This window comes from Elephas maximus, chromosome 1 (assembly GCF_024166365.1).
Source record: "Elephas maximus indicus isolate mEleMax1 chromosome 1, mEleMax1 primary haplotype, whole genome shotgun sequence".
NCBI lineage: Eukaryota > Metazoa > Chordata > Mammalia > Proboscidea > Elephantidae > Elephas > Elephas maximus.
In genome coordinates this window covers 76,801,436-76,856,276 of record NC_064819.1, presented here as the reverse complement: position 1 = coordinate 76,856,276, position 54,841 = coordinate 76,801,436, and the positions used below count along the sequence as shown (strand labels likewise).

General features: G+C 40.6%; 6 non-coding genes across 6 annotated transcripts; 3 read left to right on the top strand and 3 right to left on the bottom strand.

The window, feature by feature from the left end:
- Positions 1-201: 201 nt before the first annotated feature.
- Positions 202-274, bottom strand: TRNAV-AAC (transfer RNA valine (anticodon AAC)). The gene has a single exon. It is a non-coding gene; the product is annotated as a tRNA-Val (tRNA).
- Positions 275-16,124: 15,850 nt separating this feature from the next.
- TRNAV-UAC (transfer RNA valine (anticodon UAC)) lies at positions 16,125-16,197 on the bottom strand. The gene has a single exon. It is a non-coding gene; the product is annotated as a tRNA-Val (tRNA).
- Positions 16,198-16,802: 605 nt separating this feature from the next.
- TRNAV-UAC (transfer RNA valine (anticodon UAC)) lies at positions 16,803-16,875 on the top strand. The gene has a single exon. It is a non-coding gene; the product is annotated as a tRNA-Val (tRNA).
- Positions 16,876-23,808: 6,933 nt separating this feature from the next.
- TRNAI-AAU (transfer RNA isoleucine (anticodon AAU)) lies at positions 23,809-23,882 on the top strand. The gene has a single exon. It is a non-coding gene; the product is annotated as a tRNA-Ile (tRNA).
- A 23,459-nt stretch (positions 23,883-47,341) lies between these two features.
- On the top strand, positions 47,342-47,415 carry TRNAI-AAU (transfer RNA isoleucine (anticodon AAU)). The gene has a single exon. It is a non-coding gene; the product is annotated as a tRNA-Ile (tRNA).
- Positions 47,416-50,881: 3,466 nt separating this feature from the next.
- TRNAV-AAC (transfer RNA valine (anticodon AAC)) lies at positions 50,882-50,954 on the bottom strand. Its single transcript has one exon. It is a non-coding gene; the product is annotated as a tRNA-Val (tRNA).
- Positions 50,955-54,841: the final 3,887 nt, after the last annotated feature.

The following is a 54,841-nucleotide window of genomic DNA, read 5'->3' as shown; positions in this document are numbered from 1 at the left end:
AGAAACTTCTGTAACCCAATGGGAAATGGAAAACCTGACAAGCGTCCGGGGGCGGGCGGGGAGGCAAGTCAAGTACATTATTGTTTTAATTTAAAGTCAGGTGCTACAAAAGGAAAGCGAAGGTTAGGGGATTCGTTGAAGCATGTTCGGATTAAGAGTTTGTGCAGTGAAATTCAGAACTCACAAAAACAACGCCCAGTTTGTTTCCGCCCGGTTTCGAACCGGGGACCTTTCGCGTGTTAGGCGAACGTGATAACCACTACACTACGGAAACTCGCGTGTCTTCCTTTCTTTCCCGTTTGTAATTGATTGATAGGAAATGTGTGCTTTTCTTCAGGATATTTTCAGGTTGAGAAATATTTTTTCCCCTTGTACTTCCCCATTCTTATAATCAGCAGTATCAAAACTCGAGAAATCATAGTTAAGCAAATGCTACTCCCAGGGTCCCAATTCCTTTACAAGCACCAGGAAAATCACCGGCAAGTTTCAAGAAATTTCTTGATAAATTCTGATCTCATTTCTCTGCTGGTGCAAGACGCAATGATCTTCATCTCCGGATGACTGAACATGAACCCTTAGGAAACAGGACGAAAAGGCTGGTTTCAGTAGGCCCTCGGCAATTTGTCCCTCGGCACTAGCGAGAGAGACCGAGGAACAGAGGGTGTGGGTGTCGGGCTGTGCCCAGTTTTCTGCTATCCGAGGGTCGTGAGGGTGGTGGGGATCTATGGAAGTGTAATCTGTGGCGAGTGAGTCTATTAGACGTCAAATGAAGTTCTATTCTGATCATCAAACGAAGTTCTATTCTGTATCACTCATATTTTGTGTTCTGGAACATGTAAATTCTGTGTCCGAAACCCTTTAATCTGTTGTATAGCAGGAAGATGACCATTGTGATGTACATGACTCTTATTTGTTATTCATTTCATGTGAGTTGTCTTAAATCACTGTCCTTCCCTCGGAGACTGGAAGCAATCTGCCTTCTGTTGTTCCTGTCAGGTGCAGCCCTGTCCTTTCTGACTCACATGGATCCTATAGGACAGAGTAGAACTGTCCCATAGGGTTTCCAAGGAGCCGCTGGTGGATTTGAACTGCTGAGTTTTTGGTCTGCAGCTGAGCACTTAACCACTACACCACCAAACGAAAAAGGCAAACCCCTTGCTGTCGAGTAGATTCCGACTCATAGAGACCCTATAGGACAGAGTAGAACTGCCCCCATAGAGTTTCCAAGGAGCGCCTGGTGGATTTGAACTGCTAACCTTTTTGATTAGTAGCCCCGGCCAAAGCACTACACCACCAGGGCTCTAAAATTAAATTTTCCGAAGGTCGAGTCTGGGTCAAGGTGTTCAGCAGCGAAAATGTGCTTGTCCCGAAGTATTAGAAATATTTGACTAGAGAGATTTCTCAGTCTCTGAGAAAGGTCACTTTGTGTCTCCTTCTGTAGCAGCTAAAAAACAACCTGATGAAAATACTGGGGGTAAAGGAGGCGAAAAGCATGTTTCTTATTAGCACAATCTCAAGCTTGACAGTATTTTGAGTTCAGATCGGCAGGTTAGACAGCTATTCCATTCAACACCTATGTTTGTTCGTTAACCTTTCTCAAAAATGTGCCTTAATACTTATTTTGAAGAAATTATTGAGCAGCACAATCTCATGCTGGTGAATAGAAGTACCAGATGTCCTTAGGGAAATGAAATGCTAGAAGGAGGAAAGGGGCACTTAAAGTGATCATTATGACAAATGTTCCCATAGTAATTTAGTTACAGTAAAATTGGTGAGTAGAACAACCGATAAAAATCACAGGGTTTTCTCAGAGGAGCACAGAAAAGAGGCATCACCCCCAGTCCTAATGATCACGACATTGGTGGCTAAACAACACTTCAGTTAATTAAAAACAAAAAAACTGAGTTGGTTGAAGAGTAGTTGAATGGAGGGGGGATTCTGATCTTGGGTGAATAGGCTAGAGAGTAAGCGGAGTAGGAGACCTTCAGGTGTAGGTTTGCCCTCAGAGAAGAGAAGGTAAGTGGAATAACAGGTGCAAGAACAGGGAGGTGAGTGAAGGTCCTGTACAGTATGGAGGTTAGATATCAATCTGAATATGATGAGTAGGAAAGAAGTGACTGCTTTAAAGAGGAACACAGCGTTGCCCATTTTGATCCCAAGGCTTCTTTGGCTTTTGGGTAAACATTGGACAGCCTCAGAACTCAGTCCTTAGACTTCTCCTCTTCTCTCTTTATTCTAATATCATAAAAGCTAAGGTCATTACCTTGTGTTTAATCAGCTTATTATCTCAACATTTTATATGCAGAGAAGCCAATTGCACCGTAGTCAATTCATCTAATATGACGTGCACCTAAATCATTATCTTAATACAGCAAATAACGACTATATTTCAACATTCTACATAAGGAAATAGTCATAGCATGGTTATATCCTTAGGTATTATATTTTTCTATTTTTATTACTTCTGAGCATTTCAAGAATTGGATCAATGGTAGAATTTCTAATTTCATTTCCATTATTTTTGAGTACTAAGGTTCATGTGCATATTAATCATAAGCTGGATATATTGTTTTAGGACTCATGTATTCTGTAAAATCAAAAATCAAAAGAAATACACTTCTCATGTGGGCATCACAACCTTTCTTCCTGTCAGGATGTTCTGTTGGCGCTACTTCAAAATGATACAACATTCTCGACTACTGAACTGCTACGAATTTGGCCCAAACTACCTGCATTTCTTGTCTGAATTATTGCAGTAGCCTAACAACCTCCCTCCTGCTGGTTATCAGCTGCCTGCTAAGCCTGCCTCCAACCTTGGTCTCTGTGATGTGTTGTGCCACCCAGGTTTCCTCCTTTTAGGACCAAGGCGTTCATTTCCCCAGCTGCCAGGAGCATTGCTCCCTCATGGAACAAATTTAAAGCCTGCTCTAGGAATTGCCCTCAGGTGAAAGGAGCTGCCTCTCTCAAGGTCATGTCCTATCTCTGAAAGCAGCCCACAGTAATGACTAATGCATGCCTATAAAGGTCTGACTCTCTTGCATCAACTCTGAAGGGCCATCCTATTTTCAGAGCTCCTCAAGGGATCAGCTCAGGCCTCTGTTGCTGCCTGTCAACTTTTCCCCTTATAATCGTGCTTCCCTCACTCCCTCACAGGTGTTGTTCCCATAGCATTCCCTAATAAACTTCCTGTGTACAAATATCTAACCCATTTGTGTACAGTTTGTGCCAGGAGTGGTCCCAGAAACCATACACTAAATGGGATTTTGAAGCTCGATTGCTCTGTATTCCTGTGGCAATTAATATAGTGAACCCATGTCATTCTCTACAAATGTCTGGAGAGTCTTACTAGCCATGGACAATATAAGGCTCATGAGGTAAAAGTCTCTTTAGATACTTTCACAGAGGTATTTTGCCTATTACATTTTGCCCTAAATTGTAATTAATCAACTTTAGCCTTCCCGGAACACAGAGAAGGGGCATCTCCCCAGGATTTAGTAGCAGGTTGGGCTGATCCACCTGGGACATTCTGGAGAGGAATCCTCATGTCCTGAGCTGGGGCCATTTTGAACAAATCCTTCCCAGGGGTCTCTGAAACTTTCTCAAAGGCTTCTTGGGGTAGGATGAAGGAACCCTCTCTAGTGAAAGTTTCTCTCGGATGAATTCCATGACCTCCAGAACGTCTTTTTGCTGAAGGTACAGTTTTTGTGTTTCTTCTTCTTTTTGCAGGAGTGTGGAAAAGGGAAATAGAAAACATAAAGAGAAACTTGAAAACATGGTATCAGTTAGTAATAGTTAACACTGGGTAAATGAGAGCGTTCGTTTGATGAGTGATGAGGAAGCCAACATACTTAGCAGTTTCTAAATGTAAAATAACTTTTTTACTGGTGGCGGGCTAGTTCAGGTGGTTAGGTGGTGCTAATACAGACAAGGTCCCTGGTTTGATGCCTGTGCTGGGTCAAGAGAAGACATTACTCACCTCACACCCAGCTGAACTATTGAAAATAGCCTCTTTGACATAAAACCTAGATCAAACGTCGACTTTATTTCTTTAATCCTAGATAGTGACACCTAGCCTCTTTGCTCTACCTCTAAGAGGTGGGTGGGGAGAAGAAGAAATAGGTTTTTGAAACAAGTGACATACAGCCTTAAGATGGAAATTTTAGTGAAGAAAATGATGCTGGGAGTAGGGATGGCCTTGGATATGGGTTGTGTGTCTGATGGCCACTGTCCATCTGACACCTTGTTCTCCCTGTCCCTTTTTCAGGGTCCAGTGCACTATATGCATATGACTGTCAAGCACTTTCTCTACCTGATTATCTCCTTATCTGACCTCTTTGGCTTTTGGGTAAACACTGTAAAGTCCCAGAGCTCAATCCTCAGGCCTCTTCTGTTTTTGTTGTCATTCCGTGGCTAAGCTCATCATCTCATGGTTTACATTCTACAGGGTCTTCATTGGAGTACCATTGTGTATCTCTAGCCGACTGATTATCTCCTCTTAGAAGTCTTACAGTAAGCATCTTAACCTGAACATATCCCAAAGTGGAATTCATATCTATCCTCTGAAACTGTTCCAAACATATTGATCTCTATCTCATTTAACTGCAACTCCATCCTTCCAGCTGTTTAGGACTAAGAATTTGGGATCTTCACTGACTCCATTTTTGCTCTATTCAGCATATCCAGTCACTCTGAAAATTGTCCTTGCTTTATCTTCAAAATATATCTGGAATATGGCCAGTTCTCAGATACTTCCATTGTTATTAGCTTGGCTCTAGCCATAATATTCTCTAATGTAGAATATTATTACCTGTTGCCATGGAGTTGATTCCAACCCAGGGTAACTCTATAGAAGAAGAGTTGAACTGCCCCATTGGGTTTCCAAGTAGCTGGTGGATTCTAACTGCTGACCTCTAGGTTAGCAACCAACGAGCTCTTAACCATGCACCACCAGGGGTCCAGAATATTATCAATATCTCTTATTATGTCTTGAGTTTGCTTCCATTGCCTTTAATAAGATACTGTCTACAGAATATTTAAAACCCGACAATGGCTCCTTATTGTTCTCTACTAAAGATGCATCAATGGATCCTCACTGTACTCAGAGAAAAAAAAAAAAAAGCCAAAATCCTTAGAATAATCTACAAGGCTCTACCTAATGTCCCTGCTCCCTAATCAATTTCCTCTCTGACCTTTTCTCCTACTGCTCTCCCCCTTGCTCACTCTGCTAAAGTTATTATTGACCTTCTTGTTGTACTTTAAATACATTAGACATCTTCCTGCCTCAAGACCTTCGCACTAGCCACTGCCTTTGCTTTTAACACTGTATTCCAGATACATGTACTAACTCATCTTCTTTAAATATCACATTATTAGTGAATCCACCGTGGACTTCCAGAGTTTCACTACTCCTGAACACCTTATCCTCATTCCTGATTTTTTTGCCAATATATTTATGTACATCTAATAAACTATGCAATTTACATAATCATTTTGCATTATGCCTTTCTTTATCACTGGAAAGTAAGGTCTATGAGGGAAAAGACTTTTTTTGGTGTTTTTAAAAATGTTTATTGTGTTTTAGGTGAAATTTTACACAGCAAATTAGGTTCCCATTTTACAATTTTTGTACAAATTTTCCACAACATTGGCTAGAGTTTTTGCAAGGTGTCAGCATTCTCATTATTTCCATTCTGTTTGTTGTATGTCCATTTATCTAGTTTCCCTACCCATTTTTGCCTTCTCGTGTTAGGGTAAATGTTTACCATTTGGTCTCGTATAGTTGATTGTTTAAGGGAGCACATTCCTCACAGGTGATATTTATTTTCTAAGCCAATCTATTATTTGACTGAAAGAAGGCCTCTGGAGGTGACTTCAGTTCCAAGTTAAAAGGGTGTCTTAGGGCAATAGTCTCAGGGATTCCTCTAGTCTCTATCAGTTCAGTAAATCTGGTCTTGGTTGGAATGCCGGTTTTGCCCTACATTGAGGGAAAACACGAAAGACTTTTTTTGTTCATTTACTACTGTAGCATTTGTTACTAGAACCATGCTTGGCACAGAATGTACTTGTTGTTAGGTGCAATCTTGTAGTGACTCCATGTACAACAGAATGAGACACTGCTCGGTCCTGCACAATCCTGACAATCATTGCTATGTTTGAGCTCATTGTTGCAGCCACTGTGTCAATCCATGTCATTGAGGGTCTTCCTCTTTTTTCTGACTCTCTACCTAGCATGTGACCTTCTCCAGGGACTGGTCCCTCCTGAAAACATGTCCAAACATATAAGACAAAGTCTCAACATCTTCCCTTCTGAGGAGTATTCTGGCTTAATTTTTCAAATAGCAAATGATGAAAATGAGATCTAGAAAGATCACTGATCTTCCCTTTTCTTTAACAATGTAATAAATATTATATGGAAACAGATGTGACTGGATGTCATACCTTGGGTTCCTTCTACTATACCAAGGTTATTGAACTCCAATAAGTGTGTTTGCCGAAGAGGTGACGAGACACGGTCCTAGTGACCTAGGAGTTCAAATTGGGGCCATTATTCCCTGTCCGTGAGTATAAAGTGACCTAGCTGGAGCTGGACTCACAAGAACACATCAACTGGGTCCTGAGGTATAAAAACAGTAGCTAGGAAAACCTAGAAAGCATCTTTTAAGGAAAATTTCATATAAACAATCTTAAACAGAGCACAAAAGATCCACGTATTTTCCACTCTTTTCTTTGTCTTTTAGCATTTAGTAAATAGTAAGATTTGTTCACCCAGTGAAGACCTTCCTGACTGCCATTACTCAAATCTGAACCAATGCTTCTGAAGAAAGACAATTCAAAATGTAGTATCATGTATATTTAGCAGTTTTTAGCCAGTTTGAAAAGGTGAAACTTTTAATGATATTACCCATTTCTAATGTTAATATATGCTTAATTATGTAACATTCCTTGAACTCTGGCAGACATGGCTCTGGCAGTATGCTTGTCTATTTTCCATTTTTGCCCCTTTGAACATTTGCGGAATAGACTCTTTCTTCTTGCTTTTTGATAACTTTGTGATGATTTCAACCCAGGAGATCCCTCACTTCCATGTTAGTTTCTATTATCAGAAAGAGAGTTTGAACTTGTTTTAACCTTCACACTGTTTGGGGTCAGCTTTCCCATCAGCAGCTATCAAGTGTAACAACTTCATCATATCACAGCCAGCATTTCTGAACATGAAGTCTCTACTATGTGGGGAGGTAGGCTGAATTAGCACCCTGTACATCGGGAGCTCACAGATTCTTTGACCTAAAAGTACACAATAAAAGTGTCAAAGTTTTAAGGGTGCTGGAAATACAGTTTGAAGAGATTGAGCTCATTTCAGAGGTGAATGAGGATAAGGAGGCCTGATTAGCACAGGAACTCCATACAAAACTTGGGATGGCCCACCATCCTTCTGAAAGGTTTGTGTTTCACAACAATTCAGTATGAAGGATTTATTTCTGCATTTCCAGACAAGATAAATAGCCATATAAAAACATAAGTCCATTGAGATGCTGCTAGTTTGTCAACCCAACAACTTAACTACTTATCCTTCATACTTTTGGGATAATGTCATTGTTGTTGTTATGTGGTGTTGAGTCGGTTCTGACTCATAGCGACCCTATGCACAACAGAACGAAACACTACCTGGTCCTGAGCCATCCTTACAATCGTTATTATGCTTTAGTTCATTATTGCAGCCACTGCGTCAACCCACATCATTGAGGGTTTTCCTCTTTTCCGCTGACCCTGTACTCTACTCTGCCAACCATGATGTCCTTCTCCAGGGACTGATCCTACCTGACAACATGTCCAAAGTTTGTAAGACGCAGTTTCGCCATCCTTGCCTCTAAGGAGCATTTTGGCTGTACTTCTTCTAAGACAGATTCGTTCGTTCTTTTTACAGTCCATGGTTTATTCAATATTCTTCACCAACACCACAATTCAAAGGCATCAACTCTTCTTCAGTCTTCCTTATTCATTGTCCAGCTTTCACATGCATATGATGCGATTGAAAATACCATGGCTTGGGTCAGCACACCTTAGTCGTCAAGGTAACATCTTTGCTCTTCAACACTTTGAAGAGGTCCTTTGCAGCAGATTTACCCAATGCAATGCATCTTTTGAATTCTTTTTTTTTATTTTTTTGTAATGCCTTTCAATTTTTTTTTTTTTTCTGGTTGACTTTTTTTTTTTTTTATTAACTTTTATTAAGCTTCAAGTGAACGTTTACAAATCCAATCAGTCTGTCACATATAAGTTTACATACATCTCACTCTCTACTCCCACTTGCTCTCCCCTTCTTGAGTCAGCCGTTTCAGTCTCTCCTTTCGTGACAATTTTGCCGGCTTCTCTCTCTCTCTCTATCCTCCCATCCCCCCTCCAGACAAGAGTTGCCAACACAATCTCAAGTGTCCACCTGATATTATTAGCTCACTCTTCATCAGCGTCTCTCTCCCACCCACTGACCAGTCCCTTTCATGTCTGATGAGTTGTCTTCGGGGATGGTTCCTGTCCTGTGCCAACAGAAGGTCTGGAGACCATGGCCGCCGGGATTCCTCTAGTCTCAGTCAGACCATTAAGTTTGGTCTTTTTATGAGAATTTGGGGTCTGTATCCCACTGATCTCCTGCTCCCTCAGGGGTCCTCTGCTGTGCTCCCTGTCAGGGCAGTCATCAATTCTGGCCGGGCACCAACTAGTTCTTCTGGTCTCGGGATGATGTAGGTCTTTGGTTCATGTGGCCCTTTCTGTCTCTTGGGCTCTTAGTTGTCCTGTGACCTTGGTGTTTGTCATTTTCCTTTGCTCCAGTTGGGTTGAGACCAATTGATGTATCTTAGATGGCCGCTTGTTAGCATTTAAGTCCCCAGATGCCACATTTCAAAGTGGGATGCAGAATGATTTCATAATAGAATTATTTTGGCAATTGACTTAGAAGTCCCCACAAACCATGTTCCCCAGACCGCCACCCTTGCTCCGCTGACCTTTGAAGCATTCATTTTATCCTGGAAACTTCTTTGCTTTTGGTGCAGTCCAATTGAGCTGACCTTCCATGTATTGAGTGTTGTCTTTCCCTTCACCTAAAGCATTTCTTATCTACTGATTAATCAATAAAAAACCCTCTCCCACCCTCCCTCCCTCCCCCCCTCATAACCACAAAAGTATGTGTTCTTCTCAGGTTTACTATTACTCAAGATCTTATAATAGTGGTCTTATACAATATTTGTCCTTTGTCCTTTTGCCTCTGACTAATTTTGCTCAGCGTAATGCCTTCCAGGTTCCTCCATGTTATGAAATGTTTCACAGATTCGTCACTGTTCTTTATCGATGCGTAGTATTCCATTGTGTGAATATACCACAATTTATTTACCCATTCATCCGTTGATGGACACCTTGGTTGCTTCCAACTTTTTGCTATTGTAAACAGAGCTGCAATAAACATGGGTGTGCATATATCTGTTTGTATGAAGGCTCTTGTATCTCTAGGGTATATTCCCAGGAGTGGGATTTCTGGGTTGTATGGTAGTTCTATTTCTAACTGTTTAAGATAATGCCAGATAGATTTCCAAAGTGGTTGTACCATTTTACATTCCCACCAGCAGTGTATGAGAGTTCCAATCTCTCGGCAGCCTCTCCAACATTTATTATTTTGTGTTTTTTGGATTAATGCCAGCCTTGCTGGTGTGAGATGGAATCTCACCGTAGTTTTAATTTGCATTTCTCTAATGCCTAATGATCGAGAGCATTTTCTCATGTATCTGTTGGCTGCCTGAATATCTTCTTTAGTGAAATGTGTGTTCATATCCTTTGCCCACTTTTTGATTGGGTTGTTTGTCTTTTTGTGGTTGAGTTTTGACAGAATTATGTAGATTTTAGAGATCAGGCGCTGGTCGGAGATGTCATAGCTGAAAATTCTTTCCCAGTCTGTAGGTGGTCTTTTTACTCTTTTGGTGAAGTCTTTAGATGAGCATAGGTGTTTGATTTTTAGGAGCTCCCAGTTATCGGGTTTCTCTTCAGCATTTTTGGTAATGTTTTGTATTCTGTTTATGCCTTGTATTAGGGCTCCTAGGGTTGTCGCATTTTTTTCTTCCATGTTCTTTATCGTTTTAGTCTTTATGTTTAGGTCTTTGATCCACTTGGAGTTAGTTTTTGTGCATGGTGCAAGGTATGGGTCCTGTTTCATCTTTTTGCAAATGAATATCCATTTATGCCAGCACCATTTGTTAAAAAGACTGTCTTTTCCCCAATTAATTGACACTGGTCCTTTGTCAAATATCAGCTGCTCATACTTGGATGGATCTGTGTCCGGGTTCTCAATTCTGTTCCATTGGTCTATGTGCCTGTTGTTGTACCAGTACCAGGCTGTTTTGACTACTGTGGCTGTATAATAGGTTCTGAAATCAGGTAAAGTGAGGCCTCCCACTTTCTTCTTCTTTTTCAGTAGTGCTTTGCTTATCCGGGGCTTCTTTCCCTTCCATATGAAATTGGTGATTTGTTTCTCTATCCCCTTAAAATATGACATTGGAATTTGGATCGGAAGTGCGTTAAATGTGTAGATGGCTTTTGGTAGAATAGACATTTTTACTATGTTAAGTCTTCCTATCCATGAGCAAGGTAAGTTTTTCCACTTAAGTATGTTCTTTTGAGTTTCTTGTAGTAGAGCTTTGTAGTTTTCTTTGTATAGGTCTTTTACATCCTTGGTAAGATTTATTCCTAAGTATCTTATCTTCTTGGGGGCTACTGTGAATGGTATTGATTTGGTTATTTCCTCTTTGGTGTTCTTTTTGTTGATATAGAGGAATCCAAGTGATTTTTGTATGTTTATTTTATAACCTGAGACTCTTCCAAACTCTTCTATTAGTTTCAGTAGTTTTCTGGAGGATTCCTTAGCGTTTTCTGTGTATATAATCATGTCATCTGCAAATAGTGATAACTTTACTTCTTCCTTGCCAATCTGGATACCTTTTATTTCTTTGTCTAGCCTAATTGCCCTGGCTGGGACTTCCAGCACGATGTTGAATAAAAGCGGTGATAAAGGGCATCCTTGTCTGGTTCCCGTTCTCAAGGGAAATGCTTTCAGGTTCTCTCCATTTAGAGTGATATTGGCTGTTGGCTTTGCACAGATGCCCTTTATTATGCTGAGGAATTTTCCTTCAATTCTTATTTTGGTAAGAGTTTTTATCATAAATGGGTGTTGGACTTTGTCAAATGCCTTTTCTGCATCGATTGATAAGATCATGTGGTTTTTGTCTTTTGTTTTATTTATGTGATGGATTACATTAATGGTTTTTCTGATATTAAACCAGCCTTGCATACCTGGTATAAATCCCACTTGATCAGGGTGAATTATTTTTTTGATGTGTTGTTGGATTCTATTGGCTAGAATTTTGTTGAGGATTTTTGCATCTATGTTCATGAGGGATATAGGTCTATAATTTTCTTTTTTTGTAATGTCTTTACCTGGTTTTGGTATCAGGGAGATGGTGGCTTCATAGAATGAGTTGGGTAGTATTCCGTCATTTTCTATGCTTTGGAATACCTTTAGTAGTAGTGGTGTTAACTCTTCTCTGAAAGTTTGGTAGAACTCTGCAGTGAAGCGGTCCGGGCCAGGGCTTTTTTTTGTTGGGAGTTTTTTGATTACCATTTCAATCTCTTTTTTTGTTATGGGTCTATTTAGTTGTTCTACTTCTGAATGTGTTAGTTTAGGTAGGTAGTGTTTTTCCAGGAATTCATCCATTTCTTCTAGGTTTTCAAATTTGTTAGAGTACAATTTTTCATAATAATCTGAAATGATTCTTTTAATTTCATTTGGTTCTGTTGTGATGTGGTCCTTCTCGTTTCTTATTTAGGTTATTTGTTTCCTTTCCTGTATTTCTTTAGTCAGTCTAGCCAATGGTTTATCAATTTTGTTAATTTTTTCAAAGAACCAGCTTTTGGCTTTGTTAATTCTTTCAATTGTTTTTCTGTTCTCTAATTCATTTAGTTCAGCTCTAATTTTTATTATTTGTTTTCTTCTGGTGCCTGATGGATTCTTTTGTTGCTCACTTTCTATTTGTTCAAGTTGTAGGGACAGTTCTCTGCTTTTGGCTCTTTCTTCTTTTTGTATGTGTGCATTTATCGATATGAATTGGCCTCTGAGCACTGCTTTTGCTGTGTCCCAGAGGTTTTGATAGGAAGTATTTTCATTCTCGTTGCTTTCTAAGAATTTCCTTATTCCCTCCTTGATGTCTTCTATAACCCAGTCTTTTTTCAGGAGGGTATTGTTCATTTTCCAAGTATTTGATTTCTTTTCCCTAATTTTTCTGTTATTGATTTCCACTTTTATGACCTTGTGGTCTGAGAAGATGCTTTGTAATATTTCGATGTTTTGGACTCTGCAAAGGTTTGTTTTATGACCTAATATGTGGTCTATTTTAGAGACTGTTCCATGTGCGCTAGAAAAAAAAGTATACTTTGCAGCAGATGGGTGGAGAGTTCTGCATAAGTCAATGAGGTCAAGTTGTTTTATTGTTGTAATTAGATCTTCCGTGTCTCTATTGAGCTTCTTACTGGATGTCCTGTCCTTCTCTGAAAGTGGTGTGTTGAAGTCTCCTACTATAATTGTGGAGGTGTCTATCTCACTTTTCAATTCTGTTAAAATTTGATTTATGTATCTTGCAGCCCTGTCATTGGGTGCATAAATATTTAATATGGTTATGTCTTCCTGATCAATTGTCCCTTTTATCATTATATAGTGTCCTTCTTTATCCTTTGTGGTGGATTTAAGTCTAAAGTCTATTTTGTCAGAAATTAATATTGCTACTACCTCTTCTTTTTTGCTTATTGTTTGCTTGATATATTTTTTTCCATCCTTTGAGTTTTAGTTTGTTTGTGTCTCTAAGTCTAAGGTGTGTCTCTTGTAGGCAGCATATAGATGGATCGTGTTTCTTTATCCAGTCTGTGACTCTCTGTCTCTTTATTGGTGCATTTAGTCCATTTACATTCAGCGTAATTATAGATAAATAAGTTTTTAGTGCTGTCATTTTGATGCCTTTTTATGTGTGTTGTTGACAATTTCATTTTTCCACATACTTTTTTGTGCTGCGGCGTTTTTCTTAGTAAATTGTGCGATCCTCATTTTCATAGTGTTTGACTTTATGTTAGTTGAGTCGTTACGTTTTTCTTGGCTTTTATCTTGAGTTATAGAGTTGTTATACCTTTTTGTGGTTACCTTATTATTTACCCCTATTTTTCTAAGTAAAAACCTAACTTGTATTGTTCTATATCGCCTTGTATCACTCTCCATATGGCAGTTCAATGCCTCCTGTATTTAGTCCCTCTTTTTGATTATTTTGATCTTTTACCTATTGACTTCAATGATTCCCTGTTATGTGTATTTTTTTTAATTAATCTTAATTTGTTTGTTTTTGTGATTTCCCTATTTCAGTTGATGTCAGGACGTTCTGTTTTGTGACCTTGTGTTGTGCTGATATCTGATATTATTGGTTCTCTGACCAAACAATATCCTTTAGTATTTCTTGTAGCTTTGGTTTGGTTTTTGCAAATTCTCTAAACTTGTGTTTGTCTGTAAATATCTTAATTTCGCCTTCATATTTCAGAGAGAGTTTTGCTGGATATATGATCCTTGGCTGGCAGTTTTTCTCCTTCAGTGTTCTGTATATGTCGTCCCATTCCCTTCTTGCCTGCATTGTTTCTGCTGAGTAGTCTGAACTTATTCTTACTGATTCTCCCTTGAAGGAAACCTTTCTTTTCTCCCTGGCTGCTTTTAAAATTTTCTGTTTATCTTTGGTTTTGGCGAGTTTGATGATAATATGTCTTGGTGTTTTTCTTTTTGGATCAATCTTAAATGGGGTTCGATGAGCATCTTGGATAGATATCCTTTCGTCTTTTGTGATGTCAGGGAAGTTTTCTGTCAGGAGTTCTTCAACTATTTTCTCTGTGTTTTCTGTCCCTCCTCCCTGTTCTGGGACTCCAGTCACCCGCAGGTTATCCTTCTTGATAGAGTCCCACATGATTCTTAGGGTTTCTTCATTTTTTTTAATTCTTTTATCTGATTTTTTTTTCATCTATGTTGGTGTTGATTCCCTGGTCCTCTAGATGTCCCAGTCTGCATTCTAATTGCTCGAGTCTGCTCCTCTGACTTCCTATTGCATTGTCTAATTCTGTAATTTTATTGTTAATCTTTTGGATTTCTACATGCTGTCTCTGTATGGATTCTTGCAACTGATTAATTTTTCCACTATGTTCTTGAATAATCTTTTTGAGTTCTTCAACAGTTTTATCAGTGTGTTCCTTGGCTTTTTCTGCAGTTTGCCTTATTTCATTTGTGATGTTTTGAAGCATTCTGTAAATTAGTTTTTTATATTCTGTATCTGATAATTCCAGGATTGTATCTTCATTTGGGAAAGATTTTGATTCTTTTGTTTGGGGGGTTGGAGAAGCTGTCATGGTCTGCTTCTTTAAGTGGTTTGATATGGATTGTTGTCTCTGAGCCATCACTGGGAAACTGGTTTTTCCAGAAAAACCGCTAAAAAAAAAATGCAGTCAGATCCCTATCAGAGTTCTCCCTCTGGCTCAGGCTATTCGGATGTTAATGAAGCCGCCTGGGGAGGGTGGGGGAGGGAACAGAGAGATAGGAGAGTAGCACCTCAGAATATAGCCAGAGTTGCTTGTCTTGCTTCGAATGACTATTATATCTGAGATTCCCAAGGGGCGCGTCGCCTATGTGTGCTGGCTGTGTGGAGATTGCCCCCGGGGGGTCTGGCCCGCTGGAGTCAAGGTCAGATCCTCCGCTTCCAGCCCCACGGCCAGTGTCAAGGCTCCCCTACTGGGACGGTGCACTCTCGACTCCAAAATCAGTCGCTGCCTCCCGGGGATTTCTCGTCCCTCCAGCTGCGTTGCCGTGCCGCTCCAGCGAAGCAGTTGGGCCGCCTCCTGGGGTTAGTTCAGGTGGGTGGAGCAGCTCTCCCTGCTTGTGCCCTGACCGAGTGTCCCAGCTGGGTCGCTGTTCTCCCTGATCCAATACCAGTCGCTGCCTCCCGGGGACTTCTCCTACCAGCTGCGTCCCACGCCGCCCGCGCGACCCAACTGGGCCGCCTCCCGGGGTTAGTTCAGGGGGGTGGAACAGCTCTCCATGTTTATGCCGTACCTGAGTCCAGTCCAAATCCCGGCGGGATGGTTCCCTGGCTGGGACGCTGCTCTCCCCGTTCCAAGACCAGTCACTGCCTCCCGGGGACTTCTCCTACCGGCTGTGTCCATCGCCGTCCTCGGAACCCGCTGGTCCCCCTCCTGGGGTTAGTTCAGGGGGGTGGAGTAGCTCTCTGTGCTTGTGCCGTACGTGACTGGTATGCTGGCTCCAGGCTCTGAAAACAATCGCTGCTTCCCCATATTAGTTCGTTCTCCGTCTCTAAATCTGTGTTTGTTGTTCAGGGTTCGTAGATTGGTATGTATGTGATCGATTCACTTGTTTTTCCGTGTCTTTGTTGTAAGAGGGATCCGAGGTAGTGTCTGCCTAGTCCGCCATCTTGGCTTTGCCTCCCTTGAATTCCTGACTGCTGCTTCCAGTGCTATTGATTGTGCATCCAGGTAAAATGAAATCCTTGACAACTTCAATCTTTTCTGCATTTATCTTGATGTTGGTCATTGGTCCAGTTGTCACTATCCCAGACCAAAGACAAGTTTAGTTCAATGGACTTTCAAATCACTGAGGAACTGATTCTGAGAGAAGATTGGACAATGCTTGACCCCCCGAGAATTGCTCCCGAGGGAAAGATTTAATCTTTAGACTAGCCATTGCTCCGTGGGCCTCACATCACACTAAAATTCTGTGCCTGCCTCACCTCCCCAAGACACCTGAAGGATTTCCCCCAACATGTAGCACATATATTGATATAGAAGGGCCCTGGTAGCATTGACGTTAAGAGCTCAGCTGCTAAAGTGTTAGCAGCTGCCCCACAGAAACCCTATGGAACAGTGAATTAGCTTGATGGCAACAGGTATTGATGTACTATTGTGTGCCAATCTCTGCCAATACAAAGGTAGCAAAACAGATGTGGTCCCTGACATAATGATGTCTTAGTTTCTTCGTGCTGCTGTGACTGAAATACCCCTGGCTCCACTGGGGATCAAACCCAGGATCTTCTGCATGTAAAGCAGATATGCTAACCACTACACCATGCAACCACAACAAGTACAGTCCCATGGACTGCCAGAAGAACTAACAAAATGTCTTGGAAGAAGTACAGCCAGAATGCTCATTAGAAGTGAGGATGGTGAGACCTCCTCTTAGATGCTTTCCACTTGTTATCAGGAGGGACCAGTCCTTTGGGTGGCTCAAAGAACAGGATTTTTTTTTTCTTTCTTTTTCACAGTTCAGGAGGGTAGAAGGCCAACTTCAATGTGTGTTTCTGGGGGGAGGTCCTTCCTCATCTAGTTCAACTTTTTGATTTTGTTGTTTTTCTGTGCCATGGAGCTGGTTCTGACTCACAGCAGACCCTACAAGAAAACAAAATACTGCCGGCTCTTATGCCATCCCCACAACCATTGCTTTGCTTGAGGCCATTGTAGCAGCGCTATGTCAGTCCATTTCATTGAAGGTCTTTCTGTTTTTCACTGACCCTCTGATTTACCAAACAGAATGTCCTTTTCAAAGGGCTGATCCCTTCTGATATCACGTCATATGTGAGAGGAAGTCTTGCCATCCTCACTTCTAGTGAGCATTTTGGCTGTACTTCTTCCAATACAGTTTTGTTAGTCGTTCTGGATGTCCATGGGACTATACTTGTAGTGGTTCCATGGTGTAGTGGTTAGCACATCCGCTTTACACGCAGAAGATCCTGGGTTCAATCCCCAGTGGAGCCAACTTAATCTTTTAGCGGCCTGCAATCCTACTTCCCGTGCTGCTTTATGTGCTTCTACGTAGATGCACCTGTGTCCACTGTCTCTGGTAGCACCTGTCTTCCACCCAGTGTGTGCTCCGTTGTCTCTGAGTCTAATCTGCTGTTTTCATCTCAAGCGTTAGTAGGTTTAGGATACATTCTACACCAATATGGCCTCACTGACAGAACAAAGAAATCCTATCGCCAAATGGGATTTCGTACATAGATACAGGGGTTAAAATTTTCAACACATATATCTGGAGGATTCAATTTAACCGGTAACAACAATATGTTAAAATTATTATTAACCTTTTTAAAAACAGTCAAACTGTTTTCTAAAGTGGCTGTGTCATTTTGCATTCCCACCAGCACTGTATGAGAGTACAAATTTGTCCACATCATCATAACACAGGTTATTATCTATGTTTTCTGGTATAGGCACAGAGTAAGTGTGAAGTGGTATGTCAATGTGGTTTAATTTATACATCCATGATGACTGTGAGTAGCACTGGTTGTATAGTGGTTATGTACTACAGCAGCTAACTAAAGGTCTGCAGTTCAAATCTACCAGCTGGTCTTTGGAAACCCTATGGGGGCACTTCTGCTTTCCTGTATGGTAGTTATGTGTTAGAACTCAACAGCAAAGGGTTTGGGCTTTTTTCTTTTTTCTTTGGTTTTACAACTATGATGTCGAACATCTTTTCATGTGCTCATTAGCCATTTGTATGTCTTCTTGGGACAAATGTCTATTCAAATCTTTCTGTGTATTTAAATTTGGTTCTTTATCTTAGTATTATTGATTTATAAAATTTCTTTACATATTCTGGATACAAGTCCTTGATGAGATATTTGATTCACGGATATTTCCTTCCAGCATATGGTTTGTCTTTTCATTTTCCTAAAGGTGCCTTTCTAAGTGCAAAAGATTTTAATTTTGATTTAATCCTGTTAGTCAATTTTCTTCTTTATGGATAGTGCTTTTGGTGTTATTTATAAGAACTCTGCCTAACCCAAGGTCACAGAGATTTTCTTCAGTGTTTTCACCTAAAACTTTCATAATTTGAGGTCTTACATTTCGGTCTATGATGGATTCTAAGTTAAGGTTTGTGTATGGTTTGAGGGAAGGCTCTAAATTCTTCTTTTTTGTGTGGATATCCAATTGTTCCTGCACTAATTGTTGAAAAGCCTTTCCTTTTTGTCTTGATTTGCCTGGGTGTTTTTCTGAAAAGGGTCGCTATGAACTGGAAACCACCACTTGGCTGTGAATTAGAAGATTCTATGCTTCACTTTCACTAGCTAAATACCTTTGGGGAAAAAATCCATTCCTACTTTTCATTTATAGAAGTTGATTTCATTTTCTAAAATAAATATTTTAGGGCATAAAAAATAGTACTAGCATAATTTTTTCAATATTTTTCTTTTTTTTATTCTTTAAAATACTTTTAAAATCATTAATTAGGGACCCAGAGTTCTACAGCCTGTTAGGAGAGATTATGCTTTAGACACTGTCTTCAAAATTGATGTCATCCAGAGTCACATGGATTTCCTTGGCACCACTGGCCCTGACAAGAGATTACTAATTCTTCCTTGTGGGAAATGAAGGCATTTAAAAAAATATAAATTAATCTTTACCATTTTAAATGAGAGCAAGCCATTGGCAGAGTAATCAATTAATCTAATCCCACATTCATCTGAAATTATTATCTTAAGCTAGTAATAACTTCCGTATTTCTAAATTCTACATAAAGGCAATAGTCACAACATGGCTATAATTTAGCTCTGATGTTTTTGCATTTACATTACCAATGAGCATTTCAAGAATTGGATCAATGGTAGAATTTCTAATTTCATTTCCATTACTTTTTAGTATGAAGGTTCATGTGCCTATTAACCATAAATTGGATATAATATTGTTTCATTACTCAAGTGTCCTCTAAAATCAAAAGCTGGATAATGAAATGCACTTCTTACCTAGGCATCACAACATTTCCTGCTGTCAGGATGTCCTGTTGGTGTTCCAGTGACAGATACAAAATTCTCAGCTTCTGAACTGCTACCAATCTGGCCCAAACTACCTGCATCTCTTGCCTGAATTACTGCAGTAACCTAACAACCTTCCTACTGCTGCTTAGCAACTGCCTGCTAAGCCTGCCTCCAACCTTGTTCTCTTTGTTGTGTGCTGGGTTGTGACACCCAGGTTACCTCCTTTCAGGACCAATGCATTCATTTCCCCAGCTGCCACAAGTGTTGCTCCCTCATGGCACAAAGTTGAGGCCCTCTCTAGTAATTGCCCTCAGCTGAAAGGAACTGCCTCAGTCAAGGCCATGTTCCCTCTCTGAACAGCCCACAGTAACGGATGCTCAATACATAGCTATAAAGGTCTGACTCTCTTGCCTTAACTCTGAAGGGCCCTCCCATTTCCAAGGCTCTTCATTGGAACAGCTCAGGCCTCTGTTGCTGCCTGTCAACTTTTCCCCTCTAACCCTGCTTCCCTCACTCTTTACAGGTGTTGTTCGTTCCCTAATAAACTTCCTGCACACAAATATCTAATCCACGTGAATACAGCTTGTGCCAGGAGTGGTCAAGAATCCATATACTAAGTGGGATTTAGGAGCTGGATCATTCTCTATTCATATGGCAATGAATCATATGTCATTAATATAGTGAACCAATGTTATCCCCTACTAGTGACCTGAGAGTCTAAATATCCATGGACCATACAAGGCTCAGGAGATAAAAAGTCTCTTTAGGTGCTTTCACAGAGGTACTCTGCCTATTACATTTTGCCCTAAATTGGAAATTAATCAACTTTAGCCTTTGAGGGAGCACAACGAAGAGGCCGTCTCTCCAGGATATAGGAATGCACAGGGCGGATCCAGCAGGGATCCTCCTTCCTGTCTGGAAGGGAATCCTCAAGCCCTGATCCACCTGATCCTTTCCAGGGGTTGCAGTACCCTTCTCAAAGGCTTTCTGGGGAAGGATGAAGGAGCACTCTCTAGTCAATGTTTCTCTAGGGAAGAAATAGACAAGCTCCAGAACGTCTTATTTTGCAATGGTGGAGCAAAGTTCATTTCTGCTGGAGGTAGTTTTTGTGTTTCTTTTCTTTTTGCAGGAGCGCAGAAAGGAGAAATTCAAAACATAAAGAGAAGCTTGAAAGAATAGTGTCATCTAGTCATAGTTAAGATTATTTATATGAGAGTCTCCTTTGGATGAGTGAAGAGGAAGACAACAAAGACAGATCTATCTGAATGTAAAAGAGTACTTTTTTTTTTTTTTTTAAAAAAACAGTTGTCTGGTTAGATTGTTTGTTTACAGTGTGGTGTTAATAATGCCAAGTTCCCAGCTTTGGGCTATGTTTGGGCCAGGAAAACAAGATTTCTGTTGATTAAAAATAAATATACAAAGAACTTTGCACTCAATTCACACCCAGCTAAACTGAGAAAATAAGCACTCTGATATAAAATCTAGTTCAAATGCCAACTGTATGTCTTCAATAATCCTCAGTAGTGAAACCTACCCTCTCTGCTTCCCCTCAAAAATAGGCATGGTGAAGAGGAGAAACAAAGAGATTTTTGGAACAAATGACAGAAAGCCTCAAGATAAAAATTTTAGTGAAGAAAAGGAGGCTAGGAGTGGGGATGGCCTTGGGGATGGGCTGTGTACATGGAGGCCATTGTCCATCTGATACCTCGTTCTCCTTGTCCCTTTTCCAGGGTTTTTTTTAATGCACTGTATTTCCATGGGACTGTCAAGTACTTTCTCTACCTGATTATCTCTGCTACCTGATTGTCACCTCAGCCCTTGCACTGCTCTTTCTTACCGCTGAAACTAATCCCTATAGTTTTATAGTAATCACAGACACAATGCATATTTTCCTTCCTTCTTTCTTTCTTTTTTAAGGTATCAATTGACTTCCACTCTAATTTCTCTCCATGAAGACATGAAACTTTTCAAACATGCTGCAAAATCCATTTGTTTGCATTGTTTTCTCAAATACTACACACACACACACACACACACACACACACACACGCACAACCCAAAGCCACCAGGCCTCTTTAACTATGACGCAGGAATACGTAAATGTGCTTATAAGACTTATCCTGCTGTACAAAAGCCAAAAAAGACAAAAGTTTGACCCAACCAGACTTCCTGGATGCATTGCCTCATAAGAAACTTAACTAATATTCCCCAAAGAACTTTTCTTTCATTTTTCAACATTACACCAAGCCCTACTGGAGGGCAGCAAATATTTTCAGTGGAAGAATCCCCTTCCAAGAATCCTAACCAAAAACAAAAAACCAAACCCATTGCCTTGGAGTCGATTCTGACTCATAGCGACCCTATAGGACAGAGTAAGAATCCTAAGATCCCAAGAATGTTTGTGGACACTTTCTTTCCAAAATGTCATGAAAGCGTTTTAACTGGGAATTTCACATTGTTTACCCATGAAATTTTTCATTACTATTCAGAAGTTAAAAAAAACTTAATAATCTTGATGTATTCTTGGTATGTCCTAACTATTTAATATTCCAAGATTATTATATGTTCTGTCGAAAGCTGTTTGAAATTAATGTTAATCATTATATTTAAAAATACTTTAAAATTTGCTTTATTTAGCCTTACATTCGTTATATAAATAATTCCCCTAATGTCTTTCACGTTTAAGAATTCTCAACATATTAATGACATCATGTTCATTAAACCAAATGAACAAGACCTTTGGAAAGAAGAAAAAATTGATGGAGACTCCTGATGACATTTGACTTGCCACCGGAAGTCCCAAGGGGTCGTTTTCAAAGCGGATAAGCTTTTGAGGTCCTCACTTGACAGAAAACCTGAACATTCCACGCTCTGAATCTGAAGGGAGCCAGGTCCACTGGCTCCACTCAGAGGGGCATCTTTGGGGCGGGGGTCTTCTCTTAAGACCGGCCTCCACCCTCTTGGAAACCTCGGAAACAGAGAGGAATGGGGCAGGGGAGGCTCTGGCACTGGCTATGGGTGGGGGAAGACCTGAGTGTCAGCGCCTCTAGTGACAAGATGGACTGCTTTCAAGCCCAGGCCATCAGAGAGGGCAGGAGAGTTCTTGCGTTGGTCACAATATATATGCTCTTCTATGTTCGGTTAATGGCAATGGGTGGTTGTTTTTCATATGTTCGGTAAGGAGGAAGGATCTCCGGTACAAAATTAGTTCATTTCTAAGCTCAGAAAACAGATGTTTTCCCATCGTGTTCCATAGCAAGCAAGGTCTTTCCTATATTGGGCAAACCCAATCACCGCAATTACGATGAAACTGGCCTTCAGTCTCAAGTTCCCTCTACAGAATAGAGTTTTTCTAGATGCCCCAGGCTGGATAATCTCAAAGCCGTCTTTTCCACCAGAAAATTCTCCTAGTGACGGTACACTTCTTTCACTCATACTTTTTGCCTATTAAAACGACCAAGCAAACTCTACTATTCATAACAATCAAAGTCTTCCCTCATAGACCCCATTCCTTTACAAACACAGGCGGGCTGGCGACAGGAATGAAGCATTTAATTTTAAGAAACTCTTCAGTATTGTCCCATGGAAATTACTCTTGCCTCTCTAGGGAAAGAAATTACCCTTTAGGAACCAGAGCCGCAGACCCTCAGGACCGAACTCTGGAAGCCCGTGAGTCCGCACTAGGGGTCGGGCAGCTAGCTGCAGGGATATGACACCGGAATGTCAAGCTGTAGCCCAGATACATGGGGTGGGGTGATTTGCAAGACTGGACCCTATGTAGTTCATTCCTGGGACAACACACGTCTTTATATTCGGCTTCACACAGGCCTAAAAAAAAAAAAAGACGATTTGCTGGAGGAGAATGAAAACTGTGATATATTTTTCCTTTCTTTCTTCTTCCCGCCGTTTTCACTATGTTTCCTTCACATTCCGTTTTTTGCTTAGGTAGAAGGGAGTCGCCTTTTCCCAGGTTTTGCCTTAACCATCGCTTAGTATAGCGGACCCACACACTCTGTAGTTAGTTTAGAAATGGCAGTTACCCCAGATCAGTAGGGAAAAGATGGTGCGTCTGTGCTTCTCCACTCCAGAGTCCATTTTTTCTGGGGGGTGTCTGGGACAGAGAGAGCAGCTTGAAACCCCCGAAATAATCTGAGTGTCAAGACCTCCACTGCTTGAATATTGCAGGTAATGATTAAAAGAATATATTGGCCAGTTAGCAAATGCTAGAGCCTTTGTTTATTTTTCCCAAACCTGATCATCAGCCAAGATGATATTCTGTACGCTTTTTCCAATTCTTGAACTGAAATTATTGGCCAACCCACCATGCTGTGCGGGCACCCGGGACACTAGTAGAAGAATGAGACAACACAGTCCTCGGCCTCAAGGAAAGGAAAGAGGAGATGAGCAGTTAATGACAATAAAATCGCAAAATGGACCCACAGAGATCCGTGCCACAGGGCGTTTTCTTGAACACGGAGAAGGGTCATCTGCCCAGGATTTCGGAAGAGGCAGGGAAGATCCACCGGGACGTTCCTTCCTGTCAGGAGGGGAATTCTCAGGACGTGAGAGGGGACCAAATCGACCAGGTCCTTCCCGGAAGGTGTCTGAATCTTTCTCAAAGGCTTCCTGGGGTAGGCTGAAGGAGCCCTCTCTAGTGAATGTTTCTCTTGGGACGAAATCGAAGGCTCCGGAAAGTCTTTTTTTCCATAAAAAAAAAAATAGGAGAAGGGAATTCATCTCTGCTGGAGGTAGAGATTTTGTGTTTTTCTTTTTGCGGGACTGAGGAAAGGGGAAATAAAAAAATCCTCATTGAAAAAGGAGTGTCATTTAATCATAGTTAAGGTTATGCAAAAGCTAGTATCGTTTGGATGAATGAAAAAGGTGTGAAAAATCTTCCTAGTGTCTGAACATAAAAAAAACTTATTCCTGAGGTGGCCGGTTAGCTCAGTTGGTTAGAGCGTGGTGCTAATAACGCCAAGGTCGTGGGTTCAATCCCCGTAACGGCCGAAGGAGAATGTTTTTTGATTTAAAAAAAAAAAAAAAATCTTCCTATCCTCACTGTACACCCAGCTGCACGTTGAAAATAACCTCTGTGACATCAAATCTAGATCAACCGTCGACTTTATTTCCCTAATTCTCAGTAGTGACACCTATACCCTCTTTGTTCCCCCTCTAACGGGGGGGGGGGGTGGGGGGGGGACAGTTTTTTGCAACAAGTGATATAAATCCTTAAGATAGAAATTTTGGTGAAGAAAACCAGGGTAAGCGTGGGGATGGTCTTGGAGCTGGGGTGTGCCTCTGAGGGCCGCTGTTCATCTCAGCATCTCATTTTCCTTGTGCCTTTCTTAGGGTCCAGCTCACTGTGACTCTGTGTCACCATCAAGCACCTTCTCTACCTGATTATCTCCTCTACCTGAGTGTTTATTCATCCCTTATAATGCGCATTCCTACTCTTGAACATGGTGTTTCTACTTATTAAATACAGACAATCAAATATAATGCATATTTTCATTTTTTTTTAACCTACATGTTGGCTTCTTTCCACGATACAATTTTTGTCTATGAAGACAGATTTTTTTTTTTCTTTTTCTGGATCCCCAAGACCTAGAACGGTGCCAAAGTCAGATGAACATGGGAAACCTCTGGGTAGTCTCCTGGCTATTGTGTTATTTCCATGAATATTCACATGTGCTGTCTCCTAACTTAACAAGGTTTCTCTTGACCCAATATATCCCTCTAGCTACTACCTTGTTTCTCAGATGGCTTTATAAAAACATCCCCTAGAGCATTATCCAGATTTCCTATCTCCAGTTTTGAAATCCACTACATTCTGGTTTTTGACACCACCAGTTCATGGAAGCTTCTTGTCAAGATTACCAATGACTTCTCACTTTTTCAAGAACTTCTCTTCCTTGATTTCTGTTAAGGATTCAATTGTGTCCCCCTAAAATCTGTGTTGAAATCCAAATCCCTATACCTCAGAATTTATTCCCATTGGGGAACCAGTTTTCTTTGTTCTGTTAATGAGGCCATAATCAGTGTAGGGTATGTCTTAAATGTAATGACTTTTGAGATACAAAAAGAACAGATTAGACCCTGTGACAAAGCAAGGGAGGACAAACTGAGGAAGACAGAAGCACATGTGAGGATCAACAAGGGCCCCAGGAACTCTGAGGCTATGGAAACTGAGGCAAGGATCTTTCCCCAGGGCCAAGAGAAAGAAAGAATTCCCCCAGAGCTGTGCCCTGATATTTGGACTTCCAGACACCTACACTGTGAGAAAATACACTTCTGCTTCTTAAAGAAAACAATTGTGGTATTCTTATAACAGTAGCCCTAAGGAAAAAGACAACATCTCAATGTCAGTAAACACTATCTTAAAAGTTTTTTTTTTTTTTTTTTTTCCGACTTCCCAAACACTGCTGTCCTGACTGCCTTTCTACCTCACTGGCTCGTCCTTCTCAATAGTTTTTGTTGGTTTCACCTCCCCTCACCCATTCTATAGGAGAATGTCCCACAGATTGGTCCTTGAACATTTTCTCTATATGTACTCCCTCCCTGGTAATCTCACCCATTCTCATGCTTTCAATCATCAACACAGTAGAGCTGCCCCATAGGGTTTCCAAGGTTATCATCTTTCTGGAAGCAGACTGCCACATCTTTCTCCCATGGAGTGACTGGTGGGTTTGAACTGGTGACCCTTTGGCTAGCAGACAAACCCTTAACCACTTGATGAAAACGGGTTTGGTTTTTTGGTTTATATGCCTACAACTCACAAATATGTATCTGTGTTCTAGACCACTCTGTTAACCTCACATCTTGTACATACAACTGATTCTTTGACATTACCACTTGGAAGTTTTATACTAGGCATTTAAAAGTTAGCATGTGTAAAACTGAACTCCCATTTTTCTCTAATAATCCTACTCTATCCAATCTTCCCCATTTCAGTTAATTGCAACTCAATTCTTTCACTCTTTCAGGTAAAAAACCTTGAAGACATCATTTATTTTATTCTCTCTGTCATATCTCACATCCAGTTTGTGAGGAATTTCTCTTCTCTCTATCTTCAAAATATATCCAGACTCTGACTACTTCTTACTACCCTTGACAGCCACCATCTTGTCTGGCGTTGGAGAAAAAGACCCCAGAATCAAATTTGATGAAAAGAGATATTTCTTAAACAAATACAAAGGTGATCATTGCAATGAGAGAAGTGCCAGTGTGCACCAGACACAAGAGACTAACAGAATCCACTGAATGACAGTCAGGGAGTCTCTAATATACTACTACAGAAGGAAGTAAATTAAGAAAAATTACATTATTGTCAAAGGCCAGAAACATATCGTATGGGAATACATGATTGGTTTAAGGAGTCTTCCTTGGCTGTATAACCATTTAGTTACTAGGGGGATGTTTCATCGGGAACAACCTGGGAACATCCACTCTTGCTTTAGCGACTTGGAACCGGTTGTCAGATCAGTCATGAGGAATTCGCAATACGCTGCTTTATGGGAGCATCATTTCCCTATAGCATAGCCTCTTTGTAGGCTAAGATAAAGTAAGTACCTTTGGTGGAACATCCCTCCCCTAGGTATGGGAAACGATGAAACGATGAGTTTCTGTGTGTACTGTCTCTCATCTGTTTCTGGAACTTTTCATAATGATTTTAATAAATGTTCACACAAAACGGATCCCAGCATTAACTACTACCCCTTAAGAAACTTTTGTATAAAAATAGATTCTAGCCCTTGGAATTTACTCAGCCTTGCTACTTCTGGCAAGGCACGTATATAAGTTTAAGGCTCCCCAGGTCATGTCCAGAACCCTGGTGGAGCAGTGGTTAAGAGCTATGGCTGCTAACCAAAAGTTGGCAATTTGAATCCACCAACACTCCGTGGAAACTCTATTGGGGGCAGTTCTGCTCTGTCGTATAGGGTCGCTACTTGGCTGAGTCAACTCCATAGCAATGAGTTTGACTTTTTTTTGGGGGCGGGGGGATGTTACATTCAAGCCATTGTCATTTCTTACATGTAGCATGAGGAAAGGGACTTAACAAATCTCCTTGTATTTATTCTTCTTTGTGTAAAAAACATTCTCCACAGAACTGGCAAAGGGACCTTTTAAAAAAACATAATCACATGGAGTTACTTCACTGCTTAAAACCCATTATCCAATCATTTTATCAGAATAAAAGTGGCCTTAAAAAATGGCATGTAGAGGGAGGGTGGGAGAGGGTTTCTTTATTGATTAATCAGTAGATAAGAACTGCTTTAGGTGAAGGGAAAGACAACACTCAATACATGGAAGGTCAGCTCAATTGGACTGGACCAAAAGCAAAGACGTTTCCGGGATAAAATGAATGCTTCAAAGGTCAGCGGAGCAAGGGCGGGGGTCTGGGGAACATGGTTTGTGGGGACTTCTAAGTCAATTGGCAAAATAATTCTATTATGAAATCATTCTGCATCCCACTTTGAAATGGGGCATCTGGGGTCTTAAATGCTAACAAGCAGCCATCTAAGATGCATCAATTGGTCTCAACCCACCTGGAGCAAAGGAAAATGACAAACACCAAGGCCACACGACAACTAAGAGCCCAAGAGACAGAAAGGGCCACATGAACCAGAGACCTACATCATCCTGAGACCAGAAGAACTAGTTGGTGCCCGGCCACAATCGATGACTGCCCTGACAGGCAGCACAGCAGAGGACCCCTGAGGGAGCAGGAGATCAGCGGGATACAGACCCCACATTCTCATAAAAAGACCATACTTAATGGTCTGACTGAGACTAGAGGGATCCCGGTGGCCATGGTCCCCAGACCTTCTGTTGGCACAGGACAGGAACCATCCCCGAAGACAACTCATCAGACATGAAAGGGACTGGTCAGCGGGTGGGAGAGTGACGCTGATGAAGAGTGAGCTAATTATATCAGGTGGACACTTGAGATTGTGTTGGCAACTCTTGTCTGGAGAGGGGATGGGAGGATAGAGAGAGAGGGAAGCCGGCAAAATTGTCAAGAAAGGAGAGACTGAAAGGGCTGACTCAAGAGGGGGAGAGCAAGTGGGAGTAGGGAGTGAGATGTATGTAAACTTATATGTGACAGACTGATTGGATTTGTAAACGTTCACTTGAAGCTTAATAAAAGTTATTAAAAAAAAAAAAAAGGCATGTAAAAAGGTCATGGAAGCTCCATACAAATCCAAACAACCTGAGGGACTGAACTGCTGGGCTGAGGGCTGTGGGAAGCATGGTCTGTGGTAACATCTAGCTAAATTGGCATAACATAGTTTATACAGAAAAATCCTACATTCTACTTTGGGGATTAGCATCTGGGGTCTTAAAAGCCTGTGAGCAGCCATCTATGATACACTGCTGGTCTCGCCCCTTTGGGAGCAAGGAAGAATGAAAGACTAAAACAAGACTGATTAGCCCCAAGGACTAACAGACCACATCTACCACCAGATTGAGTCCAATACAGCTAGATGATGCCTGGCTACCACCACTGACTGCTCTGACAGGGATCACCATAGAGGGTCTGGGACAGAGCTGGAGAAAAATGTAGACCAAAATTGTCAATCACAAAAAAGACGAGACTTACAGGCCTGACAGAGACTGGAGAAACCCTGAGAGTATGGCCCCCGAAATCCTTTCTGCTTAGTAATGCAGTCACGCCTGAGGTTCACCCTTCAGCCAAGGATTAGACAGGCCCATAAAACAAAACAAGACTAAAGGGGCACAGCAGCACACAGGCAAAGACTAGAAGGCAGGAGGGGACAGGAAAGCTGGCAATAGGGAACCCAAGGTGGAGAAGGCAGAGTGTAACTGACACAGATTTGAATCCAAACTTCTCTTTGTCTTATGTCCCCTTTGTCCTCTTCTTTCAGCATATGTGTACCCTCCACCTCTTGAGTGAACAACCATGTAGTCATACTATGATAAATATGTTTTGTTCTCAGAAAGAACACTTGTAGCTGATGTATGACAAAGTCGTAGTTCATGAATAAGCAAGCAATAGAATGTTCCAGGAAGGTAATGCCCATATGCTCCCTAGAAAGTTGTTTATGTACACACTTTGCTCACAGAAAGTCTATGATGATTAACTGAGCTTGTCAAAACTTTACTTGTGACTCTTATGTAACACATGTGTAACACCCAGCCCTCAGGTATAAAAATCTTCCTCCCTTTTCAGAGTTTGGAGCACCTTCCAGTGCTACTGCAACATGGGGGCACTTCTCAGTGCTGCCTCCAAACTGGGCTGTTACTTTGGTTGTTTTCTATTCTACAGTAAAATCTATCATTTCTCTCCTTACAGAATTCTTGTTAGCTTGCACTTTGACTTATCTGGTGTCACAAGTGGGATTTGATGGTACATTATCTTTTAGGCAACTGAGATGCTGAGGACCCAGACCCTGGTCTCCAATGCCATGATTTCTCAGAGTCTGCTTAATAACTTCTTGAAAACGAGCTCTGTTTTCTTGGATCAAAGTTTTTTGAGTTTTAGTGTAGGTTTCTTCTGGTTCTTGAAGTTTTTATTGTTTGTTGGTTTCTTGTTTAGTTTTTTGTTCTTGTTGTTTTGATTCTTGCAAGTCAAAGTTTGTATTTGGATTTTTATTTGAGCTCCCTCTAGACAGCTTTTGTTTTTTGGTTTTACTTTCTTGCAAGACGCTGTCTCTAAGTTACTAAACAGAATAAAAAATTGCAGAGTTAAATTTCAACTCCTACTCCCCTCTGTTGAATTGTCAGCTGCTCCTCCTTTTGGTTCTGATAACTAAGCTGACTGAACTTACTTTCTTTTCAATGAAACTAGGCAACAAACCTCTCTTTCAAGTGCCTTTTAAAATCTGTCCTAATACACTAATTTAGAATTTCAGTGATCACTTTGGGAAAATGAGTTCCTACTTGCACTTGTCTTTTCTTTCCTCTGGGCAACCTTTTGTTTAATTTTCAGCTTTAGTCAAAATATCTGAATAAAATCCATCCAACTAAACATGCATATGAGGCAATTGAAAAGGATATGGCTTCAGTCAGGTACACCTTCGTCCTCAAAGTGACATGTTTCCTCTTGAACACTTTAAAGTTTTTTTCATAGGGCTTTCTAAAATTTCAGCTCATTTCTCTCTTACTCCTGTTTCATAATCTAGGCTTTTAATAAGTATCCTAAGAAACTTTGGTATCAATGGCTCTGTTTAAAAACACACCTGAAAATAAGTTATTTTAATTGGTGTAGCAAACCCTTAAAAAAGGACAAATTATTTCTCTAAAGATCCTACACTGCCTGCCAAAGACAACACTATGAAAATACAATAATTTCCAACCTCCATATGGTATTACTAAATTAGATTATAATATTTGTTCAAAGAACTTACTGTGATTGGTTTGAAGATAAATGAGCACCTACAGAAATTGAGTAATCCTAATATTTTTAATATTCCCAAGAATTAATGAAAAGGAACTTGCTCTGCAGAATTTTTTACACTTTGTCATATGTGAATTTAAAAGCAGTGTCCAACATTTCCTTAAGTAACTAAGGCTAGATTAAATATATGAAATGTGTTTTAGTAAAAGAATTTGGATGGATATAGAAAGTTGTAGAAGGCTAGAGGGAAGGTGTAGAAAATTACCGAGATGAAAAAGAGGTAAGGATGGAAAAAGAATTTAGATGATTGTTCAGCTTTATAGAATGTTGAAAGAAGGTCAAATAGAAAGGTAGTATGCCACAGAAAAAAGTATATATTTATGTGTATTGAGGGTTTGTATTTGTGTACGGAAGGATTGTAAAATGAGAAATACATCCCAAAGGCAAGAAATTTGAAAGTTTTCTTAAAGAAGGAATTTGTTTGATGTAGTCTGGGTTTTTATACCGCTGCAGCTAAAGTTTGATGAGTTAATCCATGAGAATTTTTTTTCCCCTCGTATTTTCTTTCTTTTTTTATTATAATTTTTATTGAGCTTTAAGTGAATGTTTACAAATCAAGTCAGTCTGTCACATATAACCTTATATACACCTTACTCCCACTTACTCTCCCCCTAATGAGTAATGAGTCAGCCCTTCCAGTCTCTCCTTTCGTGACAATTTTGCCAGTTTCTAACCCTCTCTACCCTCCCATCTCCCCTCCAGACAGGAGATGCCAACACAGTCTCAAGTGTCCACCTGATACAAGTAGCTCACTCTTCATCATCATCTCTCTCCTACCCATTGTCCAGTCCCTTCCATGTCTGATGAGTTGTCTTCGGGAATGGTTTCTGTCCTGGGCCAACAGAAGGTTTGGGGACCATGACCACCAGGATTCCTCTAGTTTCAGTCAGACCATTAAGTCTGGTCTTTTTATGAGAATTTGGGGTCTGCATCCCACTGTTCTCCTGCTCCCTCAGGGGTTCTCTGTTGTGCTCCCTGTCAGGGCAGTCATCGGTTGTGGCTGGGCACCATCTAGTTCTTCTGGTCTCAGGATGATGTAAGTCTCTGGTTCATGTGGCCCTTTCTGTCTCTTGGGCTCATAGTTATCGTGTGACCTTGGTGTTCTTCATTCTCCTTTGATCGAGGTGGGTTGGGACCAATTGATGCATCTTAAATGGCCACTTGTTAGCATTTAGGACCCCAGACACCACATTTCAAAGTGGGATGCAGAATGTTTTCATAAAGTAATTATTTTGCCAATTGACTTAGAAGTCCCCTTAAGCCATAGTCCCCAGACCCCCGCCATTGCTCCGCTGACCTTTGAAGCATTCAGTTTATCCTGTAAACTTCTTTGCTTTCGGTCCAGTCCAGTTGAGCTGATCCTCCCTGCATTGAGTATTTTCCTTCCCTTCACCTAAAGTAGTTCTTATCTACTAACTAATCAGTAAATAACCCTCTCCCACCGTCCCTCCCTCCCTCGTAACCACAAAAGTATGTATTCTTCTCAGTTTATGCTATTTCTCAAGGTCTTATGATAGTGGTCTTATATAATATTTGTCCTTTTGCCTCTGACTAATTTCGCTCAGCATAATGCCTTCTAGGTTCCTCCATGTCATGAAATGTTTCACCCATTCGTCACTGGTCTTTATCGATGTGTAGTATTCCATTGTGTGAATATACCACAATTTATTTAACCATTCATCGGTTGATGGACAGCTTGTTTGCTTCCAGCTTTTTGCTATTGTAAACAGAGCTGCAATAAACATGGTTGTGCATATATCTGTTTGTGTGACGGCTCTTATTTCTCTCGGGTATATTCCGAGGAGCGCCATTTCTGGGTTGTATGGTAGTTCTATTTCTAACTTCTTAAGAAAACGCTAGATAGATTTCCAAAGTGGTTGTACCATTTCACATTCCCACCAGTAGTGTAAGAGAGTTCCAATCTCTCCGCAGCCTCTCCAACATTTATTATTTTGTGTTTTTTGGATTAATGGCAGCCTTGTTGGAATGAGATGGAATCTCATTGTAGTTTTAATGGCTAATGATCGAGAGCATTTTCTCATGTATCTGTTAGCTGCCTGAATATCTTCTTTAGTGAAGTGTGTGTTCGTATCCTTTGCCCACTTCTTGATTGGGTTGTTCATCTTTTTTGTGGTTGAGTTTTAACAGAATTATATAGATTTTAGAGATCAGGTGCTGGTCAGAGATGTCGTACCTGAAATTTTTTTCCTAATCTGTAGGTGGTCTTTTTACTCTTTTGGAGAAGTCTTTAGATGAGCACAGGTGTTTGATTTTTAGGAGCTCCCAGTTATCTGGTTTCTCTTCGTCATTTTGGGTAATGTTTTGTATTCTGTTTATGCCTTGTATTAGGGCTCCTAACGTTGTCCCTATTTTTTCTTCCATGATCTTTATCGTTTTAGTCTTTATGTTTAGGTCTTTGGTCCATGTGGAGTTAGTTTTTGTGCATGGTGTGAAGTATGGGTCCTGTTTCATGTTTTTGCAAATGGATATCCAGTTATGCCAGCACCATTTGTTAAAAAGACTATCTTTTCCCCAATTAACTGACACTGGGCCTTTGTCAAATATCAGCTGCTCATATATGGATGGATTTATTTCTGGGTTCTCAATTCTATTCCATTGGTCTATGTGCCTGTTGTTGTATCAGTACCAGGCCCTTTTGACTACTGTGGCTGTATAACAGGTTCTAAAATCAGGTAGAGTGAGGCCTCCCACTTTCTTCTTCTTTTTCAGTAATGCTTTACTTATCCAGGGCTTCTTTCCCTTCCATATGAAGTTGGTGATTTGTTTCTCCATCACATTAAAAAATGTCATTGGAATTTGGATCGGAAGTGCATTGTATGTATAGATGGCTTTTGGTAGAATAGACATTTTTGCTATGCTAAGTCTTCCTATCCATGAGCAAGGTATGTTTTTCCACTTAAGTAGGTCCTTTTTAGTTTCTTGTAGTAGTACTTTGTAGTTTTCTTTATGTAATATAGGTATTTTACTTCTTAGGTAAGATTTATTCCTAAGCATTTTATCTTCTTGGGGGCTACTGTGAATGGTATTGATTTGGTGATTTCCTCTTCGATGTTCTTTTTGTTGATGTAGAGGAATCCAAGCGGTTTTTGTATGTTTATCTTATAACCTGAGACTCTGCCAAACTCTTCTATTAGTGTCAGTAGTTTTCTGGAGGATTCCTTAGGGTTTTCTGTGTATAAGATCATGTCATCTGCAAATAGAGATAATTTTACTTCTTCCTTGCCAATCCCAATGCCCTTTATTTCTTTCTCTAGTCTAATTGCTCTGGCTAGGACCTCTAGCACAATGTTGAATAAAAGCGGTGATAAAGGGCATCCTTGTCTGGTTCCCATTCTCAAGGGAAATGCTTTTAGGCTCTCTCCATTTAGAGTGATGTTGGCTGTTGGCTTTGTATAAAAAAAAAAAACTATAGATGCCCTTTATTATGTTGAGGAATTTTCCTTCAATTCCTATTTTGCTGAGAGTTTTTATCATAAATGGGTGTTGGACTTCGTCAAAAGCCTTTTCTGCATCAATTGATAAGATCATGTGGTTTTTTCTTTTGTTTTATTTACATGGTGGATTACATTTTTTTTTTTTTTTTTGCATACCTGGTATAAATCCCACTTGGTCATGATGGATTATTTTTTTGATATGTTGTTGAATTCTATTGGCTAGAATTTTGTTGAGGATTTTTGCATCTATGTTCATGAGGGATATAGGTGTGTAATTTTCTTTTTTTGTGATGTCTTTACTTGGTTTTGGTATCAGGGACATGGTGGCTTCATAGAATGAATTAGGCAGTATTCCGTCATTTTCTATGCTTTGAAATACCTTTAGTAGTAGTGGTGTTAACTCTTCTCTGAAAGTTTGGTAGAACTCTGCAGTAAAGCCATCCGGGCCAGGGCTTTTTTTTGTTGGGAGTTTTTGGATTACCGTTTTAATCTCTTTTTTTGTTATGGGTCTATTTAGTTGTTCTACTTCTGATTGTGTTAGTTTAGGTAGGTAGTGTTTTTCCAGGAATTCATCCATTTCTTCTAGGTTTGCAAATTTGTTAGAGTACAATTTTTCGCAATAATCTGATACGATTCTTTTAATTTCAGTTGAGTCTGTTGTGATGTGGCCCATTTCGTTTCTTTTTCGGGTTATTTGTTTCCTTTTCTGTATTTCTTTAGTCAGTCTGGCCAATGGTTCATCAATTTTGTTAATTTTTTCAAAGAACCAGCTTTTGGCTTTTTTAATTCTTTCAATTGTTTCTCTGTTCTCTAATTCATTTAGTTCAGCTCTAATTTTTATTATTTGTTTTCGTCTGGTGCCTGATGGATTCTATTGTTTTTCACTTTCTATTTGTTCAAGTTGTAGGGACAGTTCTCTGATTTTGGCTCTTTCTTCTTTTTGTATGTGCGCATTTATCGATATGAATTGGCCTCTGAGCACTGCTTTTGCTGTGTCCCAGAGGTTTTGATAGGAAGTATTTTCATTCTCGTTGCATTCTATGAATTTCTTTATTCCCTACTTAATGTCTTCTATAACCCAGTCCTTTTTCAGCAGAGTATTATTCAGTTTCCAAGTGTTTGATTTCTTTCCCTTAATTTTTCCGTTATTGATTTCCACTTTTATGGCCTTGTGGTCTGAGAAGATGCTTTGTAATATTTCGATGTTTTAGATTCTGCAAAGGTTTGTTTTATGACCTAATATGTGGTCTATTCTAGAGACTGTTCCATGTGCGCTAGAAAAAAAAGTATACGTTGCAGCAGTTGGGTGGAGAGTTCTGTACAAGTCAATGTGGTCAAGTTGGTTCATTGTAGTAATTAGGTCTTCCGTGTCTCTGTTGAGCTTCTTACTGGATGTCCTGTCCTTCTCCAAAAGTGGTGTGTTGAAGTCTCCTACTATAATTGTGGAGGTGTCTATTTCACTTTTCAGTTCTGTTAGAATTTGTTTTATGTATCTTGCAGCCCTGTCATTGGGTGCATAAATATTTAATATGGTTATATCTTCCTGGTCAATTGTCCCTTTTATCATTATGTAGTGTCCTTCTTTATCCTTTGTGTTGGATTTAACTTTAAAGTCTATTTTGTCAGAAATTAATATTGCTACTCCTCTTCTTTTTTGCTTATTGTTTGCTTGATATATTTTTTTCCATCCTTTGAGCTTTAGTTTGTTTGTGTCTCTAAGTCTAAGGTGTGTCTCTTGTAGGCAGCATATAGACGAATCGTGTTTCTTTATCCAGTCTGAGACTCTCTGTCTCTTTATGGGTGCGTTTAGTCCATTTACATTCAGCGTAATTATAGATAAGCATGTGTTTAGTGCTGTCATTTTGATGCCTTTTTATGTGTGTTGTTGACAATTTCATTTTTCCATTTAGTTTTTTGTGCTGAGATGTTTTTCTTTGTAAATTGTGTGTTCCTCATTTTCATAGTATTTGACTTAATGTTTGCTGAGTCATTACGTTTTTCTTGCTTTTTATTTTGAGTTATGGAGTTGTTATACCTCTTTGTGGTTACCTTAATATTTACCCCTATTTTTCTAAGTAAAAACCTAACTTGTATTGTCCTATATCACCTTGTATCCCTCTCCATATGGCGGTTCTGTGCCACCTGTATTTAGTCCCTCTTTTTAATTATTGTGATCTTTTACATATTGACTTCAATGATTCCCTGTTTTGAGCGTTTTTTTTTTATTTAATTAATCTTAATTTGTTTTTGTGATTTCCCTATTTGAGTTGGTATCAGGATGCTCTGTTCTGTGACCTTGTGTTGTGCTGGTATCTGATATTATTGTTTTTCTGACCAAACAATTTCCTTTAGTATTTCTCGTAGCTTTGGTTTGGTTTTTGCAAATTCTCTAAGCTTGTGTTTTTCTGTAAATGTCTTAATTTCGCCTTCATATTTCAGAGAGAGTTTTGCTGGATATATGATCCTTGGCTGGCAGGCAGTTTTTCTCCTTCAGTGCTCTGTATATGTCATCCCATTGCCTTCTTGCCTGCATGGTTTCTGCTGAGTAGTCTGAACTTATTGATTCTCCATTGTAGGAGACCTTTGTTTTATCCCTGGCTGCTTTTAAAATTTTCTCTTTATCTTTGGTTTTGGCAAGTTTGATGATAATATGTCTTGGTGATTTTCTTTTTGGATCAATCTTAAATGGGGTTCGATGAGCATCTTGGATAGATATCATTTCGTCTTTCATGATGTCAGGGAAGTTTTCTGCCAACAGATCGTCAGCTATTCTCTCTGTGTTTTCTGTTGTCCCTCTCTCTTCTGGGACTCCAATCACAGGCAAGTTATTCTTTTTGATAGAGTCCCACATGATTCTTAGGGTTTCTTCATTTTTTTTTAATTCTTTTATCTGATTTTTTTTCAGCTATATTGGTGTTAATTCCCTGGTCCTCCAGATGTCCCACTCTGCATTCTACTTGCTCGAGTCTGCTCCTCTGACTTCCTATTGAGTTGTCTAATTCTATAATTTTATTGTTAATCTTTTGTATTTCTGAATGATGTCTCTCTATGGATTTTTGCAACTTATTAATTTTTTCACTATGTTCTTGAATAATCTTTTTGAGTTCTTCAACTGCTTTATCAGTGTGTTCCTTGGCTTTTTCTGTAGATTGCCTTATTTCATTTCTGAGGTCATCCCTGATGTCTTGAAGCATTCTGTAAATTAGTTTTTTTATTCTGTATCTGGCAATTCCAGGATTGTATCTTCATTTGGGAAAGATTTTGATTCTTTAGTTTGGGGAGTTGTAGAAGCAGTCATGGTCTGCTTCTTTATGTGGTTTGATATTGACTGCCGTCTCCGAGCCATCACTAAGATATTGTAGTGATTTATTCTATATTTGCTCACTGAGTCTTATCTTGTTTTGTTTTCTTTCAATATACGTAGATGGGCTACTAGATTGAGCTGTCTTGATTGTTGTAGCCCTTGACTCACTTATGTCCTATTACCAGCTGGTTTGGGCTGTTACCAGATATATAAGCCTGAGTCCATTCACTATTCTTAGGTAGAATCTGATTTTGGGTCCACCTAGAGAAGCAGTGGTGATAGTCGTATGCACCAGACCTTAGGCCCCCAATGCAAGTACCTCTACGGATTGGTAGGTATCACCCTCCTTAGACCCCTAAGGCAGGAGGCTAGCTGGTCTGAGGGGAGCTTCAGCCCTCAGTTCCCTGTTGTGGGTCAGTGAGGGTTCTGTTGAATATGCAGAGATATCAGACCTGGGAAACTTGTCTTTCCAGTAAATCTGCTAAAACAAATGCAGTCATATCCCTATTAGAAATGCCTTTGCATTATAATAGCCACCTTGTTCCCTGTAGGGATGAAAGCCCAAGACTGTGGATCACATATGCTTGGCTGGAGCTGGTTCTGTGTTTTTAGTCCAATTAGGGAAGGATTTTTGGTCCCTGGGTTTTTTTGGTTGCTTCTCTCAGGCCAGAAGAATGGGTTAGGAAAAGACCAAAAAAAAAAAAAAAGGAAAAGAAAAACCGTGGAGCGGTTCTCCCTCTGGCTCAGGAAATTCCAATGTTAATGAAGCCGCCTGGGAAGTGGAGGGGAGGGTTCAGAGAAACAGGAGAGAGTAGCACCCCAGAATATAGTTAAAGTTACTTATCTTGCTTGGGATGACTGTTTTATCTGAGATTCCCTAGGGGCGCGTGGACTGTGTGCGCTGGGTGGGTAGAGATTGTCCCTGATGGTCAGGCCCACCCGTGCTTGCACTGTCTCAGAAGCCGCGGTTAGTTCCTCCGCTCCCAGTCCAAAGCCCAGCGCCAAGATTCCCCGGCTGGGACGCTGTACTCCCGGCTCCAGAACCTGTCGCTGCCTCCCGGTGACTTCTCCTCCTGTCAGTCGCGTTGCTGTGCTGCCTGCGTGCACTGGCTGGGCTTCCCCCTGGGGTCAGTTCAGGGGTCTAGGGCTGCGCCCCTTTTTTTGCACCTTCTAAGGGTGCCGTGCTCAGCTCCCCTGTGCCCAGTCCGAAGCTCGGCGCCAAGGTTTCCTGACTGGGACGCTGGCTCCAGGCTCTGAAAACGGTCACTGCTTCCCCTTGGTTGTTAGTTCTCAGTCTCTGTCACTCAGGTCAACTCCTTAGATGTGTGTTTGATGGTCAGGGTTCGTAGATTGTCATGTATGTGATCGATTCACTTATTTTTCTGAGTCTTTGTTGCAAGAGGGATCCGAGGTAGCGTCTACTTAGTCAGCCATCTCGGCCCCGCCTCCCCATGAGAATTAAAAAAAAAATTGAATATCAAATAACATAGAAAACAAAGAAACGAGTTTCTCATTGTTAAAAAAACAAAATTTTCCTTGTTTACTGGGTTGTAGATTTAATTTTCTTGTAGTGCAATCTGCCTTAAAAGCAAGAGTTATAACACAATAAATTCCTGAATATGGTTATTTGAATATCCTGACTATTTTCAAATCTCATAGAAAGCCAGAAAAGATTTGTTTCCATTTCACAGAGAAAAATGCTTAAGAATTTTATGAAATATGTTATGAATTACATGAAATATATTGTCATACTGAGAACATTAGCACATTCGACCTGAGTTAAAGTTTATGTCATAATTTTATAATTTCAATATCGGACTTAGTTACAGTTATTGCTTCTTGTAAATCTAATGTCATTAAGACCCTATTACTTTAACCTTTGGAAAAAATTTTGATGCTTTGTGTTTTCAGTAGTGGAAGGCATGCTGAATCAAGAAGACATTTAGGATACAGGTTTTGAATTACAAATTTTGATACATCATTTGTGAGTAACACATGTCCCCCAAAAGTAACACTTTTCGAAAATGAGAAAAGTCCTTTTGGTTGCATTGTTTTATCAAATATGACACACATGCAAAATCTAAAGCTGCCAAGACGCTCTAAAGCTGACCAAAAACGGCCATAAATGTTCTTGGAAGACTTATGAAGCTGTACAAAAGCCAGGAAGTATGACCCAATCACACTTTGTGGTAGAACTGCCTCTTACCTAAGCCTCCTACTGTAGTGAATGTTCACCAAAGAACTTTTCTTTCCTATTTTCAACATTAATCAAGCCCCCACTGGATGGCAGCAAATACTTTCAGTGGGAAAAGTACCCTCCCAAGTAACCTGAGATCCTGAAAATATTTATGGACAGGTTCTATCGCACATGTCATGAAAGGGTTTTAACTGAGAAATTCACATTGTTTATCCAGGAAATTTTTTGTGACTATTCAGATGTTAAAAAACTTAGTAATCTTGGTATAGCCTAACTATCTAATATTATGTTCCAAGATGATTATATATCTAAAGCTCTTTGAAATTCAGGTGATTCATTACGTTTAACAATATTTTCATCTAAAGATTTCTTTGAATTGACATTGTTTAATTCTATATTAGTTACATACTTAATTTCCATCATGTCCATCACTTTTTAGAATTATTATTAAAGTCATCCATAGCCATTTTTAAGTTTGTCATTTGCAAGTAAATTTTACTTTGCTAATTCCCTGAAAATGCTTGACCATAATATTTCAATATATTTTACCACATTGTACTTATGAAAAGGACCATAATTAGTTCTCCCCACCATTCCATGTACAAGCAAACTCCAAAAATTAAACCTTGGATCTCTTTATCTCAATTTAAGAAAGCCAAAAACATCTCTTTGGGTACACCATCGTTCTGGGGCCTTAAAGATTATATCCAAGGGCCTCAGTGGCCAGAAGAAGACTATACCTGAACCTGACAACTCCTCCCAAGAACAAGGAATGAGAACTCATGCACGTTACTGAATTTTAAGGATTTTGTTTAGTATTAGCCCATGCCATTGGGAATACTTCTTATTATGACTAGGTAAACACTACAGGGAGAAATGCAACAACATATCAGAAAATTTCACCAAAAAGCTACTTAAATTCATTCAGTGCCTCCTATGCCTGATATTCCTTTTCTTAATTTTTTTTAGTTACCTAATAATATTGGCTCTTAGTTGTGTTCTTTCGTACTGGTTGGGTTAATTATCTTAATCATATACACTACTTTTTTAAATGTTTGTAATCCAACTCCTATTTTGCCACCAATGTAAAAAAAAAATTTCCTAAACAAATATGTAGGGAAATCTAGTTTCAAACCTTCAGTTAATGTTTTGAAATGTCAAGTTATTCCTCCAAATGTGGTCTTACTTTGTATGTGCCCCCAACCAGAAGATCACAGAAGCAGAGTATGTGAGTGATGGCATGGTAACGCAGGGGGTCTGTATAGGATATGATAAGTGCAGAAGTAAACATCCATAGAGTACATCCATGCAAAAGAAAACAAAATGCACCCAAACTCATTGCTGTTCAGTGAATTCCAAGCCATAGCAACCCTATGAACAGAGTACAACTGCCCGATGGGTTTTCCAAGGAGCAGCTGTTGGATTGGAACTGCTGATCATGTAGTTAGCAGCCAAACTCTTAACCACTGCACCACCAGGCCTCCACGGAAAAGAAAGCACTCTTATAATGGGGTCAAGAAACGTCTGTGAAGATCCATCATCAGAAGGGGCATATGCGAAAGATCACCTTAAAACTGAGGTTACCGCCATGACTGTGACGGACACAGGTTTGAACTGAAACTTCCCTTTGTGCTTTATCCCTTTTTTCTTCTGCTTTCAAAATATGTGAGCCCCACCTTAAGTGAACAACTATGTAGTGATATTATGACAAAAATATTATTGGTCTCAGAAAGAAGACTTGTTACTGATGTATGACAACGTTATGGCTTATGCATAAGCATGTGATAAGAATGTTCCATAAAGGGAAAGGTGAGAATATTCACCGAAAAATGTTTATGTATGCCATTTGTCACCCAAAAATCTGTGATCATTAACTGACATGAAAGTTTTATTTGTACTTCATATGTATCTGATGGAGACTGGGTGGCGCAGTAGTTAAGAACTCTGCTGCTAGCCAAAAGGTCAGCAGTTAGAATTGTACCAGCCCCCTCCTTGGAAATCCTATGGGGCAGTTCTACTCTGTCCTATAGGGTCACCATGAGTCTGAATCAAATTGACAGCAAGAGGTTTAGTATCCCATGTGTGGTCCCTAGCCCTCATGCATAAAAACACTTCTCTTCTTCAGAATTTGGAGCACTTCCCAATAATATCCCAACTTGGGTTGTTGTTTTTGTACCTTGATTGCTGAAAGTGAAGAGGACTTGAAGCACTTACTAAGGAAGATCAAAGGCCACAGCCTTCAGTATGGATTACACCTCAGTATAAAGAAAACAAAAATCCTCACAACTGGACCAATGAGCAACATCATGATAAACGGAGAAAAGATTGAATTTGTCAAGGGTTTCATTTTACTTGGATCCACAAACAACAGCCATGGAAGCAGCAGTCAAGAAATCAAAAGACGCATTGCATTGGGCAAATCTGCTGCAAAGGACTTCATCAAAGTGTTGAAGAGCAAAGGTTCGTGTGACCCAAGCCATGGTATTTTCAATCATATCATATGCATGTGAAAGCTGGACAATGAATAAGGAAGACCGAAGAAGAGTTGACGCCTTTGAATTGTGGTGTTGGTGAAGAATATTGAATATACCATGGACTGCCAAAAGAAGGAACAAATGTGTCTTGGAACAAGTGCGGACAGTATGCTCCTTAGAGGCAAGGATGGCGAGACTGCATCTTACATACTTTGGACATGTTGTCAGGAGGGATGAATCCCTAGAGAAGGACATCATGTTTGGCAGAGTACATGGTGGCGGAAAAGAGGAAGACCCCCAGGAGGTGGGTTGACACAGTGGCTGCAAGAATGAGCTCAAGTATAACGATTGTGAGGATGGCGCAAGACCAGGCAGTGTTTCCTTCTGCTGTGCATAGGGTTGCTATGAGTCGGAACCCACTTGACGGCACCTAACAACAACAGTTCTCTGTGCACCTTGCTCACTCTGCTGCAGTTACAATTGGCTTCTTGATCCTCCTTGCATACAGCAGCCACACTGCAGTCTCAGGACCCTTCACTCTGAATGCTGTACTGAGAACTAATGGGGTTCTCGCCTCCTCCTATGGCTAGCTACTGCAGCGGGTGTAAGATATTTTCTAACCCAGTAGATAACTGAGGACCTGACAACCTGCTGTGGTGGACAAGGAGGCAAGTTGGCTACGCTATTCTGAGAATTTAAAGTCTGGGACTGCAAAGGCAACGGGAAGCTTAGGGGCTTGGCTGAAACTTAAGAGGATACCAGATGAAGAGTTTCTGGAGCAAATCCAGAATTCTTGAAAAGAACGACCAGTTTTTTTCCGACCTTTTTTCAGCTGGGAATCTTTCCGGTGTTAGGCTGTCTTAATAACCACTACACTACGTGATAACCACGACACCACGTGATAACCACGACACTATGTGATAACCACTACACATAGAAAACTTCTTTGTGATAATGCTTTTGGGCTTCAGAGATGCTTCATCTGAAATCTGTGCCTTTTTTCCAGGATGTGTTCGTGAATGAAGAGCATATTTTTTTCCCCACTTACACTTTCCGATTCTTACAATCAACAATATCAAAACAAGATAAATCATAGCCAAGCAAATGCTACTTCCAGGGACCCAATTACTTCACAAGCACCGGGGAGAAAAATCTCGGGCGAGTTCCAAGGAGTTTCTTGATAAGTTCTAGGCTCATTTCTCTGGCGGTGCAAGACGCAATCATCTTCATCTCCCGGTGACTGAACTTGAACCTTTAGGAACTAGTAGGAACCATTTGAACTCAGCAGGGCGTCTGCACTTTGTGCCCTGGTAGTAGCGGAAGCGATTGAGGGCCAGGGGGTATGGGTCTCAAGCTGTGCCCAGTTCTGCGTCGTAGGCGTGTTGTGGACTTCGTGGAAGTGAAACCTGTGGCGAGTGAATCTATTAGACGTCAAACGAACTTCTCTTCAGTTCTGTATCACTCATATCCGATGAACTCGGTGTCCCATACCATTTAATCTGTTTTATAGCGTGTAAATGATCTTTATGATGTACCTGACTCTTCTTTCTTCTTCATTCCATTTTAACTGTCTTAAATCACTGTCCTAACTCCCGGTATTAGAAACAACGGGCTTTCTACTAGATTCTAAATTAAACTTTCCCAAGGCAGAGTCCTGGCCAAAGTGTTGGCCAGTGAATATATGCTTGTCCGGGAAGTATTAGAAAGTCTTGACAAGAGACATTTCTCAGCCTCTGAGAAAGGTCACTTAATGTCTCCTTCTGTGGCACAAACTGATGAAAATATTGTGGGTAAAGGAGGGGAAAAGCATGTTTCTTTCTTATTAGCACCATCTCAAGCCTGACTCTATTTTGTTTTGAGATAAGATCAGCAGGATAAACAGAGATTCCATTTAACATATATGTTAATTTGTTAACTTTTCTCAAAAATTTGCTTTAATATTTATTTTAAAGAAACTATTGAGCAGCCCAGCCTCTTGGTGGTCACTGGAAGTACCTGACGTCCTTAGGGAAATGGCAAACTAGAAAGAGGGAAGTGCACTTCAACTGATCATTATGACAACTGTTCTCACAGTAGTTTAGTTATAATAAAATTGCTGAGTAGAATGACACATAAAAACCTCCGGGTTCCCTCACAGAAGCACAGATAAGAGGCATCAACACCAGTCCTGAGGATCCTGACTTGCTGGGGAAATTGGTGGCTAATCTATACTTTATTTGATTAAAAAAATAAGTAAAGTTGTTGAAGAGCAGTTGAATGGAGGGGGGATTCTGGCCTTGGGTGAAAATGGAGTAGAGAGGAAGTGGAGTGTGGGGAGCTGCACTTGGAGGTTTCAGTCAGACTGTGCAGAGAGGGAAGGTAAGTGACATAATATGCCCAGGATCAGGGAGGTCAGGGAGGGTTCTCGACAGTAGGGAGGTTAAATTTTGATCTGAACGTGGTGAGTAGGGAAGAAGTGACTGTTTTAAAGAGGAACATGACATTGCCCGTTTTGACCCAAAGACGGCTTTGGCCTTTGCATGAACACTGGAACATCCCTCAGAGTTCAGTTCTTAGGCCTCTTCTCTTCTCTATTGATTCTAATCACCTGGCGAGGCAACATCTAATGGTTTACATTTTACATGGTCTTCATCTGAGGACCACTGTGTGCCTCTAGCCTACTGGATATCTCCTCTTTGAAGTCTCACAATAAACATTGTATAGTTAACATATTCCGAACTGGAATTCATATGTATCCTCTGAAACTGATCCAACCGTATTGATCCCTGTCTCACTTAGCTGCAACTCTCTTCCTCCAGCTGTTTAGGACTAAGAATTTGGGATCTTCACTGACTCCATTTTTGCTCTATTCCCCCATCCAATCACTCTGAAAACTTTCGTTGCTTTATCTTTAAAATATATCTGGAATTTGGCCACTTCTCCACACTTTAACTCTCACTAACATTCCCCAATCCATAATACTCTCTGATGTGGAGTATTACTGGTGTCTCTTAATGTGTTTTGCGGTTTCCTCCATTTCCTTTAACATGATGGTTTCTACAGAACGTTTAAGGGGTCCTTTTTAAAACCCCAAAAGGACTCCTTATTGTATTCACTGTTTAAAATCCAGCAATGGCTCATTAAAAAAAAAAAAAATTACTGCACTCAAAAAAAAAAATAAAATAAAAAAGAAAGAAAAACTCAAAATTCTTATAATGACCTGCAAATCTCTACACAATCTCCCTGCTCCCCACTCATTTTCCTCTCTGACCTTTTCTCCTAGGATTCTCCCCATTGCACTTTGGTGCAGTTACTATTGAATTTCTTGCTCTACTTTAAATACACAGACATCATTCTATTACAGAATACACCAGACGTCTTGCTCACTATATTAATAACATCATGTTAATTAGACCAAATGAACAAGACATTTAGCAAGAAATGAAAAATTGATGGAGACTTCTAATGATATTTGTCTTGACCCTGAAGGTCCTAGCGTTCAGTTTGGAAGAGGAGCCCTTTCCTTCTAGAATTTGAAATCTTCACTTGCCAGAAAGCAGTAAATCCCATCCCCTGGATTCTGAAGGGAGCCTGAACCACCTTACCTTGCAGACTGGGGCTTAAGGGGCAGGCACCTCATTCCATTGACACCTGCCTCCACCCACTTGGAATACACAGAAACAGAGAGAAATGAGGGAGGGGAGGGGCTGGCCCACACTGGAGGTGGGGGGAACACCGAGGTGTCAAGGCCTCTAGGGAAACAAAGCCATGCTTTCAAGCCCAGGAGTGCAGGGATGGCATGAGCTTTTTTGAACGTTGGTCAAAATATATTCACTCTTATTTGTATGTTGGGGTAGGAGGGAAAAGGTCCCATACAAAATCGATTCAATTCTAACTTTGAAAAAACAGACATTTTCCCACCTGCTTTCAAAGCAAGGCCTTTCCTGCATTGGGCAAAGGCTATAACCTCATCTACATTGGAGCTTGTCTTCAGTCACAAGTTGCCTTGACAGGATAGAGTTTTTCTAGATACCCCGGGCTGGATAATCTTGAAGCCGTCTTTTCCTCAAGGAGATTGTCGTGGTGATGGTACGTTTCTTTCACTGATACTATTTGTGTATTAAAATTAACAACCAAACAGCATTATTCATAACAGTCCAAGTCTTCACTCAAGTCCCCAATTCCTTTACAAACACAGGCAGGCTGGCAAGAGCGAAGGATTTGATTTCGAGAAAGTCCTCAATATTGTCCCTTGGCAGTTTCTCTTGTGCATGTTTTCTAGTGAAAGAAAATGACCCTTTAGGAAGCAGGGCTCAAGGTCCTCAGGACTGAACTCTGGAGGTCTGTGGGTCCACACTTGGGCCTGGGCAGCTGGACGGATATGACCTGGCAATGTCAAGCTGCAGGGCCAGATACATGGAGTTGGGGTGGTTTCCTAGACTGGACTGTATATCGTCCACCTCTGGGATGAGAAACATCCTTAGATTTTGCCTCACACATGCCTAATTCTTTGAATTGTGTCTACAGTTTTCTTGTACCACTTATTTGATTTACTGGGTGAGAATGAAAACTCTGATATATTTTTCTTTTCTTTCTTCTACATTTTTTTTTCCCTTTTCACTATCTTCTTCTAACATTTCTTTTCTTTCTTTTGCTTAGCTAGAAGCTAGCTGCCTTTTTCCCTGTTCTTCCTTAAGCATTACTTGGCGTGGCGGACCCACACACTTTGGTTCAGTTTAGAGATGGCAGTTGTCCCCAGAGCAGTGGGTGATGGTGGTGATGTCTGTGCTTCTTCATCTCAGAGCCCCTTTTTTTCTGGGGGTGCCTGGGACAGAGAGAGTAGCTGGACATCTCCGAAATAATCTGAGGGTCTTGACCTCCAATGTTTGAATATTGCAGAAAATGATTAAAAGAATATATTTTCAGGTTAGCAAAATCTAGAGCTTTTTTATTTTTCTAGGACTTGTTCATCAGCAAACATGATTTGCTGTACGCTTTTTCCCGTTCGTGAACTTCAATTATTGAGTTAACCGCCGTGCTGTGCGGGTACAGGGGCTACAGAGGACGAAAGAATGAGATGACACAGTCCTCAAGGAAAGGAAAGAGGAACATAGGCAGTTAATGATAATAAAATCGCAAAACGGACCAACAGAGATGTACGAGGCAATGCTTTTTCACAGAACACAAAGGTGCCTCACCCCAGGGTATAGGAAGACGCTGGGCACATCCAAGGGGGGGGGGGTGTTCCTTCCCGTGTGGAAAGAAATTCTCACGCCCTGAGCGGGGACCAAATCCACCAGGTCCCTATCGGAGGTGTCTGCATCCTTTTCAAAGGCTTCCTGGGGTAGGATGGGGAGCCCTCTCTAGCGAATGTTTCTGTCGGGATGAAATCGAGGAGCTCCAGAACGTCTTATTTTCCATAGGAGGAGGAATTCATTTCTGGTGGAGGTAGAGTTTTTGTTTCTTTTTCTTTTTGCGGGAGTGAGGAAAGGGAAAACGGAAAACCTAAACAGAAGCTTGAACACAGTGTCATTTCGTCAGAGTTAACATTGCGTAAAAGAGAATATCCCTCGGATGAATGAGGAGGGAGTGAGCAATCATCGAACTTTGTGAATATGAAAGGATCTTTTGCGGAAGAGGCCGGTTCGCTCAGTTGGTTAGAGCGTGGTGCTAATAACGCCAAGGTCGCGGGTTCGATCCCAGTACGGGCCAAGCAAAGGAGTTGACTTTTGATTTGAAAAAATCTTGTGGTATACCTAGATGCAGTTTGACAGTAAATTACTCTGTGACACCAATTCTGGATCAAAAGTCGATTTTATTTCCTTAATCCACAGAAATGGCGACTATACCCCCTTTGCTCCCCTCTAAAGAGGTGGAGGGGAGAAAAAACAGTGTTTTGGAACAAGTGACATCAAGCTTAAGATAAAAATCTTAGTGAAGAAAAGCAGGCTAGGAGTGAGGATGGTCTTGGGGATGGGGTGTGCACCTGATGGCCGCTGTCCATAAGAGCGTCCCATTCTCCTTTTCCCTTTTTCAGTGTCCAGCGCACTGTCTACCATGTGGCCCTCAAGCACTTTCTCTGTCTGATTATGTCCTCTACCTGACTCACAACTCATCCCTTGCGCTGCCCTTTCATAATGTTGAAATTGATACTTTTAGCTGTTAAAATAATCGCAGTCCAACATAATGCATATTTTCCTTTTTTTAAATTTTATCTACCAGTTGGCCTTCAGCATAATATTTGTCCACAAAGTCAGATTTTTTTTTTTCTGGCTTACCATTACCTAGAATTGTGCCAAAGTCAGATTAAATGTGTGAAACCTCTCAATTTGTGCCTATTGTATTATTCCCATGAACATTCAAATATGCTATTTGTCTCCTGTCTTAAACGGGTTTCTCTTGACCCAACATACCCCTCTAGGTATTACCCTGTTTCTCAGATGGCCTTATAAAAATCACTTCTAAAGTGTTATCCAGATTTACTGTCTCCAGTTTCTCTCCTTGTGTTTTTAAATCCACTACATTCTTTTTTTTTTTTTTTTTTTTTTTTACACCATCAATTCATGGAAACTCCTTGTCAAGATTACTAATGAATTCTTCTCACTTTTTCAAGACCTTATCTTCCTTGCCTTCCGTTATGGGTTCAGTTATGTCCCCCCGAAATATGTGATAGAATCCAAACCTCCATACCTGGAGATTTAATCCCATTTTGGAATCAGTTTTCTTTTTTATGTTAATGAGGCTGTATCAGTGTAGGGTATGTCTTAAATCTAATGACTTTTGAGATACAAAAAGAAGAGACTGGCACTGAGATAAGAGAGCACAAACTGAGGAAGAGAGAAACACACCTGATGATTACTAAGGAACCAGGAACTCTGGGGCTATAGAAACCAAGAGAAAGATTTTTTTCCCAGGGCTAAGATGGAGAGAGCATTCCCCTACAGTAGTGCCCTGAATTTCAACTTCCAGCTTCTTAAACTGTGAGAAAATAAATTTCTATTCCTTAAAGAAAACCAGGTGTAGTGTTTCTGTTACAGCAGCACTAAGAAATTAAGACAACTTCTCAGTGTCAATAAACATACTGCTGTCTTAAAAGTTTTTTTTTTTTTTTTTTTTTAATTTGGATTCCAAGACACTACTGTCCTGACTATCTTTCTGTCTCTCTGGCTCAACTTTCTCAATATCCTGTGTTTCTTTCACCTCTCCTCACCCATTCTATATTAGAAAGTCCCACAGATTGGTCCTTGAACCTGTAATCTATATACACTCACTCCCTGGGAATCTCACCCATTCTCATAGTTGAAATCATCTGTATGCCTACATCATCTCCTAGTAACCTTATAGGACAGAGTAGAGCTGCCCCATAGGGTTTCCAAGGCTATGATCTTTACAGAAGCAGACTGCCACATCTTTCACTCATGGAGTGGGTGGTGGGTTTGAACTGGTGACCTTTCGGCTAGCAGCTGAGCCCTTAAGTTCTTGATGAAATGGGTTTGGCTTTTTGGTTTATATGCCTGCAACTCACAAATTTGTATCTGCAGTCTAGACCACTCCATTAACCTTGTGTCTTGTATATACAACTGATTTCTTGGCATTGCCACTTGGATGTTTTGTACTAGGCATCTAAAAGTTAGCAAGCCTAAAACTGAACTCCCATTTTTCTCTAATAATTCTGCTATTTCCAAGCTTCAGCATTTCAGTTAATGACAGCTCAGTTCCTCTAGTCTTTGAGGCAAAAAAAACCCTCGAAGTCATCATTTATTTTACTCTTTCTCTCATACCTCCCACCCAGTATGTCAGGAATTTTCCTTCTTTCTTCAAAATACATCCAGCCTGTGATTATTTCTGGCTTCTTTGACAGCCACCATCTTGTCTGTCATAGGAGAAAATGACCCCAGAGTCAAATTTAATCAAAAGAGATTTTTATTAAACAAGGACAAAGATGATCATTGCCACGAGGATTTTGCCAGTGTGTGCTGGGCACAAGAGACTAGCAGAAGCCACTGAATCACAATCAGGGAGTCTCCAATATACTCTTACAGAAGGAAGTAAATTAAGAAAAGTTACGTTATTGTCAAAGGTGGGAAACATCACCTATGGGAATACATGATTGATTTAAGGAATCTGTTGGCTAGATTCCATTTCCTTGGGAACAGCCTGGCAACATCTGTTCTTGGTTGGGTGACTTTCAACAGGTTCTCAGGGCAGGCAAAAGGAAATTACAATAAGCTCCTTTGTGAGAGCATAACTTCCCTGTGGCGCAGTTCTTTGTTGGTTAAGATACAGTACCCTTCATGGAACAGTCCACCCCTAGGTAGGGAAACAATGAAAATAATGAGTTTCAGCTTGTACTGTTATTCCTTTCTGGAGCTTTCCATACTGATTTTAACAAACACTCACACATAGTGGTTTCCAGCATTAACTACGACCGCTTACCAAACTTGTAAATAAAAATAGATTTTAGTCTATGCAGCCTGCTTCAGCCTCACTACTTTTGGCCAAGCACGTGCATACCTTTAAGATCCCCTATCTCATGTCCGGAAAACCTGGTGGTGTAGTAAGGTGCTATGACTGCTAACCAAAAGCTTGGCAGTTCGAATCCACCAAGCGCTCCTTGGAAACTCTGTGGAGCATTTCTACCCTATTGTATGGGGCTGCTATGGTCAGAATTGATTCCATGGCAATGGGCTTTTTTTTTTTTTTTTTAATTTGTTTTATTTCTTGTCCAGAGCCTTGGTGGCGATTTGCTTAACAGCTTGGTTGTTATCTGAAATGTCAGCAGTTCGAGTCTAAGATCTCCTGTAGGAAAATTAATGGGGCCGTTATGCTGAGTCCCATAGCGTCTCTGTGAGTCGTAAGTGACCTGACAGCAACTTTTTTTTTTTTTTGTATACAGCAGCCACTCTATTGTCTCAGGACTCTTCACTTTGAATCCTGTGCCAGAGAACGATGGAGACCTCGCCTTTCTACCGGGTGCAGAAACTTTTGTAACTCAGCGGGAAATGGAAAACCTGACAAGCGTCCGGGGCCGGGCGAGGAGGCAAGTCAAGCACATTATTCTTTTAATTTAAAGTCAGGTGCTACAAAAGGAAAGCGAAGGTTAGGGGATTCGTTGAAGCATGTTCGGATTAAGAGTTTGTGCAGTGAAAATCAGAACTCACAAAAGCAACACCCAGTTTGTTTCCGCCCGGTTTCGAACCGGGGACCTTTCGCGTGTTAGGCGAACGTGATAACCACTACACTACGGAAACTCGCCTGTCCTCTTTTCTTTCCCGTTTGTAATTGATTGTTAGCAAATATGTGCTTTCCTTCAGGATATTTTCAGGTTGAGAAATATTTTTTCCCCTTGTACTTTCCCATTCTTATAATCAGCAGTATCAAAACTCGAGAAATCATAGTCAAGCGAATGTTACTCCCAGGGTCCCAATTCCTTTACAAGCACCAGGAAAATCACGGGCAAGTTTCAAGAAATTTCTTGATAAATTCTGATCTCATTTCTCTGCTGGTGCAAGACGCAATGATCTTCATCTCCGGATGACTGAACATGAACCCTTAGGAAACAGGACGAAAGGGCTGGTTTCAGTAGGCCCTCGGCAAATTGTCCCTCGGCACTAGCGAGAGAGACCGAAGAGCAGAGGGCGTGGGTGTCGGGCTGTGCCCAGTTTTCTGCTAACCGACGGTCGCGAGGGTGGTGGCGATCTATGGAAGTGTAATCTGTGGCGAGTGAGTCTATTAGACGTCAAATGAAGCTCTATTCTGAGCATCAAACCAAGTTCTATTCTGTATCACTCATATTTTCTGTTCTGGAACGTGTAAACTCTGTGTCCGAAACCCTTAAATCTGTTTTATAGCAGGAAGATGACCATTGTGATGTACCTGACTCTTATTTGTTATTAATTTCATTGCAGCTGTCTTGAATTACTGTCCTTCCCTCGGAGACTGGAAGCAATCTGCCTTCAGTTGTTCCTGTCAGGTGCAGCCCTGTCGTTTCTGATTCACATGGACCCTATAGGACAGAGTAGAACTGTCCCATAGGGTTTCCAAGGAGCCGCTGGTGGATTTGAACTGCTGAGTTTTTGCTCAGCAGCTGAGCTCTTAACCACTACACCACCAAACGAAAAAGCCAAACCCCTTGCTGTCGAGTAGATTCCGACTCATAGAGACCCTATAGAACAGAGTAGAACTGCCCCATGGAGTTTCCACAGAGTGCCTGGTGGATTTGAACTGCTAATCTTTCTGATTAGCAGCCCCGGCCTAACCAATAAACCACCAGGGCTCTAAAATTAAACTTTCCAAAGGTCGAGTCTAGGTCAAGGTGTTCAGCAGCGAAAATGTGCTTGTCCCCAAGTATTAGAAATTTTTGACTAGAGAGATTTCTCAGTCTCTGAGAAAGATCACATTATGTCTCCTTCTTTGGCAGCTAAAAAAACAAGGTGATGAAAATACTGGGGGAAAAGGAGGAGAAAAGCATATTTCTTATTAGCACAATCTCAAGCTTGACACTATTTTCAGATCAGATCTGCCGGTTAGACAGCGATTCCATTCAACACCTATGTTTGTTCGTTAACCTTTCTCAAAAATGTGCCTTAATACTTATTTTGAAGAAATTATTGAGCAGCCCAATCTCATGCTGGTGAATAGAAGTACCAGATGGCCTTAGGGAAATGAAATGCTAGAAGGAGGAAAGGGGCACCTAAAGTGATCATTATGACAAATTTTCCCATGGTAACTTAGTTACAGTACAATTGGTGAGTAGAACAATCGATAAAAATCACAGGGTTTTCTCAGAGGAGCACAGAAAAGGGGCCTCACCCCCAGTCCTAATGATCACCACATTGGTGGCTAAACAACACTTCAGTTAATTAAAAAAAAAAAAAAACTGAGTTGGTTGAAGAGCAGTTGAATGGAGAGGGGATTCTGATCTTGGGTGAACAGGATAGAGAGTAAGTGGAGTACAGAGAGCTTCAGGTGTAGGTTTGAATCAGAGCCCTCAGAGAAGAGAAGGTAAGTGGAATAACAGGTGCAAGAACAGGGAGGTGAGGGAAGGTCCTGTACAGTATGGAGGTTAGATTTCAATCTGAATATGATGAGTAGGAAAGAAGTGACTGCTTTAAAAAGGAGCACAACTTTGCCCATTTTGATCCCAAGGCTTCTTTGGCTTTTGGGTAAACATTGGACAGCCTCAGAACTCAGTCCTCAGACTTCTCCTCTTCTCTATTTATTCTAATATCATAAAAGCTAAGGTCATTATCTTGTGATTAATCAGCTTATTATCTCAGCATTTTATATAAAAAGCCAATTGCACTGTAGTCAATTCATCTAATATGACGTGCACCTAAATCATTATCTTCATATAGTAAATAACGTCTGTATTTCAACATTCTACATAAAGAAATAGTTATAGCATGATTACATTCTTAGGGATTATATTTTTCTATTTTCATTACCTATGAGCATCTCAAGAATTGGATCAATGGTAGAATTTCTAATTTCATTTCCATTATTTTTGAGTATTAAGGTTCATGTGCATATTAATCATAAACTGGATATATTGTTTTAGGACTCATGTATTCTGTAAAATCAAAAATCAAAAGAAATACACTTCTCATGTGGGCATCACAACCTTTCTTCCTGTCTGGATGTCCTGTTGGCGCTACTTCAAAATGATACAACATTCTCGACTACTGAACTGCTATGAATTTGGCCCAAACTACCTGCATTTCTTGTCTGAATTATTGCAGTAGCCTAACAACCTCCCTCCTGCTGGTTATCAGCTGCCTGCTAAGCCTGCCTCCAACCTTGTTCTCTGTGATGTGTTGTGCCACCCAGGTTTCCTCCTTTCAGGACCAAGGCATTCATGTCCCCATCTGACAGGAGTGTTACTCCCTCATGGAACAAATTTGAAGCCTGCTCTAGGAATTGCCCTCAGGTGCAAGGAACTGCTTCTATCAAGGTCATGTCCCCTCTCTGAAAGCAGCCCACACTAATGACTGCTCAGTACATGCCTATAAAGGTCTGACTCTCTTGCGTCAACTCTGAAGGGCCATCCTATTTTCAGAGCTCCTCAAGGGATCAGCTCAGGCCTCTGTTGCTGCCTGTCAACTTTTCCCCTTGTAATCGTGCTTCCCTCACTCCCTCACAGGTGTTGTTCCCATAGCATCCCCTAATAAACTTCCTGTGTACAAATATCTAACCCATTTGCATACAGTTTGTGCCAGGAGTGGTCTAAGAAACCATACACTAAATGGGATTTTGAAGCTGGATCGCTCTGTATTCCTGTGGCAATTAATATAGTGAACACATGTTATCCTATACAAATGTCCAGACAGTCTTAATAGCTACGGAGAATATAAGGCTCATGAGATAAAAGTCTCTTTAGATACTTTTACAGAGGTATTTTGCCTATTACATTTTGCCCTAAATTGTAATTAATCAACTTTAGCCTTCCCGGAACACAGAGAAGGGGCATCTCCCCAGGATTCAGTAGCAGGTGGGCTGATCCACCTGGGACATTCTGGAGAGGAATCCTCATGTCCTGAGCCAGGGCCAAATCCAACAAATACTTTCCAGGGGTCTCCGAATCTTTCTCAAAGGCTTCTTGGGGTAGGATGAAGGAACCCTCTGTAGTGAAAGTTTCTCTCAGATGAATTCCATGAGCTCCAGAACGTCTTATTTTGCGACGGAGGAGCGAAGTTCGTTTTTGCTGGAGGTGCAGATTTTATGTTTCTTCTTCTTTTTGCAGGAGTGTGGAAAAGGGAAATAGGAAACATAAAGAGAAACTCAAAAACATAGTATCATTTAGTAATAGTTAATATTGGGTAAATGAGAAGGTTCTTTTGATGAGTGATGAGGGAGTCCACATACTTAGCAGTTTCTAAATATAAAATAACTTTTTTACTGGTGGCGGGTTAGTTCAGCTGGTTAGGAGGTGCTAATAAAGACAAGGTGCCCAGTTTGATGCCCATGCTGGGTCGAGAGAAGATGTTGCTGTACTCACTTCACACCCAGCTGAACTATTGGAAAGAGCCTCTTTGACATAAAACCTAGATCAAATGTCAACTTTATTTCTTTAATCCTAGGTAGTGACTCCTACCCTCTTTGCTCTCCCTCTAAAGGGGTGGGTGAGGAGAAGAAGAAA